We start from the raw sequence: 61,248 nt of genomic DNA on the forward strand, positions 1-61,248 counted from the left end.
CACAATTGAAAAAGTACTGTGGAGTTGCTGGGTCGAGAACCACTCCCTACCACCCACAAGGAAACGGACAGGTCGAGCGGTTTAACCGAACATTACTCCAGATGTTAAAGACCCTCACAGAGAGACAAAAGACTAACTGGAAAGACTCACTAAATAAACTGATTTACTCCTACAACTGTACTCGTAGTGATGTAACAGGTTTCTCACCCTTCAACCTGTTGTACGGACGCTCTCCACGGTTGCCAGTTGATATGCTGTTCGACTTGACCGTGGAGCAAGGGGACAGTAATCATCATCGTTACATGGAAAAGTGGAGGCAGGGCATGGAGGAGGCATACGAGATCACAAGAGAAAATGCTCACAAAGCTGCTATGAGAAGCAAGACACATTATGGCAGTAAGGTGAGAAGCTCAGTATTACAGCCTGGTGATCGTGTATTAATCAGGAACATGACACCTCGCGGTGGTCCTGGCAAACTGAGAAATCACTGGGAAGATGCTATTCACACAGTTGTGCGTCAAGTGAGTCAAGATATCCCTGTTTATGAACTCAGACCTGAGAGAGGGACAGGGAGATCAAGGGTTTTACATCGTAATCTTCTCCTCCCATGTGACAACCTGCCGCTGGAAACTCAAGTACAGCCACGTGCAAAGAGAAAGAGTGTGGAGAGAAATGAGGAAGCGGAGCAAACAGGGGAGGAGGAAGAGGATGATGAGTATTATCTAGCACCACTTAAGCAGCAATCAAATCCATGCCCACCTGAGACAGTGAATCCTGCGTGCACTAGTACACCTGTGGAGCTTGAATGCATACACTCTGAGGAAAACCTGTCAGCTGAGCCAGAGAAAGAACAAGAAATGGCACACGAAGTTGGGTACTTGCCGGAGGGGGAGGACAGCTACGTTGAGGACAGCTATGTTGAGGATCTACCTGTGGAGAATGACAGCTACGTTGAAAACAGCTACGTTGAGGATCTACCTGTGGAGAATGACAGCTACGTTGAGGATCTACCTGTTGAGAATGCTGTCCCATCACCTGCTCAAAGTGACCCCAGTAGTAAGGAGCTTCAAGGGCATCGACGACAATGCAGACGACCAAAGGTCTTCACATATGATAGGCTTGGCTCACCAGCCTGCTACAACATAAAAGCACCACCTCTGCATACAAACTTAAAGGTGCCATGGACACACACTGTACCGCCATACCACTTTCAGCAGTACTATGGATATGAGGGTAGTGACATTGCACACCATTGAACTGAGTAAATGCACATACATTACACTCAAAGAACACATAAAAAGGAAAATGGACGGCAGAGGTCACATTCAAAGTGATTGTTGACATGAGATACATTTATGGGCTGTGTTTTCACACAATATATCATTACATGACACTGTTACAGTCAATCATATCTCACTCACCTGTTTTAAAGGAGTGTAGTTCACTTGGACATGCTGCACAGGCAGAACTGTTAACAAGGTAGCAACGGACTATGTTGAAACTATGTGTGACAAAGGAGGTCAAAAACAAATGTATGAAAAGAGTTCCAGACTGTAACATTGCACTTTATAGGTAAATGTACTAAACATGTTTAGCCTGAAATAATGCATATTCGAGACCGTTTCTTCTGGCCACATATGCAGCAAGAAGTAGAGCACTCACACACACAACATACATTCAGGGACTGTAAAAAACAAAAACAAACGGAGAGCTTGTGAACATATGTTTGTCATACAATGATGGACTTTCTACTAAGCCAAGGGCTTAAATGTGTAAATTGAGTGTGTGCACTTTTGCCAGACTGAACAGTGAGCGTGGTATGTGTTTAATAAATGTTATAGATGTTGCTGACATGTAGGCATAATATTGTGGATTAGAATGTCGGGACGACATCTGTTTTGAAGGGGAGTGTGTAATAGATATAAGTCATGGTTGATGACCTTCCGGGTCTGTCCAGCAGAGGGCGCGTGTTGCTTGCCGCGGGTGCATAATACATAAGACTTGAAGCAAGCTAACATCGTCTCTGTTTCCTTTGTCTTATATTTTCCCCATATTAGGTGAGTTCATCCGTGAGAAACGTTATATATGTAGACTGACTGTGTATAATATTAATGTGAATAGTGATAGTTGTTAGAGGTATTTTTGGAGGGTTTCTCTAGGTTCTGTAATTGTTGTAGCTGTGTATGCTAGCTTTGCGAGCGCCGTTAGCTATGCTAGCGCAGCTAGCTATGATAGTGTAGTTTAGCTCCAAGAAGGGGAGTTTGGGTGTTAATTTGGATATGTATGTTTGTACTGTGCATTTAAAAAGTGACATCTTGTGTGTTAAATTGGATGTATGTTTGCAGTACACGCATTGTTAGTGGTTGTTTTATATCAAGAATCCATGTTCTGTATTATACAGCGTGCTATGTGTACCATGTTGTTGGCGGGCATAATACATAAGACTTGAAGCAAGCTAACATCGTCTCTGTTTCCTTTGTCTTATATTTTCCCCATATTAGGGGCATAACAATTACACGTCTGTTTGTTGCTCAACCATTCTTTAAGTTGACCTTTAAAACTATTGAGAGTGGGACAATCCCGTATCTCAGTTGGGGGGCTATTCCACAATGAGCTGCCTTTAATGGAGAGGACATTTTGTCCAAAGGTGGTCCGTCTGTGGTGGACCTCACAGTCTCCTCTGGTTTCTGACCTAGTGCTGCGTCCAGTGTGTTTTCTGTGGATGAATTCCCCCAAGGGGAGGGGGGCCAGCCCATGTAAATATTATTTTTTTTAAAACACATACTTTTAAAAGACATAAAAATGTCAAAAACTCAAGAAATTGTGATTTTCAAGGATGGTACAGTGGTGGTATGGCTGTGGCTTTCTGTCAAACACCTGGATAGCTCTCTTGAACAGCTGTTCTATGGGTTTCAGGTGTGTGGCACAAGCAAACGACCAGTTTGTAAAACAGTATTCAATGTGGGATAGAATCATACAGTGGAGGTATGACTTTCCAGCATTGACAGTTAAGAAAAAGGTCTAATTTGTTTAAAATGTTGCAAGTTGAATTTAATGGTATTGGATACTTTCTGGATATGTTTCTTAAAAAGTCAAGTGCGAGTTCCAATAGGACACTCCCTGTTCAAGATACTTGCACTGGGAGACTAGTTCTATTTCTGCTCCATTTAAAAATACATTGGATCCTTCGATTTTGATTGATCGTTTACTGAACATCGTCGTTGAGAGTTTTTTCACCAGTATAATGTCCCTTGCTGTTTGAGTCTTTTTTTTTAAAGTTATTTTTTCATCTATCATTTTCAACCAAGCAGCAAGAGGTCAAATTTAAGAATAAGTAATAGTTTGTCACGATTTTAGGGGGGATAGTCAGAGCGCAATGTCACATCTTAAAGACAGCTTGAACTGGATAAATGGTTAGTCTTCAAACATACCGTACGTTCTGCATGTTAGTATATCTGGCCATTTGGTTTAGACCCTACTGCCCTAGACGCATGCTCTCAATAGGGAAGTCACGCTTTGGGAAGAGGTATTTCATTTCACAGATCCACCTTGATTCTTGTTGTGCTGGCTGAAGGAAGAGGGACGGGGGAGGAAAATTCAGAGGATGAAGAAGCAGAAAAATAACTTCTTTTGTAAAACGGGCAGCACGTCAGTTTCAAGGAAAAGATGACACCGTGTTTATGCATGACATGCAAAATATCTTGAAGCCCTACAACCACAAAAAAAAGATTGTGTTAAAAATATGGCAAAAAAGTCGTAATATTGTATAATGTATTGTTTCATCAAAACAGTGTTAAAATCACAAACTTGCCTTTTAGAGTTGCAGTCTTTTACAAAAATTCTGTTTTGTTAAGAGCTACCAAAACATAGAAAACATCGCAATTATTCCCAAAACAAACTGGGAATGGGGACATCGATAACATTTTTAATGTTTAATTTTCTTCAGGGCTACCGTAGTGCACATTGATGAACACTTTAAAACAAATAGAATGCTTACAAGTGTAAATGAGCCGGATTTTAGCTCTGAGCTCATTTCCATATATAGTCCCGTCACATACAGCATATAAGAACATGACATTTATATACAGGACTGTCTCAGAAAATTAGAATATTGTGATAAAGTTCTTTATTTTCTGTAATGCAATTAAAAAAACAAAAATGTCATACATTCTGGATTCATTACAAATCAACTGAAATATTGCAAGCCTTTTATTATTTTAATATTGCTGATTATGGCATACAGCTTAAGAAAACTCAAAAATCCTATCTCAAAAAATTAGAATAGTTCATCAGACCAAGTAAAAAAAAAAGATTTATAACAGCAAAACACAATCAAACATTTGAAAATGTCCATTAATGCACTCAGTACTTGGTTGGGAATCCTTTTGCACGGATTACTGCATCAATGCGGCGTGGCATGGAGGCAATCAGCCTGTGGCATTGCTGAGGTGTTATGGATGCCCAGGATGCTTCAATAGCGGCCTTTAGCTCATTAGCATTGTTGGGTCTGGTGTCTTTCAGCTTCTTCTTCACAATACCCCACATATTCTCTATGGGGTTCAGGTCAGGGGAATTTGCAGGCCAATCGAGGACAGTAATGCCATGGTCAGTACACCAGTTACTGGTGGTTTTGGCACTGTGGGCAGGTGCCAGATCATGCTGGAAAATGAATTCCTCATCTCCATAGAGCTTTTCAGCAGATGGAAGCATGTAGTGCTCTAAAATCTCTTGGTACACAGCTGCATTTACTCTGGGCTTGATGAAACACAGTGGACCAACACCAGCAGCTGACATGGCTCCCCAAACCATCGCTGACTGTGGGAACTTCACACTGGATTTCAAGCAACTTGGATTTTGCTCCTCTCCAGCCTTTCTCCAGACTCTGGCGCCTTGACTTCCAAATGAAATACAAAACTTGCTTTCGTCTGAAAAGAGGACTTTGGACCACTGTGCAACTGTCCAGTGCTTCTTTTCCTTAGCCCAAGTCAGACGCCTCTTCCGTTGTCTTGAGTTCAGAAGTGGCTTGACCATGGGAATACGGCTATTGTAGCCCATTTCCCGGACACGTCTGTGAACAGTGACTTTTGATACCTGGACTCCAGCTTCAGTCCACTGTCTTTGAAGCTCCCCCAAATTCTGGAAGCGACTCTTCTTCACAATGCTGTTAAGGCTGCGGTCATCTCTCTTGGTTGTGCAGCGTTTCCTGCAACATTTCCCCCTTCCAACAGACTTTTTGTGGATGTGCTTTGAAACTGCACTCTGTGAACAGCTTGCTCTTTGAGAAATTTATTTTTGTGTCTTACCCTCCTGATGGAGGGTGTCAATGACGGTCCTCTGGACAGCAGTCAGATCAGCAGTCTTCCCCATACTTGTGATTTAGTTTACTGAACCAAGCTGAGTGTTTTTCAAGGCTCAGGAAACCCTTGCAGGTGTTTCGAGTTAATTAGACGATTCAAGTGATTCGTTGAACACCCTACTAGTATACTTTTTCATGATATTCTAATATTTAGAGATAGGATATTTGAGTTTTCTTAAGCTGTATGCCATAATCAGCAATATTAAAATAATAAAAGGCTTGCAATATTTCAGTTGATTTGTAATGAATCCAGAATGTATGACATTTTTGTTTTTTTAATTGCATTACAGAAAATAAAGAACTTTATCACAATATTCTAATTTTCTGAGACAGTCCTGTATATACATACAGCAAAAATAAATACATGTTATGCAGAAAGAGCATGAGCAGCATATTCAAGGATGGTACAGTGGTGGTATGACTGTGGCTTTCTGTCAAACACCTGGATAGCTGTCTTGAACAGCTGTTCTATGGGTTTCAGGTGTGTGGCACAAGCAAACGACCAGTTTGTAAAACACTATTCAATGTGGGATAGAATCATACAGTGGAGGTATGACTTTGCAGCATTGACAGTTAAGAAAAAGGTCTAATTTGTTTAAAATGTTGCAAGTTGAATTTAATGGTATTGGATACTTTCTGGATATGTTTCTTAAAAAGTCAAGTGCGAGTCCAATATGACACTCTCTGTTCAAGATACTTGCACTGGGAGACTAGTTCTATTTCTGCTCCATTTAAAAATACATTGGATCCTTCGATCCTTAAAACTACAACACTGATGGCTGGCTTACGCTACAAACTTCATCACCTTTTAACAAGAGAGTAAGTATATAAAACGTTATTTTGTATATTTTACACATCAGCAGAAACAGAGAGAGATGGCAGGACACTGTGTTTTAGAGAGAACCCCTCCCCCCTGCGTCAGCAAACGGCTTGCGCGGTAATACCATCGCCCAGATGGTCCGCTTTTAGTTTCCCAGACGGTGCTTGTCAGGACTCTTTTCACTTCTGGCGGCGGGGGGATATTTCCTTCTTCTTCCTCCACATTGGGGGGTAACGGTGAAAACTCTTCTCTGATCTCGCTTTTTGTTTGCGTTTCTTTGCTTTTTCTTGCAAATATCTTGTACACCGCTGGTTTCACAGTATTTTCTTGATGCACTACTTCTTCCGATACAATGGTTGCGTGGAGATCTCTGGAAGACACCAGAGTTAACACAGCCCGATCTGTTGAGGTCAACGTCGCTTTAACACTGTGGGGTCCATACATTTCTCCATTCTTCAGATTGTAGAAATGCAGTTCATTCGCCATATAGTTGAATACGTATCCCCAAACATGTTCATTTTCCAGAAGCCATTTCTCTTCAAGATCTTCGACCGGAGGTGTTTGAACCCGGCACAGATACTGCATCCGTTTCTTGATTGGCGCTCCGGACGGATGGCGGTAAGTTGTCACAGGCGTCTCGCTGATTAAACCCATATCGAGGCGTCTCTTGGCCATTTTTTCTTTTTGGAAAGATGACTTGATGATTGGAAATGACTGGCTTTTTATCTGCACGGGGTTCTTTTTTTTTTATCTCACTCCACCCCCTCGGTCTTCTGACATCACATAATTGGGGCGGGCCCTTCTGTCACTTTTATGCATACTAATGTGATGGAAGCGGCATTTTGTTTTAATAGACTTGGGGGCGGGCCCACCTTTCACTTTTTATGCATACTAATGTGATTGAAACATTTTTTATGATACACCATAAGGCGCAACAGTGGGGGCTTTTCACACCTGTGAATACACATCGACCCCCTCCTATCGACGGATCTCACACCTACTTGGGATATCACACCTACTTGAGATCTTACACCTCGATCAAAGGGGAGGCGGGACTTAGCTCATTTGCATAAAGGGGGGAGGTGTGACCTGTCACTTTTGTATGCATACTAATGAGACGAAAGCGGGATGAATATTACTACTGACACTCCCTGGTCCTCACGTACTGTGGGCGGTTGGTGAAGTAGTCCAGGATCCAGGAGGTGAGGTGGTGATCCACCCCCGAGAGCTGCAGCTTGTCCCCCAGGAGCGGGGGCTGGATGGTGTTGAAGGCACTGGAGAAATCAAAGAACATGTGCCCCCAGCATTCTCCAGGTACTCCAGGTGGGAGAGGGAGCTCTGCAGCAGGTAGATGACGGCGTCATCCACCCCGATGGCAGGCTGGTAGGTGAACTGCAGCGGGTCCATTGATGGTCTCAAAAGGGGCCGGAGTTGTCCAAGGACCAGCCTCTCCAGGGTCTTCATCAGCTGTGATGTCAGCGCCACCGGCCGGCAGCTGTTGGATTCCTTGGGGTGAGGGGTCTTTGGTACAGGTACCACACAGGACGTCTTCCACAGTTGTGGTACCCTCCCTTGCTTCAGGCTCAGGTTGAACAGAAGCTCCACAATCCCACACAGCTCATCTGCACAGGATTTGAGGAGCCTCGAGCTGATGCCATCTGGAAGCACCGCCTTCCTCGCCTTACACTTCTGCAGCTCCCTCCTCACCTGGTAGGTTGAGAAGGACAAGGTGTCGTCAGCGGGTGGAGAAGAACCGGGGGTTGATGTGAGAAGTGTCTGTGAGCTGATGGCCGAGGGCTGAGGTGCCGTTTACACGAGAACAAAACGGGCTGGATACGCATAGTTTCTCTTGCGTATAGCCCTTTCATTTACACAAGGCCGTAACAAAACGATAGAAACGGACCCCACAAACGATAACGGGTCCCAAGGTGGATAGATTTGCAAACGAAACGAGCTGGGGGGTCAAACGGCTCCGTGTAATCACCTCTATACAATCATTTCCCGATAGATGAAGCCATAGCCCCGCCTCTCCCCACCTCTGCTGCTCACTGCTGTAGCATGGTCAGTAGCTACTGCTAGTGCTACTGCTACTGACCATGCTACAGATGTTAGTACAACATCTACAGCTCGACCATGCATGCTACAGATGTTAGTGCAAAATCTACAGCTCCTCTACCACAACCATCAGCAACAAGTGGACATGGAGAATTACATGAACTACTATATGTTGCTAAATCCACTGCGGGGCATAAACAGAAGGGCAACCATGGGCAACCATGGTAACCATGCTCCGGGGTCTTCTTCGCTGCTTTTGGTGTATTTTGTGGCGGAAGTTACAGCACCAGTTACAGGCCCGGCATATGTACTACAGCGTGTCCAGCGCTTTCGAGCGGTCTTGTGTGGAAGTACAGCGCCACTTACAGTCCTGGCATATGTACTACAGCTTTTCCAGCGTTCTCGTATGAATAGACACGTCAAATGAACGAATACGTGTGAACGGAAGACTTTTTTGAAAACGCATACTGTGCATAAAGGCAAACGTTCCCGTGTGAGCGGCACCTGAGTAGAGGTGGGAGAGGTAACAGGGCCATTTCCAGGCAGTGGGGACAATGGGGGGTGCAGCAGTGGGGAATGTGTCGGGGGGGGAGGCGCTTGACTGATCAAATCTGTTGAAGAAGATATTCAGGTCGTTTGCCCACTGGCGGTCCCTCCGTACCTGGGAGTCTGGCTCTTTGTAGCCAGAGATGGTTTTCAGGCCTCTCCAGACTCCACTGACGTTCCTCTGCAGCAGATATTCCTCAATCCTCTTCCTGTAGCTATTTTTCCCCTCTCTGATTTTCCACCTCAGCTCCCTCTGTACAGTCTTCAGCTCCTCTCTGTTACCAGATCTGAAGGCCCTCTTTTTGTCCTTCAGGAGAGCCTTTATGTCAGGGGTAATCCAGGGTTTGTTGTTGGGAAAACACTGTACAGTCCTGGTGGGTACGAAGGTTTTCCTAACAGAAGTTAATATAGTCTGTGATGCAGTCTGTAAGGCCGTTGATGTCCTCCCCATGAGAATCAGTGAACACATCCCACGCAGTAGTGTCGAAACAGTCTTTCAGAGCCTCCTCAGACTCCTCAGACCACCTCTTCACGGTGCGTGTGCACACCGGCTGCCTGTGGACCAGAGGTTGGTACACCAGGTTGTGATCAGATCTGCCCAGGGGAGGAAGGGGGGATAAGCTGTATGCATCCTTGGTGTTGGCATACAGTAAGTCCAGTGTTTTATTGCCTCTGGTGGTGCAGGTGACATATTGTTTGAAAGAAGGCAGAGTTTTTGAGAGAGAGGCCTGATTGAAGTCTCCAGAGATCAGGAGAAGAGCATTTGGGTGCTGTGTTTGTAGTCTGCTTACAGTAGAGCTGATGACGTCACATGCCTCTTCCTTTAAGGACTTTCCAGTGAATCATAGTGTCCTTTTTCCCTGTTTTTTGTTCCACCCCAGATGCACCAAGGATCCAGCTGATTACTGCCAATTTGGAGGATTGTTGTCCGGTGATTGACTGACATTCATTGAACTTTACTGGTGTGGTATGTTTTGATTTGACTTAGTAATACACTGTATATATATCATCTGCATCAGACACACACACACACACACACACACACACACACACACACACACACACACACACACACACACACACACACACACACACACACACACACACACACACACACACACACACACACACACACACACACACACACACACACACACACACACACACACACACACACACACACACACCAGTAGCTTTCATATTAAAAGTTGTGTTTCATTTAAGGTCTGTACTTTAATTCTACAAAAAATGAATCATTAAATGTTGTATTTAGATTGTACTTCTATAGGTTTAACATCACATACTGTCTTTAAACATTACATCTAAACAAACACTGCAAGCTAACGTTTGAAATGATTTAATCATTTTGAGCTGCTTGAGCACTTGCTTCCAAAATAAAAAATATATTTTACAAACTTGAGCAAGTGTTAGCACTTTATTGAAGGTGTTTGGTCTTCTGTGAAATAACTGTGTTTCTCTGCTGAGTTTTTAGTGTGTCAATTTATTGAAGGTGTTTGACCATAATCATTTAGGATAAAACTGTAAAATAACAGTATTTACATGCTTAACTCTAAATTATTTCCGTAATAATTAAGGGAAGATACCTGTAAAATAACAGTGTTTCTCTGTAAAGGAAATTAATTATATTTACTGTGAATTTACGGTATTTTCAAATTATTGTAATTAGGGTATTTCACTGTAATTTGACGGTAAGTTTTTGGATTCACAGCTGCCAGACTTTTACATTTTTTTACATTTTTTTTTTTTTACAGTGATTCCTGATCTCCTCCAAATCTCCAGCTCTGTGCACGCTTTCAGTTTGCCACGCACCTCGGCTTTTGATTTGGGAATGTTCGTACAGAAACCTTCGGTACCACGTCATCGATCCATTTCCCAATGTAGCAGATGACCGTGTCCGTGTGTGTGTTGATGTTATTGTCATCAAACACACTCCAATCCCTAGATGCAAAGGAATCCTGCAGTGCTGAATCTGACTCCTCACTCCATCGCTGTGCTGTTTTTGTTACCGGTCTGTCCCTTTTTAAATTTCTGCTTGTAAACAGGCAGCAGCAGCAGTGAGATTTGGTCTGGTTTGCCGAAGGGAGGGCGAGCCTTATATCCATGTCGAAAAGGGGAATAAACATGGTCCAGTTTGTTTCCCCCGCGCGTCGGGTAGCTGATGTTTTGGTAGTTCTTCGGCAGGACCTTCTTCATGTTAGCGGTGTTAAAAATCCCTGGCCACAACGATCGCCGCCTTTGGCCGTGAAGTCTCGGTCTTGTCAATAATCCCAAACAGCTGATCGAGTGCCGTGTTGTCGGCTAGCGGCGGAATATACACTGCTGTTATCACAACAGATGTAAATTCTCTCGGCAGTTGAAAAGCCTGGCATGTGATCATAACCTCTAAATGAGCGGAACAGTCTGAAGAAATAACCCTCACATCTGTGCACCAGTTGTTATTAATTATTACACACACACCGCCACCTTTACTTTTCCCCGAGTTAACAGTCCGGTCCTGACGAAAAATAGTGAATCCGTCAGGAACAATGGCGGAATCGGATGTGAAGAAGTTCCTCTCTGCTATATTGTATAGCAGAGGTGGTGCGGTCGGCTTGCATGTTGCGAACCATGTTAAAAGCAAAACGGCAAAAAGTAAATAAGCAAATACGAAAAAGGGCAAAGTTGGAGAGGAGCCAAACGACAATGTGGCCATCTTCACATGGGAGGAGGTAGGTGTGTGTGTGTGTGTGTGTGTGTGTAGTGTGTGTGTGTGTGTGTGTGTGTGTGTGTGTGTGTGTGTGTGTGTGTGACTGTGTGTGTGTGTGTGTGTGTGTGTGTGTGTGTGTGTGTGTGTGTGTCTCTGTGTGTGTGTGTGTGTGTTTGTGTGTGTGTGAGCAGGGAGGGATGGACACTCACTGCTTACTGCCCGGGTATTGGGGGTGAAATGTCTGCGCTTCAAACACTGAGAGCCAGTGGCGGCTGGTGGAAAATATTTTTGGTGGGGCTATGGAAATGGTGACAAAACCATACTAGGGCATTTAAATTAGGAGACTAATACGAACATTGTGTGTGTGTGTGTGTGTGTGTGTGTGTGTGTGTGTGTGTGTGTGTGTGTGTGTGTGTGTGTGTGTGTGGTGTGTGTGTGTGTGTGTGTGTGTGTGTGTGTGTGTGTGTTGTGTGTGCGTGTGTCATACTTGCCACCTCCCGATTTTCGCGGGAGACTCCCGCATTTCTCCCGATTTCTGACAAAATCAGATTTACTCACGACTGTTTCCACTCGACTTTAATATAGGTTACACCATTGTTTTGGTTTCCATGCTAGCGCGTCTCTTTAGCAGCGCGATGCAACTCAAAGTCTGAGAGGGTGAGGAAGATGACAACCTGAACAAGAATCGACAACTCGACCCTCTGATCACTCCTTTCTGTAAAATACTAGGTCCAGCCCACACATAGCTCCATGGTGCTACAGGCATTGCCCTTACAGCTACAATAAGCATGCAAATGTTAATCTACAGCCACGGCGATCCACTAGCACGGATTCTACACCTGCAGACGCAGCCATCCCCTACTGTAGCATCACCTTGGATACAAGTCTAAACAGACACACAGGCCAGGGCGCTGAAAGGGCGCCCTTTGAGCATCAGATCTGACGACGCTGATTGGCTGAAATTATGTTTCGGCTGCATAGTTTACAGATAGCAACAGTCAGCTTGTTGGTTGCAGCTGCTCTGGCTGAGGGCTCTTTTCTACGCCCGGACGAGAGAGGGTAATGATACACGCTGCGGCCAGGCAGGAAACATGTGACTTATCAGTAACTTTAGACATCGTAAAACTATTTTAAATGAGATTTTATTGTAGGTTATACATTTTACTGATACCAACTATATAATATTTACCTTGTTCTTTAAAAATAAAAAAAAAATATTTTTGGGAAATACCTGTATAGAAGTAGCCGGCGAGCGCCCGTCGACCGAAGTTAGCTTGGATAGCTTGGTTCCGTCTGTGGACTGTGTGAGCTCGCCCGGCTACCAGTAGAGATGTGCTCTGAAGCGAGAAGAGGTGTTTGAATGATGCATGCGGCGTAGCGCAAGCTACTTATAGGGGTTAGATTCCCTGACGCTGACGTCAAGATCACCAGCCAATCAGGATTGGCGTAATGAGATTGATGCTTCTGTTTGCTCCGCGATGAGGCGCATCCCATAGTGAGACATCGAACGGAGTGTTACGAATGAGAACTCCTCCACAGCTACGGACAGTCTCTGGTTCACCAGGGCTCTCAGCAGTTGCGGACGGCCCATAGGGGCGTTAGGGGCGCCGCCCCTCCTCTTCCCACATGTTTGATTGTCATTAAAAATTAATAAAAAGATATACAGGACTGTCTCAGAAAATTAGAATATTGTGATAAAGTTCTTTATTTTCTGTAATGCAATTAAAAAAACTAAAATGTCATACATTCTGGATTCATTACAAATCAACTGAAATATTGCAAGCCTTTTATTATTTTAATATTGCTGATTATGGCATACAGCTTAAGAAAACTCAAATATCCTATCTCTAAATATTAGAATATCATGAAAAAGTATCCTAGTAGGGTGTTCAACGAATCACTTGAATCGTCTAATTAACTCGAAACACCTGCAAGGGTTTCCTGAGCCTTGAAAAACACTCAGCTTGGTTCAGTAAACTAAATCACAAGTATGGGGAAGACTGCTGATCTGACTGCTGTCCAGAGGACCGTCATTGACACCCTCCATCAGGAGGGTAAGACACAAAAAGAAATTTCTCAAAGAGCAAGCTGTTCACAGAGTGCAGTTTCAAAGCACATCCACAAAAAGTCTGTTGGAAGGGGGAAATGTGGCAGGAAACGCTGCACAACCAAGAGAGATGACCGCAGCCTTAACAGCATTGTGAAGAAGAGTCGCTTCCAGAATTTGGGGGAGCTTCAAAGACAGTGGACTGAAGCTGGAGTCCAGGTATCAAAAGTCACTGTTCACAGACGTGTCCGGGAAATGGGCTACAATAGCCGTATTCCCATGGTCAAGCCACTTCTGAACTCAAGACAACGGAAGAGGCGTCTGACTTGGGCTAAGGAAAAGAAGCACTGGACAGTTGCACAGTGGTCCAAAGTCCTCTTTTCAGACGAAAGCAAGTTTTGTATTTCATTTGGAAGTCAAGGCGCCAGAGTCTGGAGAAAGGCTGGAGAGGAGCAAAATCCAAGTTGCTTGAAATCCAGTGTGAAGTTCCCACAGTCAGCGATGGTTTGGGGAGCCATGTCAGCTGCTGGTGTTGGTCCACTGTGTTTCATCAAGCCCAGAGTAAATGCAGCTGTGTACCAAGAGATTTTAGAGCACTACATGCTTCCGTCTGCTGAAAAGCTCTATGGAGATGAGGAATTCATTTTCCAGCATGATCTGGCACCTGCCCACAGTGCCAAAACCACCAGTAACTGGTGTACTGACCATGGCATTACTGTCCTCGATTGGCCTGCAAATTCCCCTGACCTGAACCCCATAGAGAATATGTGGGGTATTGTGAAGAAGAAGCTGAAAGACACCAGACCCAACAATGCTAATGAGCTAAAGGCCGCTATTGAAGCATCCTGGGCATCCATAACACCTCAGCAATGCCACAGGCTGATTGCCTCCATGCCACGCCGCATTGATGCAGTAATCCGTGCAAAAGGATTCCCAACCAAGTACTGAGTGCATTAATGGACATTTTCAAATGTTTGATTGTGTTTTGCTGTTATAAATCTTTTTTTTTTACTTGGTCTGATGAACTATTCTAATTTTTTGAGATAGGATTTTTGAGTTTTCTTAAGCTGTATGCCATAATCAGCAATATTAAAATAATAAAAGGCTTGCAATATTTCAGTTGATTTGTAATGAATCCAGAATGTATGACATTTTTGTTTTTTTAATTGCATTACAGAAAATAAAGAACTTTATCACAATATTCTAATTTTCTGAGACAGTCCTGTATGTGCTGCTTTTGCTCCAGCCGGACAATGTTTTGGTGCTTGAAACGAACCGGATTCCAGAGCTAAGAGGCTGCTCCGCTGCGGTGTGAACAGGAATACCCGGTGCTTTTCAAGCTCCAGCTCCGGAACCGGCCCTGAAACACCGTTTGTGTGAATGAGGTAAATGAGGAAAATAAATTACGGGCCAAATGTTTTATTTACAACTATTACAAGTAAGAAGAGGACACCAAACCAACTGAGACATCTCTGTCCGCTGCATCTACGCACACACTGTACCACACACACCTACACTGTACCACACACACCTACAGCTCTTAAAGCATATAATCAGGCTACAGCCGCTGTGTATTTTATTAAGTGAAGCACTAAATGGTTTTAGAAAAATATCGACTCTTTGTAGATATCTACTAAACTAAAGCAAATAAAGAAAGTAGGCCTGTTATACTGAGTGATATATACACACTGCTCTGCTTTCTGCACGGACCTCACAGCTTTTCTCTCTGTAAACATCGTGACTCAATGAAAGCAGTTAATAAAATAATATCCAGGGGATGCATGCAGAGCTGTCATTGGCTGAGATCAGTCCGGCCGTGAGTCACGACTCTTTGAAACATCTCTTTTGCCGGAAATGCATCCACAGAGGAGCCGTGGAGGACCCATCAGTGTATCCTCGATTATAGCTCCTCCAGAGAGCCTCCTCGACGCTCAGTCCTCGATGTGCATTTAGAGAAATGAGATGTCCTTCAACATGGCATGCTAAAATTCATTTCCTGGTCACTACTGGAGGACCGAGGATTCGAGGAGTCGAAGAGGGGAAATCCCAGAAATGAGATACGGCCCCTGTTAGTTAGCCAAGGGATCCTGGTGTGTGAGGTGCTCCACGGATTGGTCATTTGTTGTTGATTTGGGTATTCAAACGTCACAGAACCAAGGAAGAAAACAGTGGAAAATGAGAAATCTCCAACGAGGCGTTCTGGGGCAGCATAGACAGGTCTTTTCTGTGTTTCTGTGTACTTTGAGGGTTTTTGACTCTGCAGACCGTTTACATGCATAAAAACCTTCATAACACACAAGGAGACGGGTAATAACCGGAAAAGCATGACTTGGGACCTTTAAAATCACTGGGATTTGGATTTATTTTGAAAGACTGTGACCGGAAGTCACCGTGCTGTTGCTGCTGACAGAACGCGGAAGTGGCCATATCTGTGTAGGTAAAGATAGATATCAAATGACGGTGACGGAAACCTCAAAATATACACAGATGGTTCTAAGAACAAGGAAGAGTGTGTTGGAGTTGGTATGTATATCCCAGACTTTAAAATATCGATCTCAAAAAGAGCTTCAGATCAACTATCAGTGTACACAGCAGAAATGCTGGCAGTAATAATAGTGTTACGGCTGTATGTATTCCCTGTTTCTTTTTCCCTTTGTTTCCTCTAGCTGTGCTGCATTGCTGTAACGAGGTTCAGACGAGGCGCACCTGGAGAAGGAAGTGCTTAAAAGCTCCAGTGCAGCAGCAGAAGAGAGAGGCCTCTGGTGTGGGGACTGCTGTGGTTCTGCCTGTCATCCTAGGATGGATAGTTAAACATTTGATGTGTTGGTTATAATAAATCCTATGGATTTTAAAGTTGTCTTTTATGAAGGTAGATATGGTGCAAAATGCGAGAGCGTGTAAAACCTGATGTGAGCACTTGCAGAAAAAAAATCTGAGCTTGTGTGCATACATTTACACTTGTATAAAATATCCACGTAACTGTGAACCAAATGTACACTTGTATAAAATATCCATGTAACTGTGAACCAAATGTACATTTGTATAAAAATATCCACGTAACTGTGAACCAAATGTACATTTGTATAAAAATATCCACGTAACTGTGAACCAAATTTGAAGTCACAGAAGAAAAAAAGAAGTTTTGTAGCTTGTAGAAAAAAAATGAAATTTGAAATGAACTGCAGAAAAATACATATTTTTTAAATACATTTTCCATTACAACTGCAACTTGGTTATTACAACCTCTCAAATCAGTCATTACAACTTGACGAATCTGCTCTGTGGCAGTATAAATCGACAAATCTGCGGTCTTGACTTTTGCTACACTTCTTGCGATAAATGTGTCGCAAAAGTAATTTTCACCTGTATATGTAAGGGATATGTCTTCCTTATGGACAGAGTTAACATGTGATTTGTCTTGCAAATGTACAAATGTCCTCTCAATGGAAATGTTACGTCCACTTCAAGTGAAAAGTCCCTGCCACTGTCAGGACAAATTTGAAAAACTGTACCTACGCGCATTCACCACCTGGGGGTGCTCTCTGCATGTGTCTTGGTCAAAATATGGTATTGGTCTGTCTATTGGTCTCAAAAGTTTTTAACTATGGAGAACATGCATCTTTTTTCCCCAAACCCTCTATTCTCACTATTTTTCCCAAGGTTTCAGAGACTTATTGCTGGGTATAAAATCCACGTGCATCTCCCTGGTAGTCTGAGACCCTCACAGCAGTGACTACGGAGGGGGGGGGGGGGCTGCAATAACAGTTTGACCCGGGGGTCCAAGCCCTTATTGCTGGGTATAAAATCCACGTGCATCTCCCTGGTAGTCTGAGACCCTCACAGCAGTGACTACGGAGGGGGGGGGGGGGGCTGCAATAACAGTTTGACCCGGGGGTCCAAGCCCTTATTGCTGGGTATAAAATCCACGTGCATCTCCCTGGTAGTCTGAGACCCTAACATCAGCGACTCTGCTGTTTTCATTTCGTGAGTCAGATGTTAACGAAACGGACAGATTTCCGTCCATTTCGTGATTCAAATGTTAACGAAACGGACAGACTTCCGTGCACATCAGCGGCTGTTGGATTAAAACAGTTGAATGCACTTTTAACACTCATGTACCCAGGATTCCTGCTCCTTTCCTGGGTAACACAGTGAGGTGACGCAGCCTGTCTTCTGGGTGCGCTCTGTGGGGGGGGGGGGGGTCTCGCAGAGCCGCTCCCTCCTCTGGCTGCTGCTGCGGGTAGAAAAGCCACATCCATCACCCTGGATCTCTGCATCTTCCCGGTGTCTGTCCTGTATGAGTGAAATAATCTGAGTTCTTTGACCAATCTTGCTACTAATTGATATCTTTTAATAGGAATCTCTCTTTGACATGTGTTGATATTCTTCTATTTCTTCTGAAATAGCACATTGTGAATGACCCATTTTAATTGAAAACTGAATTAAAACAGTTCCCCCGAGCTTTGTAACTAATCTACCCACGTTGAGCATGCTATTTTCGGGTATAAATATTGTCTTATCACCCTGGTAGTCTGAGACCCTCACAGCAGTGACTCCGCAGCCCGCTCCTCCCCAGCTGCTGCTGCTGCTGTATCGTACTGTATCGTGTACATTCCCTGATACATTGGGGTCCACAAAGCTGACACAAGCTACCCGCATAAAAGCACTGATCTGAGGGTAAAATAATCATCATTCCGTATAAATATGTTTGTCAATATCGTGCACATCTCCTGATACATTGGGGTCCACAAAGCTGACACAAGATACCCGCAGATAAGCACTGATCTGAGGGTAAAATAATCATCATTCCGTATAAATATGTTTGTCAATATCATGTACATCTCCTGATAAATTGGGGTCCACAAAGCTGACACAAGATACCCGCTTAAAAGCACTGATCTGAGGGTAAAATAATCATCATTCCATAGAAATATGTTTGTCAATATCGTGTACATCTCCTGATACATTTGGGTCCACAAAGCTGACACAAGATACCCGCAGATAAGCACTGATCTGAGGGTAAAATAATCATCATTCCGTATAAATATGTTTGTCAATATCATGTACATCTCCTGATAAATTGGGGTCCACAAAGCTGACACAAGATACCCGCTTAAAAGCACTGATCTGAGGGTAAAATAATCATCATTCCATAGAAATATGTTTGTCAATATCGTGTACATCTCCTGATACATTGGGGTCCACAAAGCTGACACAAGATACCCGCAGATAAGCACTGATCTGAGGGTAAAATAATCATCATTCCATATAAATATGTTTGTCAATATCATGTACATCTCCTGATAAATTGGGGTCCACAAAGCTGATACAAGATACCCGCATAAAAGCACTGATCTGAGGGTAAAATAATCATCATTCCGTATAAATATGTTTGTCAGCTTTGTGTCAGCTTCGTGTACATCTCCTGATAAATTAGTGTCCACAAAGCTGATACAAGATACCCGCAGATAAGCACTGATCTGAGGGTAAAATAATAATCATTATGTATATAAATATGTTTGTCAGCTTCGTGTACATCTCAAGATATTTTGGTGTCCACAAAGCTGACACAAGATACCCGCAGATAAGCACTGATCTGAGGGTAAAAATAATCATCATTATGCATATAAATATGTTTGTCAGCTTCGTGTACATCTCTAGATACATTGGTGTCCACAAAGCTGACACAGGATACCCGCAGATAAGCACTCATCTCGGACTAAAATCCTCAATGTAAAGCAGTTTTAATGTCATACCCCTGGTTACCTTGAGACATTTTTATTTTTTGTATTCAATGTGACCAGTGGCACGAACTTCTGACCGGTGTTGCCTTTCGGTTTAGTCGGTGGGGGAGTGCTTAAGTGTGGGTACACATGTTCACCTGGTGCACAAGGTTACAGAGGCGAGGGTCTTGCTGGTGCTCAAGTGTCCATATACGTCATCCATCATGTTCCATCATCGTGTTCATTTTGGGGGTATGGTTTGATGAAGAAGCCTGTCCTCTGTGTGTAGACTCACACATAAGAGGGTGGGTGATTTTCCCTGGGTGCGCTCTCCAGGGTGCTGAAGAGTCATTTTCAGGCTCCTCTCCACAGTTTTCCCCCTAAAAATGATTTTTAATCATTATTTTTGCATTATAATGATTTATTTTTATCATTAATATGGTCCCTTAACACAATGCACACAGTCTGGAGCTCACTGGGGTCCTGCATATGCTTTAATCAGGCGTTTTACCACTTTTTTCCACGAAAATGATTTTTATTCACTATCATGGGGCTATACAAATCTAATTCCGGGTAGTGCGGAGCACAATTGTACCTTTTACTATTTTAATTTATTTGTATTATATATGTTTGGGCTGACAAAAAGTTACATTTTTGGATGACTTTGTCAGTTTATGGAGCTTGTCCCACAAATCCTGGACGTTCCAGGCCGAATTTGGGAGCGGCCTGTCATGCGCCCCCACCCGTGGAAAGAAGAAAAAATGAAAGAAAGCGGTCAATTATATCTTAAAATAATAAAAAATGGAGTTTAAAAAAATTCTCGAAAAATCGACTGAGTGCCAAAAGAGAAGGGGGTCCAACAAGCTCAACCCTTCGGCGCTTTGTGCCGAAGCCCCGGACACTTTTCCACTCCCCCGTTGCAACTTACAACAGAGAGGGCAATCCAAGCCTCCCCTACTACGTCCAAAAAATTCATTCATCTTTTTCAGACTACTGTGTGCACGAAATAGGAAACCCGGTTTTTGAGAGGACTCAGAAAAAAAAAATGGCTGTGTAACTTCATGGAGGAATTCATCCGCTCTCTGTGCACTCTGGCTCGGATACATTTGTTGCCCCGGAGACCCCCCAGAATGGTTCTTACCAAACTTTAAGTTTTTGAACTGGCCTCTGGAGGAATGCAAGGGGAGTTGACAGGGGACTCTACCCGCCTTATGAGGCACTATTTTCGCATACATTTTAACACTTTTGACCCTTTTTTATGGTTCTCCAAAAAGTTAACTCAGACTTTTGTGACTGTGGAGAAATGCAAGGGGAGTTGTTAGGGGACTCTTGCGGGCTTATGAGGCACTATTTTCGGATACATTTTTACCACTTTTGACCCTTTTTTATGGTTCTCCAAAAAGTTAACTCATACTTTTGTGACTGTGGAGAAATGCAAGGGGAGTTGTCAGGGGACTCTTGCGGGCTTATGAGGCACTATTTTCGGATACATTTTACCACTTTTGACCCTTTTTTATGGTTCTCCAAAAAGTTAACTTAGACTTTTTCTGAGTCTGGAGGAATGCAAGGGGAGTTGGCTGGGGACTCTACCTGCATTATGAGGCACTATTTCGGATACATTTGTTGCCCGGAGACCCCCCAATCATGGTTCTTACTCAACTTTAAGTATTTGAACTGGTCTCTGGAGGAGCGCAAGGGGAGTTTGATGGGACTCTACCTGCATTATGAGGCACTATTTTCAGATACATTTGTTGCCCGGAGACCCCCCAATCATGGTTCTTACTCAACTTTAAGTATTTGAACTGGTCTCTGGAGGAATGCAAGGGGAGTTTGATGGGACTCTACCTGCATTATGAGGATCTATTTCCGGATACTTTTTTTCCATTTTCACCCCTTTTCTATGGATCTCCAAAAGGTAAACTCATACTTTTTTCTGATTTCTCACTGATCGAATGGCAAACGTGACCCGCCATCGGAGGGCCTCCGCCGGCCGGGCCTTGTGCCAGTGCTCTGGTGGTCGGTTCCTCCGAACTGCGGGTTCGACTCTGATGGCTGGGAGGGTGTGCTGTGTGGGGGCAACCCCGGGTGTCTCTTCCCTCCCGGGCCGACCAATATGAAGCGTGACCAAGACGAACCGTCTGACTCAGGGGTCCCACCACGGGTCCCGCAGCGGGGTGGATGTTCCGGGCTGGAACCTCCCCACCTCCGCCACGGTGCGCCCGGCAAACACTGTTGTTTCTCGAACCCTCCACTGTTGCACAGCGGCCTTCGTCGGCTGCGGCATTCAGCAATTGGCCTTGCTCCGGGCACCGGTTCCCCCGGGGACCAGTGTTCGGTGGCTTCACATGATATAGGGTCGACCCTACTTCATCACAGGCTACCTGGTTGATCCTGCGTAAACACATATGCTTGTCTCAAAGGGATAACGGCCTGGTCCAGCTCGGGTGTTTCTCTTCAGCTTTTCCAGCCTTAATAGTCCAGCAGCAAGTCCTCTAAAAAGGCTTTAGTTTTCGAGATACCCCTACCCGAGGTAGAACACATTTTTCTTATCTTTAGGGTCTCCCATTAATGAAATTGATTGTTGTCAAATTTTATTTTGGGGGAAAAAATGTTTTTTGGGTTGTTCTTTAGAACTACCCTAATCCCTGAAAAAGAGCCAAATTTGACCAGGCTGAATATGGGAAAGGTGACAAAAAAGCCCATAACTTGAGAATGACAACTCTTTTCCTCTTCAGATTTGCTGAGGTATGAACCAGGTGGCTGTCCTACACCACCAAATAGTCAGACAATTATTTAACTAACTAAACTAAACTAAATTATAGTCCTGTAAACTTAGCTTTAGTTTAGATAGAAATTGTACTTTTTGGTGATAGGAACATAGGACTCAATCACTTTTCCCTCATTTATCAGAAAAACAGAAATCCCTAAAAAATATACCATTACTGAATTATGTAGGGTGCTATTGAACACTAACCAGTAGTTGTATGGAAATATCTGGTACAGTTCTATTGCAAATGAGATTTCTTTAGACATAGGCCTACCTCTTCTCTGAGACAGTCAAATTCCGAATGGGGGATAAGTGGCACAATAGCCTATAAGTTAAGAATGCTCACTCTGATTGTCATTATATTTGGAGAGGGAAATACCAGGTGGCTGAACTACATCACCAAATAGTCAGAATAAGAGTAACCCAATATAATCAAGTGTATTAGTTCTAAATTGCAAGCCTCTAAAACATAGGTGTAAATAGTACAGGTTTTATTGAAACTGGAACCTTAATTCAAAGTACAGTATACAAATCATCAAAATATGATGTCAGAGGTCAAGTATATAGATACTAGAATATAATGTTAAATGTCAGGTTCCTCAGAAACGTTAGGGGACACATTTTGACATTCTGCACAGCAGGTGCAGAACTCCGAACAGGGAAGGCCAACAGAGAGGCACTGGCACTTTCCACTCTCTCCACACTTTGCATCTTTGCAATACAAGTGAGTAATGTCTCTCCCTTCTGTAGGTGCTGGGTTTTTTGTAAATAGCACTGGTTGAATGGCCCCATCTCTGACAATCCACCCCTTGCTAACAGGACTCCATAACAAGGGTTTGGATTCGGGCTGTGACACCATATAGCAGAAGCGCAAATTCTCTTGTGACTGGCAAAGACTCTTCCAAGCTGGCAGAGAGTCAAAAATGGGCCAGATCTTTGAGCTCCCTGAGATGGGTCTTGAGTTTGGTGAATGCTGTTGTCTTTCCTATTCTGTACAAACTACTTGTTGTGCCACAGCCAGTGAGTGCATGACATGCTGGTAGACATCATTGTAGTTGCTGCCCAGCTTCAGGACCATCTCCAATTAAACGGCCTCTTTGAGAAATTCCAGTCCGGTTTCCGTTCCGCCCACAGCACTGAAACAGCTCTGGTCAGGGTCACAAACGACCTGCTGATGCTGATTGTCTTTCCTATTCTGTACTACTGGTTGTGCCACAGTCAGTGAGTGCACAACATGCTGGTAGACAGTTAGACATGTCTTTTCAAATTTTCTCACATATGGTGTTGATGGGGACAGATCTCTCTCTCATTCCATGGCCTGCATGCATGTACACTAGACATGAACCAAACATGTATTTGCTTGCATAATATATGAGCAGTACTTCCACACCTGTTTCATCAGACCTCACAATGATGCGGGAATATGACTCTGCAAGATGTATGTCATGGAGCACCATCCTTGTGTCTAGGGGCGGACTGGCCATCTGTAGAATCTGGAGAACCACAGAACGGCCGGTCGTCAAGGGCCGTTGATGGCCGGCCGGCCCTTTAAAGAAAAAATGGCTTAACGTCATCATTTAAGTTGCGCTGACGGCCGACAGAGGGGGACAGCGGCCGCTAATGCAGTTGTGTGGTTCTTATCTGTCAAATAATCCCACACGAAGAAGAAAAAAGACCGGCCACACAAAGAGAAGAGATTAGACGCCGCGACAGACAGGGAGAATGAAAAAACATGGATAAAGATCAAAGAAAACGAAAAGAAAAAGGTCGGGCTGAGAAGGCAAGAGAAAAAAAGGTGAAGTCACTCGCAGGTGAAGCATATAGGCTAAATGTCACAAATTGACAGACCTTTTTGGCAGCAGCGCTGCTACAAGCTCTATCAGCAGCAGCATAGAACAAGTGCAAGATGATGAAGAGAATGATGAGGGCGCGAGTTCAGATATAGAGCCAGCCTCCTGCGTTCATGATGAGGGGCAGAGTTGAGCTGGTGGAAGAACCAGCTCAACTGGCACATACAAGTGCAGGCAAGAGCAAGAGGTGGGTGAGAATTATCCCTTTAACTCAGTGGCGTTTTCTCCTGGAGGCCAAAGAAAGCCTGGCTGCCCCAGTTTTTTTGGATTGTAGTTATAATTTTAATAAATAAATAAAAACACTTCGTTTAGTTTCGGTAATTATTCTACCGGCCCATCTCTCCCCCATTCTCATTGAGTATTTTACAAAGAGTGAAACAAGGCCCCTCTATATGTTATGGTGAAATAGTAGATTGCACTCTCTGTTGTGAGAGGAGGCTAGCCGAAATTGGCTTCCCTTGGTGAAAGAAAATTGAGGAATTGACCAATCAGATGAGGCTCACGTCATGCCTCACAATCCAATCAAATCGCATAAACTTCAGTTCGTATTGTAACTGTCAACTGCCCTTAAAAAGTAGCAAGCAACTGAAGCAAGTGCAATTATGGAGGGTGGAGATTTGGAGTATTTAATAAAAAAATAATTGTATTAAACTTCCGCTACAGCAGCAACTAAAAATGAAATCTGATGACAGGCCAATGCCCAAACTGGAGCTGTGTACAGAGAGGAAAAAAGGAGCAAATCGGACGTACAATTTTAAACAGCGGATTTCTAACATTTGACATTTCATGTGGCCGGACTGAGTCAGTTTCCAGGGCTGAATTTTAGTCCCAGTCCGCCCCTGCTTGTATCTGCCTCCTCCTGATCACTGTACAGTGATGTCAAACTGCTGACTCCTGCTGTGCAGATGCTCTTCACCTCCTCCCCTTCGTCAAATCCTGAGTGTAGTCTCTGTGGGGCAGCAGTGACAATGTAGTTGCTCACAAACATGCACAGTGCAGTCTTGTTTCCACTACTCCTCAAGTACTTCCTGTAGTTTGGGACATTCGTTTTGCTTTAGGTTATAACACTTGTGTTATTCTTCAGAGCTGGGTCCTCATTACAGATCTGCACTTTTTCTTAAACATTTGTTTTTAGGCCTTTCTTAAAGGCTTCAGTGGTCTGTGGAGTCATCAGGTGGTCTGGGGAGTCTTCAGGTGGTCTGGGGAGTCCTCAGGTGGTCTAGGAGGGATTTCCACAGGTGAGGAGCAGCTGCACAGAAAGCCCGATCCCCGATTGTGCGGAGTTCCTGGAGGGGCGAAGCAGATGGTTTGTTGTGGAACGGAGGTTGCGTGTGGAGGTTTGTGATGTGAGTAGTTATTTTAGCATGGACCAGTTATTCAGCATCTGACAGGAGTTTTGCAATGTTCCTGAGGTGGTAGTAGGAGGTTTTGCACAGGTGTTTGATGTGGGTGTCAAAGGTCAGATGTCGGTCAAATCTTACACCCAGGTTGGTAACTGATGTGGAGAAGGGTATGTTTTGGCCAGAAAAGGTGATGTGGGTTATGGGGGATGGCTGGACCTGGTTTGGTGTGCCCACTAAAATAGCTTCTGTTTTGGAGCTATTTAGCTGCAGGAAGTTTTGTTGCATCCAAGCCTTTATCTCCTCAATGCAGGTGTAAAAGGATGTTGATGGGAACGGTGATGATGATGGTGACAGTGAGGATGCATGTGGGATAGGGTCTGTCTTTATATATACAGTAGCTGCGTGTCATCAGAGGACCGACCCCTAAGGGACACCACAGGTGACAGGGTGTGTCTGGGACCTTGCACCTCCCAAGGAGACGTACTCTGTTCTTCCAGACATGTAGGACTGGAGCCAGCTCAGGGCGGAGTCAGAGAGTCCGATGGTGTATTGGAGGCGCTGAAGGAGGATGTTATGGCCAACAGTGTCGAATGCTGCAGTCAGATCCAGGAGGATGAGGAGAGATGGGGAACCAGTGTCAGCCGCCATCAGCAGGTCGTTTGTGACCCTGACCAGAGCTGTTTCAGTGCTGTGGGCGGAACGGAAACCGGACTGGAATTTCTCAAAGAGGCCGTTTAGTTGGAGATGGTCCTGAAGCTGGGCGGCAACTACAATGATGTCTACCAGCATGTCATGCACTCACTGGCTGTGGCACAACAATTAGTTTGTACAGAATAGGAAAGACAACAGCATTCACCAAACTCAAGACCCATCTCAGCGAGCTCAAAGATCTCGCCCATTTTGGACTCTCTGCCAGCTTGGAAGAGTCTTTGCCAGTCCCATGAAATTTGGCGCTTCTTCTATGGAAAAAAGGAAATCGGACTGATGTGCACAAACTTGGATGAACTGAGGTTCATAATTGCATCAATAACAGATGCAACCTCGGAAAATCTCCCTCCAACAGAGGATGTATTTCAACAACATGTACAAAGAGCAATGTTTCAGACAGCGATGGTGTCACAGACCGAACCCAAACCCTTGTTATGGAGTCCTGTTGGCAGGGAGTGGATTGCCAGAGATGGGGCTATTCGACCAGTTTCTGAGGAACCTGACATTTAACATTACATTCTAGTATCTATATACTTGACCTCTCACATAATTATTTGATGATTTTTATACTGTACTTTGAATTAAGGTTCCAGTTTCAATAAAACCTGTACTATTTACACCTATGTTTTAGAGGCTTGCAATTTAGAACTAATACACTTGATTGTATTGGGTTACTCTTATTCTGACTATTTGGTGATGTAGTTCAGCCACCTGGTATCTCCCTCTCCAAATATAATGATCATCAGAGTAAGCATTCTTAACTTATAAGCTATTGTGCCACTTATCCCCCATTCGGAATTTGACTGTCTCCGAGAAGAGGTATGCCTATGTCTAAAAAAATCTAATTTACAATAGAACTGTACCAGATATTTCCATACAACTACTGGTTAGTGTTCAATAGCGCCCTAGACAATTCAGTAATGGTTAATTTTTTAGGGATTTCTGTTTTTCTGATAAATGAGAGAAAAGTCATTGAGTCCTATGTTCCTATCACCAAAAGTACAATTTCCGTCTAAACTAAAGCTAAGTTTACAGGACTATAATTCAGTATTTTGTTAGTTAAATAATTGTCTGACTATTTGGTGATGTAGGACAGCCACCTGGTTCATACCTCAGCAAATCTAAAGAGGATCAGAGAGGTCACTCTCAAGTTATGGGCTTTCTTGTCACCTTTCCCAAATTCGGCCTGGTCTAATTTGGTCTTTTTCAGGGATTGGGGTAGTTCTAAAGAACAACCCAAAAAACATTTTTTCCCCCCAAATAAAATTTGAGAAAAATCAATTTCATTAATGGGAGACCCTAAAGATAAGAAAAAATATTGTTGTCATTTGTTCTACCTCGGGTAGGGGTATCTCAAAATCTGAGGGCCCTTCCTGCTAGACTATAAGCTCTGATATGAGCAATTGGTCCTGCGGGAGCTGAAATTGACAGCAATCTGAAACTTAAAGGAATTGACGGAAGCGCACCACCATGAGTGGAGCCTAAGGCTTAATTTGACACAACACAGGCAGCATCACCCAGCCCGGACACGGAAAGAATTGACAGACATTCTCTATCACAGACACTTCTTCAAATGATACTTCAGGATGCGCTGACCGCCAGTCCACCACACAAAAAAGCTGATACGGCTCTCTGATATTCTGGATGAACCTATTCCTCTAAATGCACTCTGGCTCGGATACAATTGTCGCCTGGAGACCCCCCAGCATGGTTGGTACAGATGTCCCAACTGGTCTCCGGAGGAATATAAGCAGAGTTGACAGATGACTCTGCCCAGTGCTTGTTGACCGAATGAGGGGTGTGTTAGAGAGGGGAGGGTTCTGGCTGTTTCTGCAGCTTCTGCTACCTTCCCCCCCCCCCCCCCCAGGCGAGCTTGTGCCTGCTGTAAAAGGCAGGTGCACGGGCTCTCACAGCCACTAACTCTGAGCCTGGCTCCCGAGCAGCAAGTTCTCCCCGGCAGTCCGCCGGCAGATGAAAAACACCCACCTCTCCGACTCTTCCGAGGGAACCGCGCGGGGGGGTCTGCTGGAGGCTCCTGCCGGGTGATCCGTGCTGCGTTTCACCGGGACCTGGCTCGAAAAACTCGGAACCCTGACTCCAGTGCGGTGTGGCGGCCTCGCCCTGGCCGTCCACCGTGCGCCTCCGGTTACCTGACTCCCCTGCCTCCTCCGGGGGCAGGTGCGATTGGTTCAATGCCTCCTCCCCCCGCTGCGCCGAAGGCCGGAGTGGGATGGAGCGCCCGGAGGTACTGTTGTCCTCACGTTACCATGTTGTCTGGAGGATAGCACCGATAGATGACGGGGATCTCTGCCCGCCTAACGAGTCCCTAAATGGGACACCTTTCGCACAATGATTGCTGGAAACTGGAGAGATTTGACATGGGGTCTCTCCAGTTCGCTGATTGCTATGTTCTTGAATCTTTTCACGTTTCCTTCTCTGTCCCTGGTTCCACTCATTCCTTTTACCTGGTACCTCCCTGTACCGAGTGTCCACAGATGGCCCGATTATCCACACACACATTGGCACAATGCTCCGGAGGAAACGACCGAGATATGACAGTGATCTCTGCCCGCATAACGAGTGCCTAAATGGGACACCTTTCACACGATAATGACAATTAAAAGAGACTGGAGAGATTTGACATGGTGTCTCTCCAATTTGTTAAGTGCTATTTTCTTGAGTCTTTTCACATTCCCTTCTTTGTCCCCCCCTCCCCCGGTTCTATGCATTCTACTGGGGACCCGGTATCGAAATGCTATGCCTCGTGCCCGTGGTTTGACTCTGATCACTGGGTAATATGAATTGAGACCAGTGGTCCTTTGTTGGAATGAAGGTGGAGCCCCCCACCTCCACGCTATATATCAAACCCTGGTGTGACTCTGATCACTGGGTACTATGAATTGAGACCAGTGGTCCTTTGTTGGAATGAAGGTGGAGCCCCCCACCGACGCGATATACATCAACTACATATATTCAATGGATTAAACAAACAATATGTTTCATCCATACAGATAGAATGGCGAGCGATTGCCCGATCTGTAAGTGTTCCTACCGCGCCCTGACCAAGCACCTGCAGAGGAATCATAGTGTGCATAATGCAGAAGAAAGAAAAATTCTGCTGCTGATGGCAAATGGACAGACAAATATTAGGCTCCATCCCTGCATCATTGCAGGATGTGAGTACAGCGGGACAAGGCTGGACCGCCACTTGGACAGAGACCAAGTTGAGCTGTCCCGGGAGGAAATACATGTGGCTGTTAATACAGTCAAGCTGAAAGTGGCAAAAAAGGAGCTTCATGAACTTCGATTAACAAACCCCAGAGTAGCAATGATTTCCTCTTTCGATGTGGACACTGATGATGATGGGGTCATGGAACAACCTCCACCCTTTTCCCCGGTGCAAGAATGTGACAACCCGGACTGTAAGGAATGGAGGATGGAGGCAAACACAATGAGGGCTCAGAGGGACAAATATGCTGCTGAGGTGAAATCCCTGCGCTGCAAGCTGCAGCAGAGGATAAAAAAGAAGCGACGTATGAGGGAACAGGGGGCCGAGGACCTGCATGAGTTCGATGAAGTGGATGGGGAGGAACAAGAGCGGGTGTTTCTAAGGAAACGACCCCGGACAGAGTCAACACCAAAGAGGCAGTCCAAGTCCCCCGGTCCTTCCTGCAGCAAGTCCTCCATTCCCTCCTGCAGCAAGTCCCCCAGTCCCTCCTGCAGCAAGTCCCCCGGTCCCTCCTGAAGAAAAACCTCTCAGACACAGACACATATGTCCAGCTCCTCAGAACCATCCAGAGATACCGATGCCTCGTCAACCTCCCCTCCCATACATTCCCCCTGGTTCAGCGGCAGGGGCAGGGGGAATATAATGCGGTACATCACATTCCCACGCATCATGGATAAGGGTGTTGAATATGTCACAAATGCAGTTTCTGTAACACACAATGTGTGATGTTGTCATTAAAGTACTGTATTATGTTTCACAGAGGAGTATCTGCAAGGCTACCGGGAGCATTATGAAGGCATCGACCCTACAGTGAGGCTCCAAGAAAACTTAGTCTCCAAGATAAGCAGAGTGAAATCGTTCCTAGCATTCATGGCACACGGTTTCAAGCGCCTGTCTGACTGGCTCTTTCTGAGGGATTTGAAGAGGATACGTGGGTGAGTATCATCAATTACTGTCCATGATGTCAGCATCATTGTGTGTGTTCTCCACATTGACGCAATACGATGTACTGATGTGTTTTCCTTTGTCAACAGCTGGTCCCGGAGCCTGATAAAGTCGAGCCTACAGGTCACAACCTCTGACTTTTATATAAAAAACATAGCCCACTTTGTCAGATATATGTCAGCCACACCATGCAAGGGGAGCAGGCTCAACCAAAATGACATGGTTTTAATCACACGGGAAATTGGTGCCATCCTGAAGTCCCTGAGCAAGAAGGTGGTTATCCAACAGATGCAGGTGAAGCGGGACAAGATGGAAGGTCTGCCGAGCCATAAAGACATCATCGCATGTTTGACTGCGGCCAATACTCGAATCCCTCAGCTCCTGGACGTGATGGCCAGCAATCCGACTACCTCAACCCGTCTCTTGCTCTATGGGTACCTGACCCTCCATTGGAGCTGCATTTATGGCCACCGTCCGGGGGTCTACTCCAACATGACCAACGCTGAGGTCCGAAAGGCGGAGACAACTGGCACTGCCTTTGGCTACCTCATCCACGTGAGTGCTATTTAAAAAATGTGTTTATTCCGGCAGTGATAAACATGTTGTGCAAGATTGATGATTGATACTTGTATTGACGCTCTCTACCTCTGTAGGGTCGATGCCTTCATAATGCTCCCGGTAGCCTTGCAGATCCTCCTCTGTGAAACATAATACAGTACTTTAATGACAACATCACACATTGTGTGTTACAGAAACTGCATTTGTGACATTATTCAACACCCTTACCCATGATGCGTGGGAATGTGATGTCTCGCATTATATTCCCCCTGCCCCTGCCGCTGAACCAGGGGGAATGTATGGGAGGGGAGGTTGACGAGGCATCGGTATCTCTGGATGGGTCTGAGGAGCTGGATATACTGTATGTGTCTGTGTCTGAGAGGTTTTTCTGCAGGAGGGACCGAGGGACTTGCTGCAGGAGGGAATGGGTGACTTGCTGCAGGAGGGACCGGGGGACTTGGACTGCCTCTTTGGTGTTGACTCTCTCCGGGCTCGTTTCCTTAAACATTAAGCCCTCTGGTGGAATTGTCCTGAATTACGCGAGACACCCCAAAACTTTAACATTTTATATCTCTGCGGGGAAAGCTCGTCCTTCTCCGGTTCTTTTTCCACGTGGAAGTCCCCTGCATTGGCTATCCATGTAGCACCCTTGCATATTTTTATTGCACTCTGGGGCCGAACCGCATGTCTGTCCACTTGGAGTACCGTGACCTGTAGTAAATGTCCACAAAGTGTACACAAATGTGCCTAATAGATGTGGGGGGAGGGGGGAGGGAGGGGGGTTGGAGCGAAGGGGCAGAGCTATCAGAACGACGAGGGCTTGGGTCAGTCACACAGTCACAGCCACAGTCAGGTCGAACCCGGATGACTGCGGGGCTAACGGTTCGTGTCGCTACCAGTCCGCTAACATGGCGCGTCAATCAACGGTAAGTTTTGCCCATCACTTGCCCAGTATTACTTTGAATATTATTATTGTGATTGAGGATTAAATCCGCTTTGAAGACCACCGTTCTATTTCGTATAGGGCTTCGCCCTCTAAGGCTATCGCTATTGGGTAATCCCCTGCGCATCCATGCAGCACTGAAACACTTGTAGTCCACGCCCACCCGCAAGGTGGGCCCCACCCTCAGGCTCCCTTCCGGTATAAATAGGAAGGAGGCCCGACAATCTGCTCCCTCTTTTCTTCAGCACACCGTTACTGAAGCACAAGAGACACTTCAATTGCATAGTAAACATGAGTAACAATTGTGTGAGAGATTGTCCCTCATGTGGCTCTGGGTTCATAATGAGTTATGACCTTTGTATATACAGTCTATGGTTATGACCAGTGTTGGGTGTAACGCGTTACAAAAGTAACGGAGTTACAGTAATGTATTACTTTTTGCTGTAACGAAGTAATGTAACGCATTACGAATGAAATTTGGGTCATATATTACCCGTTACAATGCTCAGTAACGCAGTTACAACACATTTTAACCCGAAATTAAATGGTGTTTTGTTGAATGTACTAACATAGCGAGACATTCCGACATCAGACAAATTGTGCGGGTAGATTAGTAAACCTGGTGTGTTTACCCTTCAGGCTTCGCGTCGGGGTCTTCGGGGCAGTTGAATGTTATGTACCCTCTATTCAAAAAAGAGAACAGAGCGAAAAATACAAACAACAAATGGTGTCAGGTGCGCGTGACCTGCTCCGCTGCACGTGCATCATTTCAAAAGTGCTTCCACAGCAGTGACACACATCTGTGGATAATCAAATACGAAAATGGTTAAAGCAACCATCAGTAAACGCCAGCAACACTGCATCTACTGCAGAAAGTAGCAACAGGTCAGATGGGGACATCACGTTACCCTCCGTTGTGGACACTAGCTTACTCCCGCCTGACTCGCCGCCCTCGCCACCGGAGCAGCAGTGTTCGTCGCCCGAAACTACGCCGCCCCTCTGCGGCCCGCAGGTGCCAGGATACCACGGCAAAACAGAGCCTGCCCAGGTATGTCTAAACAAGTACCCGCCTGTACAGTGGGGTTAGGCGGTCATTTTGCAGCTTGTGGTATACAAATAGACAATGGAATATTCATGGGAAAATAGTGCCATATTCTGCCATGCCTGTATACATGTTGGGTCAAAAATAATGCATACAATAGCACAGATGCCTTCACCACGAATGGCTACAAAAATATCTCATATCCCAAGCTTATCAACGAGCTAATGTTGCAGCTGAAATGTTCTCCAGGTCACAAAGTCAACCTCACATGATGATGTGATACCAGCTTTTAAGCACAGTAAATATTCTCTTCTCAGAGATGGGACCAAGGTGATGATGTAGTACATGGTTTTAATAATACTTTTGCTTTTCAATGTTTGCCATTTCAAACCATGAGCTGGTTCAAAAAATATTTGCCTTGATTTACAATATGTTCTCATTTGTTTTATCAGTACAGTTTTGAAGCTTTTGTGCTTTTCTTTGCCATAGCCCACTTTGGACTATATGAAATATTTCAGGATTGCACTTTTGACTCATTTTAAATGTTCTCACTTGCTTGGTCTCAAAACATAACAAATGCCATAATCTGTTCATTGGAGACCATCAATGCTATTTTTCATTGCTGTTGCCGGCCACTATTGCTCATGTAAACCTACTACTGCTGCGCCCCCTGTAATCTCAGATGCACCCTGAGTCATTTTGTTCTGGACCCGGGCCTGTAACTAAAGTAGTGTAACTCATTACATTTCAGAGACAGTAATATTGTAATGTAACTTATTACTTTCAAAAGAGAGTAATAAGTAATATGTAATATATTACATTTTGGAAGTAACTTGCCCAACACTGGTTATGACCAGCAGAGATAAAAGTTGTATGCGAATCCTGCCTGGGGTCAGAGCACGCGTACGCGGCTCTAAACCAGCAGGTAGCATACACACACTGCGCCCGTCTCCCCTCGGGCGACAAGAAACGGAGAGCGGACGCTCTTGCTGCTGTGGCCGAGGAGGACGATTGGCCCGTTCAGGCTTACGAGCCCGCGGACGGAGCCTCGTGTCCCTGGGGCCGAGTGCCGGGCAGGAGTCCAACAACTCCTGACCCGCCTCCCTCCATGGTTAACTGTTCGGTTCTCCCCTCCCTCCTCTCCCCCGGACGGGGGAGACAGAGTCGGAGCAGGGTGCCAGCTTGGTGGCCGAACATGCTTTCCCCCTCTCCGTCACCACAGCGCGGCGGCGAATAACATCGCGCTGCTCTCCAACTTGGTGGTGACACTGGTAGAGCGGTCCACCACCGAGGCAGAGGAAATCAGCAAGGCGGCCAGCAAGGCGCTCACTCTGTGCGCGTCCGTTGCTGTCTCCCAGGCGAGGATTTCCGCGTGGGTGACACAGGTCCAACGACACCTCTGGCTGAAGCAGGCGTCTGTTACGGAGACGGACAGAAAAGTGCTACTGGACGCTCCAATCAGCCCGGACGGGCTGTTCGGACCCCAGTTCCACGCCATGGTGGAGTCCATGAAGACGGCCGCGGAACAGCTGGCTCCAGCCTGCTGAGCGCCCACAGCGGCACCAACGCCCGCAGCAGCCGCAGCAGCCGCGGCATCCACGCCGGCCACAGGAGGCCGCAAGCGGAGAGACGCCCACAGCAACCGCCTCGGCGTCAGACTCGCCCTTCGGTGGCTGCAGGGGCTCCGTCCCACGTCTCCGCTCCCCCGCCACCCCAGAGACAGGGTCTCCCGGCGGCGAGTCAAAGGGGATTGAGGCTCCCCCGCTCCTGGTCTGCTCCGCGAGAGCCTCCGAGGAAGCAGAGCCGGTAATTAAGCCGGCTGCCACTAATCTGTTGATTAAGTAGACAGCAGGGCTCGCTGCAGAACCCTGCCGGTTTTAACCTCGGTTAATAACCTGCAGAGCTCGCGGGATTCCTCTGTCCGAGATACGCCTCCTACACACGGTCATAATAAACCCATGAGCGCCGTCATAACGCCTCATGTGGGCAGCACTGCACACACCTCCATCAATCCCCTGAGCATGTACGCGCCTCATGATGAGAGTCGGAGTGAAACGCAGCGTGTGGAGGCCCCCGCGCAGCTCTTTCGGTCCAAGCACACCTTGGGTTGCCTCACGGGCAGCGGCGGCAGGGGTTCTGGCGTGGCTCGTCACCATGACGACCAAAAACACATCTCGAGCACGTGCTTCCGCTCTCAGAGTTTTTCTCAGAGTGGAAGCGCGTGTGTCTGATGGACAGATGGATGAGCAGGCTGATCAGCAGAGGATACGTCCTACAGTTCGCCTCTCCCCCCCCCCCACACAGTTCAATGGGATACAGGAAACACTCCTGTCCTCCCAGAAGCTATGTCTTGCGCTCCAATCCGAGCTGCTGGAACTCCTGTTGAAAGAGGATATTTCCAGGGTTCCTCAAAGGGAGGATCAGGGGTTTTCACTCCCGTTATTTTTCGAATCCCGAAAAAGACTGGGGGAATGAGACATCCTCGATCTGTCAGTATTCCACATGCTGACGATCAAACAGGTGCTGGAATGTGTTCACCAGGACGACTGGTTCACTTGCACCTGAAGGATGCATACTTCCACGTACCCATCATCCCAAAACACAGGAAATTCCTGCGTTTTCTCATTTCAGGGAATATCAGACCAGACAATCATCTGCCGTTCGGATAATTCCTGGCTCCTCGCATTTTTGTGTAGAGAAGCCACTACACAGAGGAGGGATGAGAGTGTGGTTTTCTCTGGACGACCTGCTATTTGCTGGCTCGCTCCAGGGAGGAAGTCGCTTTACAGACAGTACATCTCGTATCGCATCTGTCAAAGCCTGGGTTTCATAATAAATTGGAAAAAGAGCTGTCCTCTTCCCTCTCAGACAATCGTTTATCTGGGAGTGGAGTTAAACTCAGCAAGCATGAGAGCGCGGCTCTTGCGGCAGCGAGTGGAGGAACTGACAGCTCTCCTCCGGCGTGTCACAACCCACACAGCCCTCTCCGTGACCCAGCTGCTCGGCGTTGGCCTCAGCTGGTCACGTGATGATACCCCTGGTTCTCTTCCAACAGGGGGACACTCCAGAGGTGGTTCATTCGCTGCAGAAGCCTGCTGTTTTTAACCTATTGGTTTATAAACTGCAGAGCTCGCGGCATTCCTCTGTCCCAGATATGCCTCCTACCAGTGTGCGAAATACCCGTCAATAATCGGGGGGTCCCCATCTCCCGTTTGCGAGGAAATGGGAGCAGAGCTGGTCTCAGACGCACGCACGCACACACACACACACACACACACACACACACACACACACACACACACACACACACACACACACACACACACACACACACACACACACACACACACACACACACACACACACACACACACAGTCTGCGTGATCTGCGTGTAGGGAGGGGCAGGCCTGCACACACCCCCCCACACACACACACACACACACACACACACACACACACACACACACACACACACACACACACACACACACACACACACACACACACACACACACACACACACACACACACACACACACACACACACACACACACACCAACTTGAAGGCCAAGGCTAATTATGCTTTTCTTCTTAACCCCGGAATCCACACAGGACATACGCACACGCTCATCTTATGCACAGCAAAGATCGAAAAAAATAGTCTTTTACCTTAAGTGAGAATAGACCAAAGATGCCTTGGCTCGACTTCTTCTCGTTGCCGTCCTGGTTTCCAAGAAGAAGAGAGACGAAGTCCTGCTTTAATCCAGCTTTTCACGAACGGCACTGGGTCGAATTTGTCCAAAGGGGTTCCGTTTAGGTCCACAAACAGAAGCGAAGACAGGCTCTCCTCGCGCAACCTGTTGCGGCTCTGGTTGTCGGTGTTATTCACGGCGGAAAAGCCTCTCTCGCACTCAGCAGACGTGGGGAGGTAAGTGCGACTTGCTATGCATAGCCGTTCCAGTGTTTTGCCCGGTGGAGTGCCCTGCAATTTCCAGTCTCTAAACTGCCCCACGGCGTCCCCGGCTGGTTCTCCGAGCGATTTAGCCAGACGGTGTACTTCTTGTTCGCCATACAAAGTCAAGTCTTCCCGCTCTCCTGGCCAAAAGCGCTTATCGAGAGCTTTGAGCATCTGGACCAAGCTTGACTCCGGTAAGCGCTTGGTTAGAGTAGCAACCACCGATTCATAAAAACGAGGCTTGTTTATTTTCCCCTTGCCTTCTGTCAGCTCTACGTCCTTAAAAAAGCCCGATGAGACGCCCTGTTCAGCCTTCTTCGTTGATCTCCCCCGGTCGTCTTCATGGCGGTCAAAACATTGATGGTTTGTTTGATGTGGACACTTGAGTCCACAAGTGTCATTTCTCTTCTCTGCAGCTTGAGAGACAGGCTCTGGAGTTCACGCAGGATGTCTTTCATGACAGCCAAATCTTCCACGAATCCTGAGTTGGTTAGGTGCTTGAGAAGTCCCTTGTATTTTTGCCTCTCAAGATCATTACGTGATGCGTTCTCACTGGATGTTTTAAAATGGAGTGCTAGTGCGGGGAAATCTTTCCATACAGCTTTTACTGTTTTAAAGCTGCTGGCAACCCATCTGATGGTGAAAATTTGACCTATTTTCAGTATTTCCATGCTGAGCTCGGCCGCTGCTTCTTTCAGCAATCTGGAATTCCTGGTTGACTGATTGTAGAGTGAGTATAAATGTGAAATAAATATCTCAAAGTGATTAGTGCCACCCACATCTTTAAGAGCATCTTTGACTGACAGTTCTAGTCTGTGCGCCAGGCAGTGTACAGACTGCACGTTCGGAAAATTGTTTTTGAGTCTGACGACAAGCCCACTGGCTTTTCCCGTGAGCACTGCAGCCCCATCGGTGGCTATGCTTATTAGGTGCGTCTTCAAAAAGTCATCATCCATTCCAGCTTTATATAGACTCGCCATCATCGAGTTATAAATTGATTCAGCATCGACCCCATCTGTGAGTTCCACTATATCCAGGAAAACATTATCTACATCCCCCTTACCACTGACATCACATCTTACGTAAATGATTAGATAGGGACGACCGTGAACGGTACTTTCATCAATTGTGATTGATATCTTTGAATCCATTTCTTTCACATTAGAGACGAACTTGCGGCGCATTTCCTTTGCAATGTGACTTATTATTTCTGCGCATGCATGGTCAGATTTGTGGATATTCCCAACTTCGGCTCCATTCAGCTCCTGCATTGTCATGAGGGGGTTGAGCTTTTTATAAGATAGCCTTTCCTTTGCTACGGTGTAAGCTGTTCTAAACGAGACTGTTGTTTTCTTGAGTAAATCGGACTGTACATCAATGAAACAGTTTGGGAGGGTTTCTTTGTCTTTCATCTGTACTATTTCCACTGACCTTGTGTGGGCCTGGCTGTCCCTGTGTTTGTATATCTTCTTTCGTAGCTGTTTTGCATCAGGGCTAGTAACATCACCATTGATCCATTCTTCCGAGAGGTGTAAACCCGGTCCCTTTTCTGAGAGTAGCAACGTTTTTGCTTTCCTACACACTAAGCATCCTAACTTTCCAGCCTTAATGTCAAGCCAAGGGTTGCGGTCTTTCCATTCGCCCACCTGCTTCGTTGTCCAACCACCCGGCGGAAAGTCACTAGCAGCAGTGGCAGCTACCTACGCAACTGCTGCGTCTTCTGAGCGCTCTGCCTCAACTTCACCTCCTTCTGGGGAGTGACTGGGCGGGACAGGAGCCCCCGACTCGCTAACGGTTCTGGTAGCGAGTGCTGTGCTAGCTGCTGCGTCATCAGCATCATCTCTGGGTGTCTCATGGTCATCTCGTGGTGTCACTTTTTTGGATGTGAACCCAAAGTGCGCGAGTGAAACACTTTGGTTTAGCTTTCTCTTAGACATTTGAGTCCTCTAATGTAACGTCTTTCTCTCCTCTTTGCCGCGCATGGCTAATTTGCATAATTTGTGTCCGCGTCACGCAGCGTACCCGTGTCACGCGGCTGGCTCTGCTTTTGACAGCCAAAATAGAAGTTATTTGTGAATAAATGTTTTGAATTATGAATACTGGACATAGTAGGCTTAAAAACATTTTAGTGACCATTGCAAGTGACAAATACATATTATAATTTCAGACCCCCCCTAAATGTTGCTGTTGAGGCTTTCAGGGGGGCTCAGGTGTTAAACGGGGGGGTCGAGCTCCCCCGGACCCCCCCGTATTTCGCACACTGCCTCCTACACACGGTCATAATAACCCACGAGCACCGTTATAACGCCTTGTGTGGACAGCATGCACACACCTCTCATCTCCTGGGTGTGTACGCGCCTCATGATGAGAGACGGAGTGAAATGCAGCGTGTGGAAACTCCCTCGCAGCCCTTTTGCCTCACGGGCAGCGGCGGCGATGGCGTGGCTCGTCACCATGACGACCATTACGGCACATCACTGAGAAGCCTCTCCCCTCAGCAGTTCCATGGAATACAAGAAACACTCCTGTCATCCCAGGAACAGTGTCTTGCGCGGTTTTTACTCCGCTATTTTTCTAAATCTCGGAAAAGAACGGGGGAGTCGCCCCGTTGCTGTATAATCAAACATGTGTTGATTCGCACAGACAACAGGCCACGGCTATGGAAACAGCCATACCTCAATCCATAGGCGGAGTATGACATTTGCGCTTGGGGGGGCAAACCTTTTTTACTGACGTCACTCAGTACACAGTCCCAACTATTTCGTGCTCACCGCACTGAGTATGACTTTTCCACATACGAACACAACTCGTCCCGTCATGCACGCCTCATGCCCGCCGTACACACACACTCATATGGAAGGGGCGGTCTCTCCCCCCAACAACAGTGCATTACATAACTGTAAAAAACGTATCAAAACTGTGCATATCTTATACTTATTTGATAACTACTATATCCCTTGGTGTCCTACCTTAGTTCAGAAGTAGACGCCGTTTTTTACGTTCCGCATATACGTCCACTATCCCCTCAGGTGACAGCTGTGCGGTTATGTCGTCCTCAATGTGAAGAACCGCAAGTGAGGAAAATCTTGTTCCTCCCATCGTTGACCGCAGCCAGTTCCGAATTCTCCTCATTGCAGAAAAACTTCTCTCAGAGGTGGCAGATCCGACAGGCAGAGTCAGTGCCAACTGGAGCATCTTGTATAGATTTGGATAGCTCTCCTTTTTAACAGTCTTTCGGAGATGCTCAAGTGCAACAGGTGCGACAGCAGAGGCTTTAACAAGGTCCATCTCTGCTCCAAGAAGGAGAGGGTGAATTTTGAGCAGCTGTGCGTATTTTTGTACGAGAGGTTCAATTCCTTTTTTCTCACATTTAAACACTGCTCCACATGCTCGTGCCAGCTCTATGGACTCTCCCGTGAATCGTCTGTCTAGTTCGTTGATGAGGGTGTCCAGCACAGGGAGATAGAGGTGCTGCTGAAATCCAGCTGTATCACTCTGTGACATTTGTGCGCCACTTTCATCAGTTTCTCTTTGGCCCAAAGTAGTTGTAACCAGGAAACTGTCGAGGGAGGTCGGGGGTTTTGTAACCCGTTTTCTTTTGGGTGCAAGGGGACCCGGAGTCTGACACTCAACATCTGCATCCCCAGGTACTGGCACGTTGTTGTCCCGGCAGAACTGTTTCACTGATCCCCACATATTGCTCCACGTATCTGCTTGTCTCTGAGATTTGAAGTGCGCCTTCAGGTTGTCGGTAAGCGCTGCAGCTTCGGAGAGTGTGCAGCTGGAGGACTGTAGGGCCTTGTGCGTGACATGAATCACACGCAGTATGTCTTCCAATACAATAACACATGTAATGAAAGACATTCTGGTCATGTGGGCATAAAGGCCACTGGCCTCCACAGACCACTTGTCTCCCTCGTCACTCATTTCTCTCAGGCACCCTATAATTGCAGAGTAGTGAGTTTTAACGGAATTCACAGATCGCCACTTGTACGCCCATCTTGTCTCACTTGGCTGTATTATTTCAGTTTGTTTCAGATTCAGTGATTTCTGCATTTCAATGAATCGATGATGGTTTGACGGCTCTGCAAATACAGAGTAGAGTTTGTCAATGACGTTCAGGAATGTTTTCACGCTGCGGTTGACAGCACAACACTCCACAAGCACCAGATTTAGTTTGTGTGCCATGCAGTGCACGTACACTGCGTATGGGTGGGTCTCTTTGATGCGCTGCTGCACACCAGAAACGTGACCAGACATGACGGAGGCACCATCGTAACTCTGGGCAACAATTGGGATATGTTTCAGTCCACACATCTCAAGTCCTTTGTTTATTGCTTCCACAATCCCAGCCGCGTTGCGAGATGCTGAGCAATCAATAAAACACAAAAAACGCTCCTTGATTTCAAGCTGCTCTGCATATCTGATACATACTGATAATTGTTCCGTTTTGCAAGACCTGGCCTCATCTGCAATTATAGAAAAAAATCCAGTATCCTGCACTTTCTCTTCAATTTCTGCACGAACTAAGTTAGCGCATATGTCAATGACTTCGTTCTGGAAATCCGGGCTAGTAGCATTGAAATAGTTGGACTGCATGTTTTTAAAAGCAGAATCATACTTGGAGAAAAATCCACAAACCTCAAGAAAATTCCCACGCGACTCTGACTCGCTTCCCTCCCGATGCCCACGAAAAGGCAATCCGAGTTTGGACAACAGCCTCACAATATCAACAATTTTGCACAAATAAGATCTGTTCTTCTCAACAGAATCTTTGTGGCTTCGGGAAAGTTTCGCTGCAATAGATCCAGAAGATGCAGTCACTTATAGTTATCCCATTTAACCATGCAGTTCAGATAGGCCTGGGATTGTGCATGTTTCTCCAGTTTGCTGCTTAGTTTTTTCCAGTCACTCAGGCCCTTTCTAAAGGAATCCTCCACACCGCTGTCAGTCTGGAAGTGGCGGCATGAAAAACAGAAGACGGCATCAATTCGTACTGAATATTCCAGCCAGGGATAGTTCTTGTAATAGTACGTGGAAAATGATCGTTTCGTTTCCCAAACATTTTTGAGGGGAAATCGGATAAAGTAGGCTGCTTGGGACAGCTGTGCTTTTCCCCAAGATCATCATGACCCACTGATGGCCCCGGTGCCGGTGGTCTCCCTGCTGTGGGGTTAATGTTAGCTGGTCCTGCTAATCCAGAGCTCTCCGCTGTGGGTCTAACGTTAGCTAATCCAGAGCTACTCGTTTGCGTGTCTGCCACTTGACATTGTGACGGCTGCTGGTTGGTAAAGTTAGGCTCAGTCGGTGGCTCTTCTGTTGTTGAAGCTGAAGACGAAATTGGACGTTTTAAAAATCGCCGAATAGCCATTACTGCTAATACAATAGCTGAATCACTTGGATACAAAAAAAAGCGAGGGAACTTTTGTCCTTAACCTCACACGTCACACACACACACACGTCACAACCCTTTATATATACGGTCTATGGTCACAACATGCGACTGCTCAAAAATGAAATTATTTCAAACAAAACATGATATTATTCAGATTTGTATTGTAACAATCATTTTATTACATCTATTAAAATATTTATATATACAAAATATTTGTATTGGAACAGTTTTAGACTTAGTAATGCTATAACATATTTCAGCCACCAGGGGGGGCAATGCCCCCCCTGCCCCCCCGCAAAATCCGCCTATGCCTCAATCACCAGGGAGGAGTACGATCTGCGCAGCTTCTGAACGCAGCCAGGCGGCTGCTGTTCTGGGCGCGCACACACGTTGCTCTCATCAGAGCAGAGGCGCGGGAAGGTATTTTGAGTGGGGGTGCTGAGGTGCTGGACTCCAGTGAACACTATTACGGGCACTATAGAGCACGCACAAAAAAAACTCCCCACACGCAAACACACAGTAAACCCGCGACTGTTACAATGAAGGCTCGATAATCAGCTCACGGCATATTGGCAGGGGTAAAGTGCTATTTTTTACGAGTGGGGAGCGGACCTCACCTCCTCTAGGGGGGTCCGGGGGGATGCTCCCCCGGGAAGATTTTTTTTAAATATTGAAGTTAAAAGCATCAATCTGATGCACTTTGAGAGCAACATTAAGAGATCTATGGATACATCTCTCAACACCCAGATGAAACACAACTGTAAGCAGATGTTCTTTTTCTTTATGGATATTTTACAAATCACTCCCCTTTCAAACTGTATTCTTGTTTTACTGCCATATAGTATTTCATAATTGTTTTTCCTTTATTCTCTTATGTTTTTTATAACTATAATGATCATATGAAGGTGTGCCGTGGAAATAATCTTTTGAATAATTTTTGACCAAACCGTTTGAGACCCACTGAGATAACTTTGACTAAAGTTAACTATCTAAACACTCAGAGAGTCCTTTAGCTCACCTGAGCCTCTCAGTCTGAGAGGAGAGCTCTCCTCCAGCTTGTTGTGGAACAAACAGCTCTGTATGTCCGTTAGTGCAGCTAGCTAACCAGATGCTAACAACACGGTCCCTGCTGCTGGCACCGGTCCCTCTCTCTCTCCCCCTCTCTCACACACACTAAATGCGCTATTTCCGCACACACACAGAGCCGCGAGCTTGAATGACACAAGCACACTTTTATTTCCATCCAACTCTCTGATTGGTCTGGTGTCTTGCCTCTGTTGCATTCACTGAACACGGGAAATTACAGTCCTGCCGTCCTTTCTAGTGTCTTGATGAGGTTCACGTAAAGGACGGTTAATGTATTATATTATTGAGGTAGAATTGTCCGGGGCTACAGAAAAAACATTCGGGGCAGGCCAAAATATCATTTTACCAACAATGTGGAATTTATTGGCGACATATTACACAGATTATGCACAGCGGGAGTAGCAATAACCGTCAAATAATAATTCAGACAGGGGAGCTCCGCACCCCCTGCCTGCAGCTAGGGGGTGCTGCAGCGCCCTCAGCACCCCCCTTCCCGCGCCCATGCATCAGAGCAATCTATAATCCCGGCAAATTGAAAAGAGGGGCTCGCAGAGCGCAGCAGCCGTGTTATGCGAGGAGTACGGAGACTCAGACCTGTGTCACGCGCACTGGCGCCTCAGTGGGATTTGGCTTTGGTGTTACGCGCACTAAACAAAGCCCCATTTGAACCTTTAGACCAGGTTCTCCTTAAACTGTTGTCAGCCAAAGTATTACTTTTGGCTCTATCAGCGAAAAGGGTGAGTGATTTGTCTGCTCTCTCTGTGGCTCCGTCATGCCTCCGGATCCAAGGAGATGGCAGTTCAGCTGTGTTACGCCCTAACCCGGCTTTTATGCCAAAGGTCATCACAAGCTCTTTTAGAGTCGAGAGTGATCACCTTGGATGGCTTTTTTCCCCTCCTCGCAGGTCGGTGGAAGAAGCCGGGTCTCATCTCCTCTGTCCTGTGCGCGCGCTGTCCTGCTAGTGGCGCGCACGGCTGCCGTGCGCCATTCTCAGCGCCTGTTTGTGCATTATAGAGAGCCCCTCGATCGGAAAGCCTCTGTCCGCACAACGGCTGTCACACTGGCTGTGTGAAGCTGTGTCACAGGCATATGTCTCCTCTGGGGTGGATCCCCCGGAGAACATCAATGCGCACGCCACCAGAGGAATTTCCTCCTCCACGGCTTTGCACGGAGGAATGTCAGAAGACATTTGCACTGCTGCTTCTTGGTCTTCCCCCTGTTCATTTATTCAATTGTATTTGAGGGATGTCTCCCATTCCTCTCTGACACACCCTGTACGGAGTGTCTTGTCAGAGTGAGTGACGTCAGGGTTCCAGCTGTGTGCCTCTCTCCTGCCTCTCGGCACGCGGAGAGCAGCCCTTTTTCCCTCTTAGGAGAGGGATGTTTCCCTTTTTTCCTCTGACACATTTTGTACGGACTGTCTTGTCAGAGTGAGTGACGTAAGGGATCCAGCCGTGCGCTCTCCTGCCTGTCTGCACGCAGAGAGCTGCTGTTCCCCCTCTTTTTGTCACTGGGCAAAGTATGACCTTCGTCTCTACTTTTTCACAGCGGCAGGTATGTATTGTTCCCAACCTTCGTCCCCTCATGGAAAATATTCATGTTATGCTATATTCCAGGGACGGCGATGCGCCATTACGCAATAGGCATGGGTTATTATCTGTGCAGGTGTGTCTGTACTTCTAGTACCGGGCGGACCCAGTGGGGGGCAGACTACATCATGCTTTGCCCTTAACCCAATAGTGATAGCCTTAGAGGGCGAAGCCATATACGAAATAGAACTGAAGTTACAGTAGGTAACTTCAGTTTTATATCGTGCAGTTTAGCGGCAAAATAACGTCAGTTAGCCAGCTATTGCTAGCTTTGTTGAGTTTATGCTAGCTAAACAAGTAGTGGTTGTAGTCTACAGCAGTAATTAATATATTATAGACTACTGCTTTGGCACTAACGGTTGATAACCGTTTATGAAAATGAAACAAATTGAACTGTACTGAAATAATGACAAGTTTTATAATTGTCTTGGGCTCCTGCTGTGTTTTTAAAGCCCTTGAAAATTATCCATGCTATTTTCTATTTAGAACGAAGACTTCAGAATCTTAAAATCCCTTGACGTTTGTATGCAATTGTGCTAAATTCAACTCTGGAAACAAGCAAATATTAATATGTTCGCATGACATTAGTTATTTATATTTTGCCATCACTTAATTATACGTTTAATACATTTAAGTCAAGCTAAGGTACATGTTATGGTAGCTAGTTAGTACTCTTACCTGTGATGCCTCCTCCAAACAGCATAATAACCTGACTGTATCATTAAAACTAAGTACCAGTTCTAGATCCTTGACTTTAGACAAACAATTCAAGAGACAACATGTATTTAAAGACCAATCTTTATTTGAATGCCTCTTAACCTGATATATTAGTTATACAGTAATAGTATTGACAATCTAAAAAGACTGAGCAACTCAACTGTCAACTTTATAAGTAGTGGTTGTAGTCTACAGCAGTAATTAATATATTATAGCCTACTGCTTCGGCACTAACGGTTGATAACCGTTCATGAAGATAAAACCAATTGAACTGTACTGAAATAATGAGAAGTTTTATAATTGTCTTGGGCTCTTGCTGTGTTTTTAAAGCCTTTGTAAATTATCCATGCTATTTTCCATTTAGCTAACGTCGAAGTAGTGTATGTGAAATCAACCTCACAATAAGATGTGTGTATATTATAATTATTAATGTCATACTTCAAGATGATTACTTTGATATTACAATATGGTTGGTTGAGCTGGAGTTCATTATTGAGCTTACATGTTAACTTCACAGTCATCTGAAGAACGAACCCAAACCTTGTTGTTTTTATTAATTGCATTACCAAATTGATATCAAATAAACAGTAAGCATTAGTAACACAACTTCCAAAGTTAGTCAAATAAAAAGGACCCTGACTCGGACAATACACAATCCAACATGTTTAACAGAAGAGAATAAGTTATATTGTTTGTACACATGGTACTTTACATAATATATCTGTTTGTTTAAGGTATCCAGGTGATGCAGACAGGCTGGACCAGAGAGCGAGAGACAGAACTGGACTCCTCAAAGCAGTGAACTTCAGCACAGGTACAAAGACTCTATTTTTCATACTGTACAAAGTATCAAGAAAGATATTGGTTTAAATAAATGAGGTACACATCAAAATCAACATAAGGTAACTGAATAGCTACACACTGAAATGAACACACTAAGAACACTCATGATAAGCTTGGACAAAAACCACTCACCTGCTGAATTTGAAAAACTGGACTTGAAATGTTTCAAATACACTGAACATAAATCACAAGACATTGAAAAGGATATTGACCCTGAAAATAATTTCTACAATAACATCCATAACCAATGTGAATACTACACAGAAGATCAACTCAAACGAAATGGAATAATGGATGGATCAATATCAATATTACATTTTAATAGCAGAAGCCTCATTTCAAATGTATCAAAGATCAAACACTGTTTAAGGCAACTGGAGAAACAAGTTACAGCCCTATCAATATCAGAGACCTGGCTTAGTGAGGAGCAAGCTGACATGGTTGAAATTGAGGGATACAACATGTTTTTTACTAATAGGACACATTCTAAAGGTGGGGGGACTGCACTTTATATTAACGAAAGTTACAAAAGTAGATCTGTCAGAAATATGTCTTTCGCTATAGACAACATTATGGAATGCATAACAGTAGAAATTGAAATGAAAACATCTAAAAACCTTCTGATAAGCTGCGTGTATAGAAAACCAGGATCATGTATTGACACATTTGAGAAAAAGCTAGCTGAACTTTATAACTACACAAGCAGCAAGAAAATGCTCTTTGTATGTGGAGATTTTAACATTGATTTGCTGAACCCACAAGAACACAATGCAACTACAGAATTTATTAATTCTATGTATAGCAACAGTTTATATCCTACAATCACACGACCAACCAGAATAACATCACACAGTGCTACACTCATTGACAACATATTCACAAATGTTATGGATAGAAAAGTAATAAGTGGAATATTAATCAATGACACAAGTGATCACCTGCCAGTCTTTGCAACAATACAGAACTGTACTAGGATCAAAAAAGACACCAGAAAAGTCACAATTACAAGACACAAAACACCAGAGTCTGTTCATTCTTTTAAAGAAGAATTATCTAAACAAGACTGGAACAAAGTGTATGTACCAGATGCAAATGAAGCCTATGAATAATTTCTACATATTCTATCAGGGCTGTATGAAAAACAGTGTCCTCGTGTAAAGAAAATAGTGAAACAAAAATATGCTGAAAAACCATGGATCACTAAGGGAATATTAAATGCATGTAAAACGAAAAATGAATTATATAAAGACTTCTTAAAGAATGGATCAGTAGAGGCTGAACAAAAATACAAGACATACAAAAACAAACTAACAAAGATAATACGATGTAGCAAAATTGATCATTACAACAAATTATTGGAGGATAAGAAAAATAACATCAAAAACACATGGAATGTTTTAAATACCATTATTACAAAAGGAGATGGAAAGGCACAATACCCAAACAGTTTTCTGTCAAAAAACGATACAGTAATTTATGACATGACCTCAGTTGCTGAAGATTTCAATGAGTACTTTGTCAATGTTGGTCCTTGTCTAGCTGGGGAAATTCAAAATACTGGTTGTAGTGATGGTGTTGAAAGTAAAGATATATATGTAAAGGAAACTATATTCTTAAGAGGGACTGATGAAAATGAAATTATTGACACAGTTAAAAAACTTAGGAGTAAAAGGTCTACAGACTGTCATGATATTGAGATGTATACAGTTAAAAACATTATTGAATGTATAGCCAAACCACTAACTCATATCTGTAATCAGTCAATACAAACCGGTGTATTTCCAAATAAAATGAAACTGCTAAAGTCATACCAATACATAAATCTGGAGATAAACATGCACTGTCAAACTATAGACCAATTGCATTGCTCTCACAGTTTTATAAAATACTGGAAAAAATCTACTATACAAGACTAAATGACTTCATCACCAAACATAACATACTCTATGAACAACAATATGGTTTCAGAGCAAACAGAATCGCATCATTTGCAGTTATAGAATTTATGGAACACATTTCTAAGGCAATAGAAAAGAAAGAATATGCAATAGGGATATTTCTGGAGCTTAAAAAAGCATTTGACACGGTTGACCATGAATTATTAATTAAAAAACTACAGAGATATGGCATTAGAGGTGTTGCACTATCATGGCTATCCAGCTATTTACATAACAGGGAACAGTAGGTTGAACTACAAAGCCATAAATCACAACTACTGCAGGTTACATGTGGGGTGCCTCAGGGCTCAGTCTTGGGGCCATTACTATTTATTCTGTATATTAACAATATATGTGAAGTATCAAAAACTATTAAAACCATTATTTTTGCAGACGACACAAGTCTACTCTGCTGTAGGGACGATTTAGAACAGCTATTGGTCACAATGGAGAAGGAACTAAGCAGGATGAAGATCTGGTTTGACCAAAATAAATTGACATTGAACGCAAGCAAAACCAAACTCATAATATTTGGGAATCGATCTACCAATACAGAGAAGAAACTCACTATAAATGGCGTCCAATTAGAAAGAGTATCGGAAATAAAATTCCTTGGAGTAATCATAGACAATAAATTAAGTTGGAAACCACATATAAGCTATATCAAAGCCAAAATATCCAAATCAATAGCAATTCTGAATAAAGCCACATACCTAATTAATTAAGCTTCCTTGTTTATGCTGTACTGCTCCTTCATACTTCCATACTTGATGTATTGTGTGGAAGTTTGGGGGAACACATATAAAACAAATACACATCCTATCTTCATCCTGCAAAAAAGAGCCATACGAGTTATACATAAAACTACGTACAGAGAACCAACAAATAAATTGTTCATCAAACTAAAAACACTAAAACTACAAGACCTGGTTGACTATAAAACTATTCAAATTATGTTCAAAGCCGCAAATCAACAATTACCTCATAATATCCAGGGACTTTTCACACGGAGAGAGGATGCACATGTTGAGAGGAAACTGCATTTTCAAAAAACCACCCGTACGAACAAATGCCAAACTTCATTGCATCTCATCAAAAGGTGTTAGTCTGCGGAATAACTGTAATGATGCACTGAAATATTGTACAAGTTAGACCCTCCAGAAAAACGCGATTCTGCGATCGCAGAATTTCCCGCATAATCAGCAAAATGCCGCAGATTTTTAAAAGTCCGCATATTTATCAAAAGGCCGCATAATCCCCGCATTTTTCCAAACAAAGTTGAGAAAAAAAATAAAAAAGTTAACTCGTCTTGACGAGTAGTGATGATGACGCAACGTCATCAGCCCGCGCATCACAGAAGGCAAACACCGTCGTGTGAAGGTGTGGAATTCACACACCAAGATGAACAAATCGAATCCATCACATTTACCCACGAACATTTCAGCTAAAGACCGGGCAAAGCAGTACCCCAATGTCTTGCACGAAAGTGGGGGGAAACTACTCTGTACCCCGTGCAACTGTGTGTTGGAGCATAAAAGGAAATCGACTGTGAATACCCACTTCGATTCGCTCAAACATTCAAAAATGGTTTCTGCTGCGGACAAGAAAGCCAAGCAACTCACGCTCACAGAGGCTTCAACCTCCAAAACCCTTTCGAGGGTTGCAAGAAACGAGGTGAGTAGCCTACAATATTGAAGCTGGTCAGATAACGAACGAGTAAATGAAAACAGAATGATGAGGAGGAGGTAGGTGTGTGTGTGTGTGTGTGTGTGTGTGTGTGTGTGTGTGTGTGTGTGTGTGTGTGTGTGTGTGTGTGTGTGTGTGAGAGAAATCACCTGTTTTCCGCTTCCCGCATATTTCACAACTGTTCGCATATTTCGCAACTTTCCGCATATTTCGCAACTTTCCGCATATTACGCAACTTCCCGCAATTTTCCCGCATAAAATCAAATAAAAACCCCGCATTTTTATCGCATAATCAAGGATTTTAGCCCGCATAATTAAGGATTTTGGCCCGCGTTTTTCTGGAGGGTCTAACAAGTCTATCTAAACTGAAAGTATTATTTAGGAGCCAAATCATTAATGGTTATGAACAGGACCTGTAAAATCCCATTTGTTGTTATTTCTTGTAATTGTAAAAGTAATTTCTTTCTGATTGTTTTGTCAAAAGCAAACAAATTAACAAGACAAACATGTCGCTGATGACGATGACCTAATATTTTATTTATAAGAAATATATATGCTAGACGGGGTAGAACCAGAAAAGTTTTTGTTAAGCTTCTTCTTGCCCCTGTTGAACATGACAAAGACTATTTGAGAATTATTATTGTTTGTTTTTTTGTTGTTGTTATTATTATTCTTTTTTGTACTTTGTTATAATTATTAATTTGAGTGAGAAGGAAAAAGGGGGGGAAAAAAGAGTATATATATATATATATATATTATTGTTGTATGTTTTTGTTTCTGACATGTTCAATAAACTGACTTAAAAAAAAAAAAAAAGGTATTGACTTTAATACACTAATATACATTACATTAAACAATACAGAATACTAGTTCACCTACACATCAGTGAAGTTGAGGGTTTTTTCCATGCAAAAGGTTACATTTAGATGTTAACAAGCAATATGACTTTGTCAGCTTTCTAATTTAATGTATTGAAGGCAAAGCTATTTAACACATAGTGAGAACTGATACTATTTATCTCTCAATATTGTCTATAAAAACGTGGTAAGTTATTATTTCAGTGAGACAACAGAGCAAGCTTCTAGTTACACTACGTTTTGATAACAGTTCAATATTATTTTGATAATAAAATATATTTCAATGTTGATGAACTTCATACTGTTCATTCATAGTCTGATTGTCTTTGTAGCTCACTGTTGAAATAAAAAAAAACATTACAATTACAAAATAATTATATCGACAGTCCATAAACACACCTCTTTCATAAATAACACACTTGTTCTGCAATAATATGTTTTATGTTTCCTGTCATTTTTGTTAGGAAAGGACATGCCTGAAAGACACGACTCAGCATCTCCTCTTTCTCTGAGGGTCAAGAAGAACATCCAAGAGGAAAATTAAAAGCTGATTTTATGAGATTTTAAGACCAGTACAGGACATTCACAAAAAAACTACTTTTATTGTGAAAACAAAGATCTGCACACCGAATATTTTTGTAGTCTATCATAGTTGGGTCCAGGACCTCAATCCCGTGACCATTCTCTGGCTAACATGTTTTGACGATTGATTTGACATCTATGGACCTTTTAGAAAAAATTTAGAAACACGGTCCCTCGAAAATTTGCCGGCATTTTTTGCTAGGGGGCCAAATCCACAATGGCCGCCGGCGCCATCTTGAAAAATTTACTTTTGAACCAGAGCACCTACAATCAAGTGTAAATACACTTTTTGCACTGAATCTACCATGGGGAAACCGATTCTGACATCAGTTTGACGATAAAATGTAGTTTTGACCAAAATATCCAAGATGGCCGCCAGCGCCATCTGAAAAAGTAACCTTTGAACCCCATCACCTACAATCAAGTGTAAATACACTTTTTGCACTGATTTGACCATGGGGATTCCGATTCTGACATCATTTTGACGTTATAACATCATTTTTACCCAGATATCCAAGATGGCTGCCATATGCTGGAGTGAAAAGTAACATAAAATGAAAGCAATTCATAGTGTATGATAACAAAATCTATCTTTAATAGTTGTAACTAAAAACAAATGAAAACAAACTTATAAAAGAGTTATACAATGTATAATTGTCACATAATATGGTACTTCCATAAATGAAAATAATCACAGTACTGCATACATTTCTAACTTAAACGTCACTGATAATGTTCTGTAGCTTAGGAAGCCAAGCTATATGGTTAATCTAATCTGAATCAGAGCTTTCAGATGCACTGTATTCGGAAGAATCAGATTCCGACGAATATACGCTCCTCTGTTCATCATTGTATCCGTCTTCATCCCATTCGTTGTCATCTTCTTCGCTATCGTCAGCTTCTCCTGGTGCAGGTAGGGTCACCGGAAGAGCAGGAAGTGTGTGACGAACAGGGCGACAGCGGCCACCCACCAGCTCCCACCCATGCCCGAGTGGAGACGGATGCTTCCTCAGGGCAGGGTGGCGCGCTAGGTAGGTTGATTGTGTGCATCAGGGCGGTCGCCATTCTCGTCAGTACGAGCAAGTACATGAATAATGCTCCGCTTGCGCTGAGCATCTGTACTTGATGAGGCAGCATCAGGCTCTGGGCGGATGGGAGGCTCACCACGCTGGATGGTCTTGTATGGTTTAACCGCCTGCAGCTCGGATACTTTCTCTATCAATGCTTTGGAAACAGTCTTGGCATCTTTGATACGTGCATCCACATCCTGGTCGTCCGGGATGTTTGTCTCGACCTCATCCTGCACACGATTTTCGACACGCTGCAGGAACATCCAATTAGTACGGTGTGCAGTGCCCCCTCCCGTCAGCGTGTCGTTGTGGAAGTCATCGTTGTCGATAATGCTAACACTGGGCTTCCCCTCCGCGATCTCGTTGGGGCACACTGCGCATCGTTCAAGGTCATGCATAGCCCAGATATCTCACAGCAGGAGCACATTGGGGTAGCTTATACCTATTCCAAGCTTGTGAAAGGAGTCGACGAGCTCCTTGCTACGAGTTATACCATGAAGGGTGACTGTGGCATTGATGGTGGTAGTAGTTGGTCGCTTTGTGACATACTGCGTGATGATTGACGTGAGAGAGAGTGTGCTGGGAGACAGATCTAACTCCTTCTTGCCCCGCAAAGACGATAGCAGCTGTACCATGAGAGGGGAGAGCTCTTCTTCCTCCTCAAGCTCATCAACTCTCGGCGGCCACGGGACGAGTTGTACTGCCTTGATATCAGCCTGCAGTCGGGCGGCCACATTGTGCACCAGCTGCTCACTGCTAACACCAATGGAGGATAGCGCTGCTTCGACATATGAACCACACCCAGTTGTGTCATAAACTAGGTCACTATGGTTCTTCTGAGGGCGGGAATGGAATCCAATCTTGTCCTCAAATTCCCGGATCAGGATGTCTTTTATGTAGGAAGACTTGACTCCAGATGTTTGGAAGCCATACCGAGACACGATCGAGCTGTAGTCTCGGAGGAGGCTTTGCAGTGACCGTAGCTCATGTTCCTCAAAGATAATAAATCTGATATGGTCGAAGAAGATGGTCTGAGCTTCGCGCAGACTTACATTGTTCATGAGTGGTAGCTTGTCGTCATCAGTCATCTTCTGATATGTACGAACATGTTTCAACCAGCATTTATGGTGATATCTAATCTCAAGTGCGTAGGGTTGATCACCTGCAGAATCAATCAGGCAGTTTATTCTGTCACGCATCACCGGATCGTACAGGGCCACTGTATGACTCTTAAAGGCCGCCCATGCATGATCATATGAAATGAGATTCAGCTTTGATTCTGGGTGCTTGGTCGTCTCCGCCTTGCAACACCAAACACATTTGGTTTTATCGTGTATCGCCCCTAGAGTAGATCGCAGTTGTTTGGCTGCTGGAGGTGCAGTTGGAGAAGGAACATCAGACACAGATGATGACTGAGCTTGGCATTCAACCTCTTGTTTCTTCTTTCTTTCGATGGCCTGCTCCAGTTTCTTCGCGCTTGATAGGGTGAACCTACACGTATCATGGACATATTGTCCACTGTGACCTTTACCCCAATCCACGGTTGAATGGACGGTCCCGAACTTGTCCAGACCACTCCATAACAGCGCCTTCTGTTCAAGATTGGCCCACACAGCTGCAGAAATGGCACCGGCGGCTTTATCGCAAAACCCTCCACACTGAAGAACACATGGAACTTTTGACATCGTCCTAAGCTGCGCTGTTTATACGCTGTTCATATGCTGATCACTCTGTCTCTGGAAATATATAAAAATAAGACACAATTAGCTAAATGTACAATGTATAATTGAATGTACAATACACAATGAGTATAATTATTCGTATATATATAATGCTCATTCTTGATTAAAAGCTCTCGGTCGATTGGTGCCTTCGCTTTCATTTTATGTTACTTTTCACTCTAGCATATGGCAGCCATCTTGGATATCTGGGTAAAAATGATGTTATAACGTCAAAATGATGTCAGAATCGGAATCCCCATGGTCAAATCAGTGCAAAAAGTGTATTTACACTTGATTGTAGGTGATGGGGTTCAAAAGTTACTTTTTCAGATGGCGCTTGAGGCCATCTTGGATATTTTGGTCAAAACTACATTTTATCGTCAAACTGATGTCAGAATCGGTTTCCCCATGGTAGATTCAGTGCAAAAAGTGTATTTACACTTGATTGTAGGTGCTCTGGTTCAAAAGTAAATTTTTCAAGATGGCGCCGGCGGCCATTGTGGATTTGGCCCCCTAGCAAAAAATGCCGGCAAATGTTCGAGGGACCGTGTTTCTAAATTTTTTCTAAAAGGTCCATAGATGTCAAATCAATCGTCAAAACATGTTAGCCAGAGAATGGTCACGGGATTGAGGTCCTGGACCCAACTATCAGGACCATAATTTGTTTGTGACGCTGCCTGCACCTCAGAGAAGGGGTGGTTATAGTCAGGCTTATAAAGTGTGGCGAAAAACAGTCAGCTGATGGGATGCATCTATTTCTACATCTGCACTCCATCAGCTGATTATTTCTATTTGCCTCACTTTATGAGCTTCACATCACTTGTGCCTTGTACCGCAGAGTTTGCAACATCACAAATAAATGGGGCCAATCTTCAGTCAGATGTGAATGTGTAATCTAACATTTTCAGTAAGAATAATGGACAAAAGGAGTGCAAATACAAATACTATTTATTGAAATGTGAACCAAAAGTTAATCAAACATGTTTTAAATAAAAAGCACATATGGACAGAAGGTGTAAACCTATTAAATGTATAAGTAAACACATTTAGTCAAATAAAGTGACAGACTAGGCCTGTGCAGTTGGTATCAGCTTTGCCCAGCATGGGCTCCTCCATCAGGCCTGGTCTTCCTCGCAGAGGAAAGACCCTCAGTCCTCTCCAAACCAACAGACAGGACGTCCATCACACGGAGGTTTCTCCCTGAAGTCTCTGCTGCTCTCTGGACACCACGCTGTCTCAATCCGTCTACACTGAATATGAGAGGGGGGAAATGAAAATAATAAATGCTTTAGACAATAACAAATATAAAGTTGACAGTTGAGTTCTTCAGTTTTTTTAGATTCTCAATACTATTACTGTATAACTAATATATCAGGTTAAGAGGCATTCAAATAAAGATTGGTCTTTAAATACATTTTGTCTCTTGAATTGTTTGTCTAAAGTCAAGGATCTAGAACTGGTACTTAGATTTAATGATACAGTCAGGTTATTATGCTGTTTGGAGGAGGCATCACAGGTAAGAGTACTAACCATAACATGTACCTTAGTTTGAGTTAAATTTATTAAACGTATAACTAAGTGATGGCAAAATATAAATAACTAATGTCATGCAAACATATTAATATTTGCTTGTTTCCAGAGTTGAATTTAGCACAATTGCATACAAACGTCAAGGGATTTTAAGATTCTGAAGTCTTCGTTCTAAATAGAAAATAGCATGGATAATTTTCAAAGGCTCTAAAAACAAAGCAGGAGCCCAAGACAATTATAAAACTTGTCATTATTTCAGTACAGTTCAATTTGTTTTATTTTCATGAACGGTTATCAACCGTTAGTGCCAAAGCAGTAGGCTATAATATATGAATTACTGCTGTAGACTACAACCACTACTTGTTTAGCTAGCATAAATTCAACAAAGCTAGCGTGAGCTGGCTAACTGATGTTATTTTGCTGCTAAACTGCACGATATAAAACGGTGGTCTTCAAAGCGGATTTAATCCTCAATCACAATAATAATATTCAAAGTAATACTGGGCAAGTAATGGGCAAAACTTACCGTTGGTTGACGCGCCATGTCAGCGGACTGGTAGCGACACGAACCGTTAGCCCCGCAGTCATCCGGTTCGACCTGACTGTGGCTGTGACTGTGTGACTGACCCGAGCATCGTCGTTCTGATAGCTCCGCCCCTTAGCTCCAATCCCCCTCCCCCCACTTTTCCAGCGTAGCTCACCTGCCGCCATCTTGCTACAGTTAACAGCTACTCTGGTACGCTATGTTAGCTGTTGTTAGGTAAGTGATCTGCACAAAAATACTCTCAACTCCCTGAAATCTTGACTGATTTACAAACGGTTTGGTTTATTATAAACGTTATTAGCATGGCTATGATACAGGATGCTTGGGAAATGTTGAAATTGCAGCTTTTCTTTATGTATGTGGTTGTATTTATTAGCTGGCTAATAACAAGAGGCTGTGAGTGAGACCTAGTATTATAAACTTGACCCAGCAACTTTACACCAGTGGGAGAGGCAGAACTGCTCTTTCTTTTCAACATAACTTAAGTTACACATGATTTCTTCCAAGTGGTTTGGCTTGTTAAAACCATTTTATATTTAGATACATTATGATAAAGGAAATTGCTGGCTTTGTGTTTACAGAAGTACCTGACTATGCCTGACTTTTGTGCAGCCTACGGATGCTCTAATCACCGTAGTCTGGAAACAAGAACCCTTGGAATCACCTTTCACGTGTAAGATATGACAATATTATGACTATAATTAGGATAATCGTTAATTACTTAGTGCAGGGGTCTGCAACCTTTTTGACCAAAAGAGCCATTTTGCTCCTTTTTCAAAAACATTTTTTTGTCTGGAGCCGCAAAACATATTTCATAGCTTGATAGCTAATAAAGTTGTATTTATTGTTATATCAGACAAAAACTACATTTTTTGCATTTATTAGGCTATTTATTACATTATATAAAACTGTTAACCTCTAATAAGAAACAAAGAACTCCTATAAGGAGAATTAGAAATAATACACAGGCCTACTTTAAAATAAATTAAACACAGCACTTGAGGAGTCATCTGCACATTTGAAGGAAAAAAAAACATTATTAAAATGGGCCCACTTTGAAATAAATAAAACATATAGCTGCACCCTAAAAAGAGTTAAAGGTAGGTAAGAATGGAGAAACCAGCTTGAGTGCGCTAGAATTTGAAAATACACAACCGGAACAAATAGGCCTCTTCCTTCAGACTTTCTTACAGAGTCCCTCCTCCAACACACACGAACGCGCACATGACCAATGAAGGCACGAGATAAGTTTGTGCACAGATGGAAGGCTGACAGGCAGGTAGGCCATCCAATCATTTTAGCCCGGCCGGCTAAAATGATTGGTCGTGCTTTTTACAGCGCTACGGCTTCCACAGATTAATTTGTTTATGTATTTATTGTCAAAGCATTTAATATATTCATTGCTATCGGACGTTAATAGCATTCCATGGAATATAACAAAAAGTGTTTCTGAAATAAATTACATACCCCATTGAATTATGACTGAAGATCGTCAGCTGTCTTCCTCTCCCGTGTTGTTGCTCGACACGTAAAGGCTGCAGCACCTTTGACAACTTCTCTCCACATATCAAACATACCGGTAAACCAGCATCGTTTGCTGTGAAAGCATATAACTCTGTCCGCACAGAATTAAATCCTGTGTTCCTCCGGTACTTTTCTATGATTTATCCATAGTTCGCTCATCGAGCCGGGGGTCAGGTTATTCGCCTCCAAGAAAAGGCGCTCGCGCGGGACCGTAGCAAGATGTGACGCATATTTTAGTTGACCTAATTAAAACCGTTTTGTTTTTTATTTATGTGTCACAGTATCACCTCAAAATACAAGATACGAAACATTTTCAACCATGCAACAAAATATAAATAGTCCTTCAAATACTTTTATTTTATTTCCTTCTTATTTTTGTCTAAACTCAAGGGAGCCGGAGCAGAGGGCTTAAAGGGCCGCATGCGGCCCGAGGGCCGCGGGTTGCCGACCCCTGACTTAGTTGATGTATGTACATTACAAGTCCTGCTACACATGATCAGTGGGGCTATGTGAGATAATAGTATTGCAAGATTGTTGTTGACCCAGCCTCTTTAGAATATGTTGCTACCATTTCTTTACACAATTATTTAATGTTTGTTTTGGACACCTTTTTTATAACTCTTAGTGTGGTTGTCTTATTTATAAAGTATACATACATAGGCCTGTCGCGATAATCGATAAATTGACTTATCGTACGATAAATAAAAATGGACTCGATAACTTTTCTGAGCTCGATAAATTGCCGTTTACATAAAGATGTGACCAGCATTTTAGCCTGGAGCGCTGTGGCTGTCAGGCGCGCTGTGAGGGGCGGGGCTGACACACAGCCAGGTCAGGACACTCTGCGTGCACGTGCAGCAGCGTAGCAGCCAAATTAATAATATAGCGACAAGCGGGAGACAACGTGTGACTTACTCGCGGGGAATTTAAAGTGAAATGGAATTGGTTACAAAACCTTACTACACATCTCGATTCTCCGGTGTGGCAGTATTTTGGATTCAAACCAAATCAACGAGGCGAACCTACGGACTTGAATGAGCCGGGCGGTGTGTCGCATTGGTTTAAAAAAGGTAGCGACAAAAGTAGGCAATACCACGCATTTTAAACCACCTAAAACACAACCACCCCATTCCGTTTTCCCAGCTGGGAGCAAACACGGCAGCTGGAGATGGAGAGCCCCGCCCGACAATGCAAACATGTTGGTGTTCCTTGCTCGAAAACTTAGAAAAACAGATTTGGATATGGCCTGTTGAGGCATCTGGGTCTTTGACAGTGGACTGTACACTTGACTGTTGTTTTAAGGAGTTTTATTTTGCTTGTGAGATAATGTGTGCTCATATTTATTTATTTATTTATAAAGCTCTGTTTTCCAGCCTGACTCTATTTAATTTATTGTTTTGGTTGTGTGTGATTTAATTAATTTTTTATAATTTAATTAATTTGTTTTATTTATGAATTTATATATTTTAATATTATTTCACATTTCATTTGCAATGTTGAATGTTCAATAAAAAGTTATGTTTGAAAGGATGTACTAGAATTATTATTATATATTATCATTATGTCTAAAATGCTCTTAAAGCGGTGCCGACAATATTATCGTTTATCACAATAATTTCCAGAAAGATTTATCGTCCAACACAATTAATTATCGTGACAGGCCTATACATACATACATACATACATACATACATACATACATACATACATACATACATACATACATACATACATACATACATACATACATACATACATACATACATACATACATACATACAATTACCCCAAACATATGATAATTTAGGTGTGTATTTTTGTCCTTACCCTTAATGTTAAAGGAAAGAAGGGCGGAAAATGTTGACAATAATTTATATATCTGGCTACCTTTCTCATGTTTTTAAGGTTTCCCAAAACCGGAGAGAGGAGGCGGCAGTGGGAAGTTGCCCTAAGAAGGGACGGTTTTGTTTCCTCTGGCAGGACACTGCTCTGCAGTGAGCACTTCAGGAGTGAGGACTTTGACAGGACGGGGCAGACTGTCCGGCTTAAAGATGGTGTTGTGCCAACAATATTCAACTTCCCAGCTCATCTTCAAAGGGTATGTGTATCATTGGCAAACAAGAATTCAAGGTGTATAAGATTGATATATAAATATGTGGTTAAATGTCACACTTTAGTTTTTCTTTCTGCAAGTTTAGGAATAAATAATGTGTTGTGTATTACTGCACATTTTAAACACTCAAAATGTCTTTAATTATGTTTGTTTTAGCCGGAAGCAACAAGAAGCACAACCACTTCTAGAAGAGCGGAAGATGACCTGCCAATGGACTTGTCTCAGGATGAACCTCAGCCTAATGTTGTGAGTATTCTGAATGTGGCCAAGACCAGAGAGATAGTCCTTGGTTTCAGGAGGGTGAGGACGTCTCCTCTACCCCTGTGCATTCTGGGAGATGATGTTGCTGTTGTGGAGGACTACAAGTACCTGGGAGTGCACTTAGACAATGGGCTGAACTGGAGGATCAACAAAGCTGGGTCTGTCATCGGCATCAAGCTGGACCCCTTTGAAGCTGTGGTGGAGAGGAGGACACTGAACAGGCTGTTGTCCATCATGGATAACCCCCCCCCCCCCCCCATCCTCTCCACCTGCAGCTGGACAGTCAACCGATTTCCTTCTCCAACAGACTGCTGCAGATGCTCCGCTGTTTTTTCTTATTTATTGTAATTTGCATTGTCCCTTATGCTGCTGTAACTAAAAAATGTTTCCCAAATTGGGATCAATAAAGTACCATCTTATCTTATCTTATTTGCATGTGGAATTTCACTAACAAATGAGAGCATCATATGGCTTGTCATATTAAATCCTTTATCTCGGTGGTACCCAGGAAGGTCTATGATGCACCGTGCTGTGAAGTGCTAACGTATTTCAAAGGTTCTGGATTTGTTTACAAATCTAGAAACTAAATACAAAACTAGGACGATATGAAGATCTCATGTCAAAATAATTGTGATAAATGAGACAGAACTGGCCAGGACCTACTGTCTGTGAGATAATTTTATGTTGGTTTGGTTCTTCTGATAAAGGTGTGAATATCTAAATAATATACCACGATATGCTATTGTCATTAGTTGTGTCCCTGTTCTTCAAGCTAAGGCATTGCTAAATTAATAACGCTTGGCTTACAGAGTGGTAACATGAGACCGATTTTTATATATAAAATATAAATATATTTTAATTTTATAATTTATTTTAAATATTAACAATACAATAAAATAAATGGAAATATATACCGGTAAATATAAATACCTTGTGTGTGTATAGCTTTTGCTTTATCTGCTTGATGTTATTTTCATATGAAAGTCCATGATTATAAGTATGCAGTATCATAACTACATCTTTGATGTTTATAAAAAACCAAACCGTTTGAGAATTGGTTGAAAATTTAGCAAGCTATGGTGATTTAAATAGTAAACCATAATGTTATGAATGAGAGCGCTACCTGTAGCAAGATGGCGGCCATGTGGCAACGTCAGTCTCCATTGGCCAGCAGCGCGGGTGAGTCATCTAGTGTTT

General features: G+C 43.9%; 2 protein-coding genes across 4 annotated transcripts; one reads left to right on the plus strand and one right to left on the minus strand.

The window, feature by feature from the left end:
* Nucleotides 1-40,854: 40,854 nt before the first annotated feature.
* On the plus strand, nucleotides 40,855-60,459 carry LOC307038799 (uncharacterized protein; the record flags this gene model as incomplete). Its single annotated transcript, XM_079680475.1, has 4 exons — nucleotides 40,855-40,871; nucleotides 46,135-46,197; nucleotides 59,583-59,775; nucleotides 59,947-60,459. 4 exons carry the CDS (start codon nucleotides 40,855-40,857, stop codon nucleotides 60,397-60,399), a joined length of 726 nt encoding a protein of 241 aa, XP_079536601.1. The 3' UTR covers nucleotides 60,400-60,459.
* On the minus strand, nucleotides 51,495-56,317 carry LOC307039388 (uncharacterized protein). Of its 3 annotated transcripts, XM_079681401.1 has the most exons (3): nucleotides 56,136-56,317; nucleotides 55,148-55,329; nucleotides 51,495-54,094 (listed from the first exon to the last, which is right to left on the minus strand). In XM_079681401.1, the coding sequence occupies exon 3, from the start codon at nucleotides 54,041-54,043 to the stop codon at nucleotides 52,769-52,771; it is 1,275 nt and encodes a 424-aa protein (XP_079537527.1). In that variant the 5' UTR covers nucleotides 54,044-54,094; nucleotides 55,148-55,329; nucleotides 56,136-56,317; the 3' UTR covers nucleotides 51,495-52,768. The 3 variants fall into 3 exon arrangements, with proteins under 3 accessions (XP_079537527.1, XP_079537526.1, XP_079537525.1); XM_079681400.1 differs by having other exon boundaries at nucleotides 51,495-55,324; nucleotides 56,136-56,316; XM_079681399.1 differs by having other exon boundaries at nucleotides 51,495-55,329; nucleotides 56,136-56,316.
* Nucleotides 60,460-61,248: the final 789 nt, after the last annotated feature.

The sequence above is a fragment of the Notothenia rossii genome (assembly GCF_949606895.1).
Source record: "Notothenia rossii genome assembly, chromosome: 5".
In the NCBI taxonomy this organism is placed as follows: domain Eukaryota; kingdom Metazoa; phylum Chordata; class Actinopteri; order Perciformes; family Nototheniidae; genus Notothenia; species Notothenia rossii.

What these genes read in the sequence shown, in the direction of transcription:
- LOC307039388 (XM_079681401.1), bottom strand. Translation starts at nt 54,043, where the DNA reads ATGTCAAAAGTTCCATGTGTTCTTCAGTGTGGAGGGTTTTGCGATAAA.